Below are 72089 nucleotides of genomic sequence, written 5' to 3'. Positions count from 1 at the left end.
TTAGTGGGAAATGAGCCTAGCGAGATTAGTGGGGTTTCATTGAGATAGATTTACGGATTATAATTCTGGAGGTTTTCCCCTGGGTATTATGAAGGGTAAGTCTGAACCTGCAGGTGGACGAATCAGAATCAGGGTTATTATCAACGGCATGTGACGTGAAATTTGATAATTAGTAGTCGCAGTTTAATGCAAAACATAATATAGAATAAAAAAGGAATAATCAATCAATCAATAAACCTCAGTATACATATATTGAATATATGAGAAATTGTGCAAAAAACTTAAATACTATATATCAGAACAAGTCAGATGATGTCCAGGGGTCCGATGCCAATTTAGGAATCGGATGGCAGAGGGGAAGGAGCAATTAATGAATCACTGAGTGTGTGCCTTCAGGTTTCTGTATCTCCGACCTAATGGTAACAGTGAAAAACGGGCATGCCTTGGGTGCTGAAGGTCCTTAATAATAGATGCTGCCTTTCTGAGACACTGCTCCTTGGATATTTAGTAGGCTTCTACCCAAGATGGAACTGACTAAATGTACAACCCTCTGCAGCTTCGTTCGGTCCTGTACAATAGCCCCCCATACCAGACAGTGAAGCAGCCTGTCAGAATGCTCTCCACGGTACATCAATTGACAGTTTTTGAGTGTACTTGTGGACATAACACATCTCTTCAAACTCTAATGAAATATAGTGGCTATCATGCCTTCTTTATAAAAGTATCGATATAGACATAGACATAGCATTGTACAGCACAGTACAGGCTTTTCGGCCCACAATGTTGTGCCGACCCTCAAACCCTGCGTCACATATAAGCCCCCACCTTAAATTCCTCCATACACCTGTCTAGTAGTCTATTAAACTTCACCGGTATCTGTGCCTCGACCACTGACTCAGGCAGTGCACTTCACGCATCAACTACTCTCCGAGTAAAAAAAATTCCTTCTTCTAAAATCCCCCTTGAATTTCCCACCCCTTACCTTAAAGCCACGTCCTCTTGTATTGGGCAATGGTGCCCTGGGGAAGAGGTGCTGGCTATCCACTCTGTCTGTTCCTCTTATTATCTTGTACACCTCTATCATGTCTCCTGTCATCGTCGTTCTCCCAAAGAGTAAAGCCCTAGCTCCCCTAATCTCTGATCATAATGCATACACTCTAAACCAAGCGTCATCCTGGTAAATCTCTTCTGTACCATTTCCAATGCTTCCATATCCTTCCTATAGTGAGGCGACCAGAACTGGACACAGTACTCCAAGTGTGGCCTAACTAGAGTTTTATAGAGCTGCATCATTACATCACGACTTTTAAACTCTATCCCTCGACTTATGAAAGATAATACCTCATAAACGTTCTTAACTACCCTATCTACCCATGAGACAACTTTCAGTGATCTGTAGACATGTACCCTGAGATCCCTCTGCTCCTCCACACTACCAAGTATCTTGCCATTTACTTTGTACTCTGCCTTGGAGTTTGTCCTTCCAAAGTGTACCACCTCACACTTCTCCGGGTTGAACTCCATCTGCTACTTCTCAGCCCACTTCTGCATCCTATCAATGTCTCTCTGCAATCTTTGAATATCCTCTACACTATCTGCAGCACCTTTGTGTCATCTGCAAACTTGCCAACCCTCCCTTCTAACCCCACATCCAGGTTGTTAATAAAAATCACGAAAAGTAGAGCTCCCAGAACAGATCCGTGTGGGACACCACTATTCACAATCCTCCAATCTGAATGTACTCCCTCCACCACGACCCTCTGCCTTCTGCAGACAAGCCAATTTTGAATCCACCTGGCCATACTTCCCTGGATCCCATCCCTTCTAACTTTCTGAATAAGCCTACCGTGTGGAACCTTGTCAAATGCCTTACTAAAATCCATATAGATCACATCCACTGCACTACCCTGATCTATATGCCTGGTCACCTCCTCAAAGAACACTATCAGGCTTGTTATACACGATCTGCCCTTCACAAAGCTATGCTGACTGTTCCTGATCAGACCATGATTCTCTAAATGCCCAGAGATCCTATCTCTAAGAATCGTTTCCAATAGCTTTCCCACGACACACGTAAGGCTCACTGGTCTATAATTACTCGGACTATCCCTACTATCTTTTTTTGAACGAGATGTCAACATTCGCCTCTCTCCAATCCTCGGGTACCATTCCCGTGGACAACGAGGACATAAGGATCCTCGCCAGAGGCTCAGCAATCTCTTCCCTCGCCTCGTGGAGCAGCCTGGGGAATATTCCGTCAGGCCCCGGGAACTTCTCCGTGCTAATGTATTTTAATAACTCCTACACCCCCTCTCCCTTAATATCAACATATTCCAGAACGTCAACTTCACTCATATTGTCCTCACCATCATCAAGTTCCCTCTTATTGGTGAACACGGAGAAGAACTATTCATTGAGGACCTCGCTCATTTCAGGGAGCGTACTACCAACGGTTTGGAATCAATAATAGGATGATCGTGTTTCTGTATTTTTGGTCTTGTAGCAGCTGCACTGCATTTGCAAATATTCTGTTGAAACAGCCCGCGAACATTCTACCAATTCATTGTCCGTATTTGTATATGAACGATTGACTCAGTTAGGTGCCATGTTCAAACCATCGACTGCCAGTAACGCGTTAGCAAATGTTCGGAATTCCATGATATTTCACGAACCTGTTGTGGATTATTGATAAATGTGTGCAACATAATTGAATATAAAGCAGTTGACAGACAACACAATGAAATACTTGCTGAGCAGATTATCTCAAGCGAGGGTCTAGTGAGTTGGATGAACTGAGGGAAATACATATTAGTAGGAAAGTGGTGTTAAGTAAATTGAAGAGATTAAAGGCAGATAAATCCCTAGGGCCAGATGGTCTGCATCCCAGAGTGCTTAAGGAAGTAGCCCAAGAAATAGTGGATGCATCAATGATAATTTTTCAAAAATCCTTCGATTCTGGATTAGTTCCTGAGGATTGGAGGGGGACTAATGTACCCCGCTTTTTAAAAAAAAAAGAGAGAGAAACCAGGGAATGATAGACCGGCTAGCCTGACATCGGTGGTGGGGAAGATTCTAGAGTCAGTTATCAAAAATGTGATAACAGCACATTTGGAAAGCAGTGAAATGAGCCGACAAAGATAGCATGGATTTGTGAAAGGAAAATCATGCATAACGAATCTCATAGATTTTTTTGAAGATGTAAGTAGTAGAGTGGATAGGGGAGAACCAGTCGATGTGGTAAATTTAGATTTTCAAAAGTCTTTTGACAAGGTCCCACACAGAAGATTAGTGTGCAAACTTAAAGCTCACGGTATTGTGGGTATGGTATTGATGTGGATAGAGAATTGGTTGGCAGAGAGGAAGCAAAGAGTGGGAATAAACGGGACTTTTCAGAATGGCAGGCAGTGACTAGTGGGGTACCACAAGGCTCAGTGCTGGGACCCCAGTTGTTTATAATATATATTAATGATTTAGACGAGGGAATTACATGCAGTATCCCCAAGTTTGCGGACGATTGGGAAAAGGGGAGGTGCAACGAGACCTGGGTGTCATTGTACACCAGTCGTTGGAAGTGGGCATGCAGGTGCAGCAGCCAGTGAAAAAGGCGAGTGGTATGCTGTCATTCATAGTAAGAAGATTCGTGTACAGGAGGAGGAAAGTACTACTACAGTTGTACAAGGCCTTAGTGAGACCACACTTGGAGTATTGTGTGCTGTTTTGATCCCCTAATCTGAGGAAAAACATCCTTGCCATAGAGGGAATACAGAGAAGGTTCACCAGATTGACTCCTGGAATGGCAGGATTTTCATATGAGGAAAGACTGGATCGACTAGGCTTATATTCGCTGGAATTTAGAAGATTGAGGGGGGATCTGATTGAAGCGTATAAAATTCTAAAGGGATTGGACAGGCTACATGCAGAAAGATTGTTCCCGATGTTGGGGAAGTCCAGAACAAGGGGTCACAGTTTAAGGATATAGGGGAAGCCTTTTAGGACCGAGATGAAAAAAAAAACTTCTTCACACAGAGAGTGCGAATCTGTGGAATTCTCTGCCACAGGAAACAGTTGAGGTCAGTTCATTGGCTATATTTAAGATGGAGTTAGATATGGCCCTTTTGGCTACAGGGATCAGGGGGTATGGAGGGAAGGCTGGTACAGGCTTTTGAGCTGGATAATCAGCCATGATCATACTGAATGGCGGTGCAGGCACGAAGGGCTGAATGGCCTACTCCTGCACCTATTTTCTTTGTTTCTATGTTTCTACGTCCTAGACCAGACCCTTTATCCTAGCCTCGTCTAGGGCCTGTGTCATGTCCAGCATCGTTTCTTCCCCACTTCCCTTGCTTGCTTGACACACCAAGTCCTCTTCTAAGAACTTCAGTGTTGATGTCTTGCATTTGGATCCGCTCCCATCGTCCCCGTTAAGACAGAGCTGGAGCTTTTGGAAAGCATATAGTTGGATAAGTCACCGACACCGTACGGGATGTACCCCAGGCTACTCTGAAAAGCGAGGGAGGAGTTTGCTGAGACTCTGATGAATATCCTTGAATCATAAGTCGAGACGGGAATTTTTCAGAGGATAGGATGGTTGCAGATGTCGTTCCCTTATTCAACAAAGGGAGTTGGGATAGCCCAGGAAATTATAGGCCAGCGAGTCTTACGTCAGAGGTTGGTAAGTTGGTGGAGAAGATCCTGAGAGTGTCACAAAGGCGGGGGCTTTGGGAGCAAGGGTGGACTCAAATGCAAGACACATCTTGGGAGGTTACTTAGATTTAGTTTATTGTTTGATACCAGGAGAGCAAGGCAGGAGCAGGAAAGAGCGAACTGGACAAGGACTCAGGACTACGACTAGGCTGGGACCAAGGGTCTGGGCTTGGACTCGGAATCGGCTCCCAGAACTAGAGGAGACATGAAGAGGCTAGGGAATGGACTCCGAGCCAGAGACTGGGCAAGGACCCAGTACCTGGATCCTGCCTCGGACTCGGACCCCAGAACCAGGCAAGGACATGACATGCGCTAGGGAGAGGAAGAACATGGGAGCACAGAGCCTCGGTCTCGGGGAGCAGGTACATGGAACCATGGACACATACACAGAACACAGAGTCGGGACCCCAGCTTGGGTACAGGGCATAGGGCCGGGACTCATGTCCCTCCGCGGGGCAACGGCAAGTCGGCCTGACTTACCCCGCGGAGGCGAGGACAAGACAAGTCAAGACCAACACGAATGAACACCAGACAGCACGTATCTAGCTCCGGCGATGGAACTAGACCGAAGTGCAGGCACGGGCTGCAGACGAGGGCTGGAGGCGAGAGGGGCAGAGTAGGTATTCAGACAAGGCGGTGGGACAGGAATCACAGACCGCCAGGACCAGGACTTGACTCAGAATTGGGAAGCTGCCAGGCACAGGACTTGACTTGCTGCTTGAATGCCGCCAGGGCAAGGATTTGGTGCTTGAATGCAGCCAGGACCAGGAGTTGACTTGGTGCTTGAATGCCGCCAGGGAAAGGACTTGACTTGTGGCTTGAATGCCGCGAGGGAAAGGACTTGACTTGGTGCTTGAATGTCTCCAGGAACAGGACTTGACTTGGTACTAGAATGCCGCCGGAGCCAAGACTTGACTTGGAGCCTCCGGGTAGAGGCGAGCTCTCGACTCGGCCCGGGAATAGTAGGCAGCGGTTCTTGATTCCCTCCGGCGGGTTAACTGACGGACCTACCTCGGTGAGGAAACTTTGCAGGCTCGCTTTGGCGAGGTAACTGGACAGGGTTGCTCCGGTGAGGAAAGGCGAATTACCGGCACTCGCTTCGGGCGGAGACAGGGCTTACTCCGGCCAGATGTCACTGGCACGCTGTAACTTTGCAGACACTCCCGTGACGAATGGCTGAAAGCCGCAGACTATAAACTATCGGTTCAGCCAAGCGTTAATTGCCTCTAATCACCAAAGCCAAGGGACACGGAAAAACAGGGAATCAACGGTCCGGATCGTAACATAAACAAGGTAAATTTAAAGGAACCCCGATCCGGACCATGACAGCGAGGTACGATTTCTGAACATTTGGAGAGGCATAATATGATTAGGAATAGTCAGCATGGCTTTGTCAAAAGCATGTCTTGCCTTACGAGCCTGATTAATTATTTTGAGGATGTAACTGTGAATATTGTTGAAGTCGAGCCGTCGATGTAGTGTATATGGATTTTAACAAGGATTTTGATAAGGTACACCTTGCAAGGCTTATTGAGAGAATAAGGAGGCATGGGATCCATGGGATCCAAAGGATATTTGGTTTGTGGATCCAGAGCTGGCTTGCCCATAGAAGGCAAAGCGTAAATGTACACTGGTCATGTTCTGCATGGAGGACCGTGACCACTAGTGTGCCTTAGGGATCTGTTCTAGAACAACTACTCTTTGCGATTTTTATAAATGACCTGGATGAGGAAGTGGAGGGAGGGGTTAGTAGATTTGCTGATGACACAAATGTTGGGGGTGCAGTGGTTAGTGTGGCGGTCTGTATGGGATTACAACGGGACATTGATAGGATGCAAATCTGGGCTCAGAAATGGCTGATGGGATTCAACAAATTAAGTGTGAGGTGTTTATTTTTGGTAGATCAAATATGATGCCAGAATATAGCATTAATGGGAAGACTCTTGGCTGTGTGGAGGATCAGAGGGATCTTGGGGCCCGAGTCCATAGGTCACGCAAAGCTGTTACGCAGTTTGACTCTGAGGTTAAGAAGGCATACGATGCATTAGTCTTCATCAATCGTGGGAGTGAGTTTAACAGCCAAGAGCAGCTCTTTTGGACCCTGGTCAGACCCCACTTGTAGTACTGTGCTCAATTCTGGTCGCCTGAGTACAGGAAGGACGTGGAAACCATTGACAGGATGCAGAGGAGAATTACAAGGATGTTGCCGCGATTGGGGAGCATGTCTTATAAGAATATTTTTAGTGAACTCGGACTTTTCTCCTTGGAGGGACGGAGGATAACAGGTGACTTCATAGAAGTGTAGTAGATTAGGAGAGGCATTGATCGTATGGATAGTCAGTGTTTTTTTCTTTTTTTTCCCAGGGCTGAAAGATGGAAATCGGGAGGAGCTGAGGGCAATACAGAGGGACCTGAAAGCTAGGTTCAGGGAGGCTAAAGACAGGTACAGGAGGAAGCTTGAGTGGGAACTCCAGCAGTACAACATGACAGAGGTCTGGAGGGGGATGAGGACCATCACTGGGTTCCGGCAAACGAGCAACAGAGGAGCTGAAGGCAGTGTGGACAGGGCCAACGAACTTAACCTGTTCTTTAACAGATTTGACATTGTGGCCCCTGCCCATCCCCCACATGGGTCATCTGTTGTCTGGCACCAACCAACGCATATTCCACTCTCCCCTCCTACCCTTCCTAACAGTCCCCCACTCTGCTCTCATGACTATACACCTTCCCCACATGAAATCACCACTGTGGGCTTCACAGCTGAACAGGTGAGAACTCAACTGAAACGTCCCAACCCATGCAAGGCTGCAGGACCGGATGGTGTCAGTACCAGGCTGCTCAAAGCCTGTGCCCCTCAGCTAAGTGGAGTACTTCACCATGTATTCAACCTGAGCCTGAGGAAGACGTCCTGCCTCGTACCTGTGCCGAAGACGCCGCGCCACAGCGGCCTCAATGACTACAGACCAGTGACATTGACCTCCCACATCATGAAGACCCTGGAGAGACTTGTTCTGGAGTTGCTCCGGCCTATGGTCAGGCCACACTTAGACCCCCTCCAGTTCACCTACCTTCCCCGACTAGGAGCTGAGGATGCCATCGTCTACCTGCTGAACTGTGTCTACGCCCACCTGGACAAGACAGCGAGCACTGTGAGACTCATGTTTTTTGACTTCTCCAGTGCGTTCAACACCATCCGCCCTGCTCTGCTGGGGGAGAAGCTGACAGCGATGCAGGTGGATGCTTTCCTGGTGTCATGGATTCTTGATTACCTGACTGGCAGTCCACAGTACATGTGCTTATAACAGTGTCTGTCCGACAGAGTGATCAGCAGACCTGGGGCTCCACAGAGGACCGTCTTGTCTCTCTTTCTCTTCACCATTTACACCTTGGACTTCAACTACTGCACAGAGTCTTGTCATCTTCAGAAGTTTTCTGATGACTCTGCCATAGTTGGATGCATCAGCAAGGGATATGAGGCTGAGTACAGGGCTACGGTAGGAAACTTTGTCACATGGTGTGAGCAGAATTATCTGCAGTTTAATGTTAAAAAAGACTAAGGAGCTGGTGGTAGACCTGAGGAGAGCTAAGGTACCGGTGGCCCCTGTTTCCAAACAGGGGGTCAGGGTGGACTTGGTGGAGGATTACAAGTAACTGGGGATACGAATTGACAATAAACTGGACTGCTCAAAGAACACTGAGGCCGTCTACAAGAGCGATCGGAGCCGTCTCTACTTCCTGAGGAGACTGAGGTCCTTTAACATCTGCCGGACGATGCTGAGGATGTTCTACGAGTCTGTGGTGGCCAGTGCTATCATGTTTGCTGTTGTGTGCTGGGGCAGCAGGCAGAGGGTAGCAGACACCAACAGAATCAACAAACTCATTCGTAAGGCCAGTGACGTTGTGGGGATGGAACTGGACTCTCTGATGGTGGTGTCTTAAAAGGGGATGCTGTCCAAGTTGCATGCCATCTTGGACAATGTCCCCCATCCACTACATAATGTACTGGTTGGGCACAGGAGTACATTCAGCCAGAGACTCATTCCACCGAGATACAACACAGAACGTCATAGGAAGTCATTCTTGCCTGTGGCCATCAAACTTTACAACTCCTCCCGTGGAGGGTCAGACACCCTGAGCCAATAGGCTGGTCCTGGACTTAGTTCCTGGCATAATTTACATATTACCATTTATGGTTTTATTACTATTTATTATTTATGGAGCAACTGTAACCCAAATCCAATATCCCCCGGGATCAATAAAGTATGACTATGACTATGACTAAATTGCTAGCACAAGAGGACATAGTTTTAATCTGTTTGAAAGTCGGTACAGAGGAGATGTCAGGTGTAAGTTGTTTTTTTTTAAACGCAGAGAATAGTGAGTGCGTGGAATGGGCTGCCTGCAGCGGTGGTGGAGGCTGAAATGACAGGGACTTTTAAGAGACTCCTGGATGGCTACATGGATCTTAGAAAAATAGAGCGCTATGGGTAAGCCAAAGTAGTTCTGTTACGTCATCAGCAACAATTAATGTAGAATTGAGTCAGGCTTTATAAACAAACAATCATATTTATTAAACTCTGCTCAACAATAGCGAAAAGTATACAAACGACTAACCTAACCGTAAGTTAACTGCTACATGGCAACTCTGGAACAGTTCTTAAAATGGTAAATACGAACAGTCTTAAAGTGGTAAATTCAAACACAGTCTTAAAATTGTAAATTCTGAAATCCAATTGACTTACACAGTCAATAAGGAGAGACTTCTCTGGAAACGAATTTCTTCGAGGACGTGATGTTACTGTTGATTCTGTCCAAAGGATTCACGACGAAGGAAATAAAATGGCTTAAAGTAATTGACCTTTTCCTGGCGAATGAACACTACACAAAACTTCCTGATCTTACAGGAGTTATCCCAGATGCAGGTCACTATTTCTGAACGAAGATTCAATAAGGTCGATCCTGTATTAAACCACCGAATGACAGCAACTTTACTCAATCATTGAGGTTTTCGTACTTTAGTAAGGTCTTCACTCTCCAATGCTAGACTTACAATAGAAAGTACAACTCCACCTTAAAATGAAACTGCGCTATGAGACAAATACGTAGCATAACGGAATAACTGACGAATTAAACAACGAATCAAACTGCGGAGCAACAGAGGTCTCCCTTTTATATACCTGTTGGGAACATGTCATCACGTGACCTCGCACTGGCAGGAAAATTACATCACCCCACCATCACCAGACTATTACATTGGCTCACAAGATACTCAGTTACATCACGGTCATAGGACAATCACGAGATACACATGATGTACGTAACAGTTCTAAGGTAAGGATATCTTCAGCATAGCTTTGTGGGCCGAAAGGCCTGTACTGTGTTGTAGGTTTACTATGTTTCTAACATTATCAATGTTTTCGGTGAAATTCTTAACTCTGCACAAACTTACATAGTATAGACTGTAAATGATCGTAAATCCAACAAATTTCGCTCTAAAATAATCTGAGTCAATTTTGAAGAAATTGCAATGACACACTACTCAGTTGCTTTTACTATTTTCCATAACATGCCTACATTCTTGTTCCTCTTTCAGCCCATGGCATTTCCACAACTTTTGGAAATTGAAGCACAGATAATACAAAGTTCTCCTTTATCATCTCTGGGTTAATTCGTCAGAGATGCCAAGTGAGAGGGAAGGCATTGACAGTGTCTGTGAATAGCAGTCCAATTATGGGGGTACAGGTGTCTGTCTTTGAAGTGGCTGTGTTGTACAAGTGTTTAATGTTGAATTACTGTGCTGGGTATGTGCAGGTCAATGCGCTCACTTCACAGTGCTCTGAGTATTATAGGCCTGTGTCCTGGTAATGAAGGTCTAGATATTGTAAAGTTCACTGTCCCTGTATTCAACTACTGCCTTTCTTGAGCAGTCACATATGCAGGACATGCAGGAGTTAGACTCTCCCCTTGTAGTACGGGCCAGATATTGTTAAGTTTTGTCACTATACAGTACGCTGCCAGCAGTTTAAACATCATATTTAACTGCATGTGGTCTGTGTATCCCAAAGGACCAAATAACCCAAATTATTTGCCCATCTAAATGGTCTTAGAGTCCCAACAGTACCTTCTCATTAGTATCAACACGCCAGAGAATATCACCATGCCCCCTTTCTGATCACGCTGTCCTCCATGTCCTCCTCTATAGTGAAAGCTATTGAATGCAAAATATTCATTTTCTACCTCGCATGCTAACTCTTGCCTCCAGGCAGAAACTCAATGTATTCATTTTCTGGTTACTGTTCGCGCTCCTGATTCTCAGTGTGACTTGTTTCGTGCTTCTGGTATAATCCTCTAAGACACTATCTATTTTCATCTTCCACAACCTTACACATGACTGCTCTTGCATTTATAAAATAATACAATATTTCTCATCACATCAAGCTCTTGAACGACCCTGCCCTTCTCTACCTTCCTCACAGGAACCGTGAACACCTGACTTCTGACGGCTAGACGGTAAGTGACGCTCGCATGTCCGACATCCCTTAAAACCAGCTCTATCCAGTAACATCAGCTCCCAGACTACTCTCTATGATTCCTGATCAATTCTTCTGCGATTTGTCTTCCACAAGCTTACATTCATGCACCTGCAGGTCCATTTTTATCCTTATCAATAACCATCTGAAAACTTTCTGCATTATCATCTTTAGTTATTTTCCCAATCATCTTGCTAGGCTAATTTCCCAATAATTTGCCAAATATGTCCCTCACTCTGGCGGACCATCAATGCACTATTTCTGGAAACCTTTCGGAATACACCACACAAATAATGTCCCATCCAGGCCTCTGATGGTAAGGAAGCCCCAGTCATTCTGAGAAGATTATTCACCCACGAGATCTATCCTATTGTTTTTATATTAGTCCATAACCTGCTAACAAATCTTTTCCTCTCAGTTGCTGGCTATTGGGAGGCCTACAGTATAACCCCATCACAGTGTTTGCACCTTTCTTATTCCTGAGTTCCACTCTGATTGTCTTACAGGATATCCCTCTGGGATGACCTCAAACTTGTGACATTCTGCCTGATCAGCATAACAGCCCTCCAACCTCTTTTAGCACCCTGTGACACTGTGTCATTGCTAAACCAGGCTCTAAGTACACCTGCTTTCACTGTTCTACACTCTGCAGTGAAATAAACTCACTTCTGCCCTTCGGTGCCAGCTCTACCTTCCTCTCAATGCTACTTACTGACCTGTAGCTCTGGATCACAACAACCCCTCCACATGCCCCATGATCAAAATCATCAGGGTGGCTCCAGCAAGATTCTCTGAGTGAATATTAGTTTCCCTTCACTGTAACCCATCCTCCTTACACCAGTCCCACTTATTCTGCAAAGGAGCCCAATGTTCCATATTCCTGATGCACCTTCGCCCCCCACCTCCACTCCCGCACCAGATTATGAGCCACTCATTTAGGTGTACCAAATTACGATATCTTACCTCGCAAGCATGTGGCAATGGAAGAAATCCTGAAATCACCACTCCAGCTTTCCTACTTCTTCACTCCCTAAATACTCTTTGTCGGACCTTTTTTCTCCGTTGTTAGCTCTAATAAGGACAATCATTTCTGGCTGATACCCCTGCCCTTTCAGAATACCTTGTCTCTGGCATGATCCAGGTAACGCACTTCCTGCATTCTCACTTATTTCCACAGATACTCCTATTTATTACCACACCCACCACACCCCGGCTAAAGTGAGTGTTGCACACATCAAAGTTGCTGGTGAATGCAGCAGTCCAGGCAGCATCTCTAGGAGGAGGTACAGTCGACGTTTCAGGCCGAGACCCATAGAAAACCATAGAAAAACTACAGCATAGAAACAGGCCTTTTGGCCCTTCTTTGCTGTGCCGAACCATTTTCTGCCTAGTCCCACTGACCTGCACATGGACCATATCCCTCCGTACACCTCCTATCCATGTATCTATCCAATTTATTCTTAAATGTTAAAAGAACCCGCTTTTAGCACCTCGTCTGGCAGCTCATTCCATACTCCCACCACTCTCTGTGTGAAGAAGCCCCCCCGCCCCGACAATGTTCCGTTTAAACTTTTCTCCCCTCACCCTTAACCCGTCTTCTCTGTTTTTTATCTCCCCTTACCTCAGTGGAAAGAGCCTGCTTGCATTCACTCTATCTATACCCATCATAATTTTATATACCTCTATCAAATCTCCCCTCATTCTTCGACGCTCCAGGGAATAAAGTCTTAACCTATTCAACCTTTCTCTGTAACTGAGTTTCTCAAGTCCCGGCAACACCCTTGTAACCTTCTCTGCACTCTTTCAAACTTATTTATATGCTTCCTGTAATTTGGTGACCAAAACTGAACACAATACTCCAGATTCGGCCTCACCAATGCCTTATACAACCTCGTCATAACATTCCAGCTCTTATACTCAATATCTTGATTAATAAAGGCTAATGTACCAAAAGCTCTCTTTACAACCCTATCTACCTGTGATGCCACTTTTAGGGAATTTTGTATCTGTATTCCCAGATCCCTCTGTTCTACTGCACTCCTCAGTGCCTTACCATTAACCCTGTATGTTCTACCTTGGTTTCTCCTTCCAACGTGCAATACCTCACACTTGTGTGTATTAAGCTCCATCTGCCATTTTTCAGCCCATTTTTTCCAGATGGTCCAAGTCCTTCTGCAGGCTCTGAAAACCTTCCTCACTGTCTACTACTCCTCCAATCTTTGTCTCATCAGCAAACTCGCTGATCCAATTTACCACATTATCATCCAGATCATTGATATAGATGACAAATAACAATGGACACAGCAATGATCCCTGTGGCCACCACTAGTCACAGGCCTCCACTCGGAGAAGCAATTCTCTACTACCACTCTTTGGCTTCTTCCATTGAGCCAATGTCTAATCCAATTTCCCACCTCTCCATGTATACATAGCGACGGAATTTTCCTAACTAACCTCCCATGCGGGACCTTGTCAAAAGCCTTCCTGATGTCCATGTAGACAATATACACTGCCTTCCCTTCATCCACTTTCCTGGTAACCTTCTCGAAAAACTCCAATAGATTGGTCAAACATGACCTACCACGCACAAAGCCACATTGACTCTCCCTAATAAGTCCCTGTCTATCCAAATACTTGTAGATTCTGTCTCTTAGTACTCCCTCCAATAACTTACCTGCTACCGACGTTAAGCTTACCGGCCTATAATTTCCCGGATTACTTTTCGATCCTTTTTTAAACAACGGAACAACATGAGCCACTCTCCAATCCTCCGGCACCTCACCTGTAGACAGCAACATTTAAATATTTCTGCCAGGGCCCCTGCAATTTCAACACTAGTCTCCTTCAAGGTCCGAGGGAACACTCTTTCAGGTCCCGGGGATTTATCCACTTTAATTTTCCTCAAGGCGGCCAGCACCTCCTCCTTTTCAATCTGTACAGTTTCCATGATCTCACTACTTGTTTCCCTTAATTCCATAGACTTTATGCCAGTTTCCTTAGTAAATAGAGACGCAAAAAACCTATTTAAGATCTCCCCCCTTTCCTTTGGTTCCGCACATAGCCGACCACTCTGATCGTCAAGAGGACCAATTTTATCCCTTGCAATCCTTTTGCTCTTAACATACCTGTAATAGCTCTTTGGATTATCCTTCACTTTGACTGCCAAGGCAACCTCATGTCTTCTTTTAGCCCTCCTGATTTCTTTCTTAAGTATTTTCTTGCACTTCTTATATTCCTCAAGCACCTTATTTACTCCCTGTTTCCTATGCATATCATACAACTCCCTCTTCTTCTTTATCAGAGTTGCAATATTCTTTGAGAACCAAGGTTCCTTATTTCTATTCACTTTTCCTTTAACCCTGAAAGGAACGTACAAACTCTGCTCTCTCAAAATTTCTCCTTTGAAGGCTTCCCACCTACCGATCACATCTTTGCCAGAGAACAACCTGTCCCAATCCACACTTTTCAGATCCTTTCCCATTTCTTCAAATTTGGCCTTCTTCCAGTTCAGAACCTCAAATCATCAAGTTGAAACAAATGGTGTTACGATCACTGGAACCAAAGTGCTCCCCTACACAGACTTCCGTCACTTGTCCTAACTCGTTTCCTGACAGGAGATCCAATATTGCATCCCCTCTAGTTGGTCCGTCTATATATTGATTTAGAAAACTTTCCTGAACACATTTTACAAACTCTAAACCATCTAGACCCCTAACAGTATGGGAGTCCCAATCAATATATGGAAAATTAAAATCCCCTACCACCACAACTTTATGTTTCCTGCAGTTGCCGGCTATCTCTCTGCAGATTTGCTCTTCCAATTCTCTTTGACTATTGGGTGGTCTGTAATACAATCCCACTAATGTGGCAATACCTTTCCTGTTTCTCAGCTCCACCCATAAGGACTCAGTAGACAAGCTCTCTTATCTGTCCTGCCTGAGCACTGCTGTAATATTTTCCCCAGCAAGCAATGCTACTCCCCTACCTTTCATTCCCCTGCCTCGATCACATCTGAAACATTGGAACCCTGCAATATTAAGCTGCCAGTCCTGCCCCTCCTGTAGCCAGGTTTCACTAATTGCTATAACGACATAATTCCACGTGTCAATCCACGCCCTCAACTCATCCGCCTTCCCCGCAATACTCCTAGCATTGAAGTATATACAACTCAGAAGATTTTTACCACCACTCACAACCTTTCTATTAGCGGATTTGCTTGAACTTTTAACATCATTTATTTTCACCCCAGCCACACTGTCAGCTCTGGCACTCTGGTTCCCATCCCCCTGGAAATCTAGTTTAAAGACTCCCCAAAAGCACTAACAAACCTGCCTGAAAAGATATTGGTCCCCGTGTAGTTCAAGTGTAACCCGTCTCTCTTGTACAGGTCCTACCTGCCCCAGAAGAGGTCCCAATGATCCTGAAATCGGAAACCCTGCCCCCTACACCAGTTCCTCAGCCACTTGTTCATCCTCCAGAGCATCCTATTCCTACCCTCACTGGCACGTAGCATAGGTAGCAATCCTGAGATTACCACCCTCGAGGTCCTGCTTTTCAACTTCCTACCAAGCTCTCTATACTCACTCACCAGGACCTCCTCACTCTTCCTTGCTATGTCATTGGTACCGATGTGCACCACGACATCTGGCTGATCACCTTCCTACTTCAGAATGTCATGCAAGAGATCACAGCCATCCTTGACCCTGGCACCCCGGAAGCAACAAACCATACTGGATTCTCTGTCACTACCACAGAACCTCCTATCTGTACCTCTAACTATCGAGTCGCCTATCACTACCGCTCTCCTCTTTTCCCCCCTCCCTTCTGCACTGCAGAACCAGACTCAGTGCCAGAGATCTGGCTGCTGCAGCTTGTCCCACGTAAGACATCCCCCCAACAGTATCCAATGCGGTATACTTGCTGTTTAGGGGAATAGCCACAGGGGAACCCTGCTCTGCTTGCCCTGCCTCTTCCCTTACCTGAAAGTGTCCCAATTTCCTGTGCTCTGCTCCTTTGGCGTAACTACCTGCCTGTAGCTACTATCTATAATCTTCTCATTCTCCCGAATGATCCGCAGGTCATCCAGCTCCTGCTCCAGTTCCCTAACGCGGTTTGTTAGGAGCTGCAGCTGGATGCTCCTCCTGCAGGTGTCGTTGTCAGGGACACCGGAGGGCTCCCTGACTTCCCACATCCTGCAAGAGGAGCATTCCAACATCCTGCCTGGCATTCTCTCTACTCTAAACAATCTGAACAAACAACTTACCGGAACCTACCCTGGCCTCTGCCTGTTGAGGCAAAACCGTCTCACTCTGACTCAGTCCACTCCGACGATGTCGCTGTATGTGGTGGTCTGCTTTTAAACCTTGGCGCGCTACGTCACGCACCTGCGCAGTGCAGACCCTTCCCCCCGAGCAGTGTTTTTTTTAATGACTTTTCTACACCATTTCTTCACTCCCTTCTTCTCAGCTGCTTGCTTCGACTGGACTAACTGAAGGAAGAGCTATTAAGAGATTTGAAAGTGGGAGCGGGAGGGGGTGATCCAAAATGATAGGAGAAGACAGGAGGGGGAGGGATGGAGCCAAGAGCTGGACAGGTGATTGGCAAAAGGGATATGAGAGGATCATGGGACAGGAGGCCCAGCGAGAAAGAAAAGGGGGAAAGTGGGAACCCAGAGGATGCGCAAGGGGTATAGTCAGAGGGACAGAGGGAGACAAAGGACAGTGAGAGAAAGAATGTGCAAATATAAATAACAGATGGGGTACGAAGGTGAGGTGGGGCATGAACTGAGTTAGAGAAGTCAATGTTCATGCCATCAGGTTGGAGGCTACCCAGACGGAATATAAGGTGTTGTTCCTCCAACCTGAGTGTGGCTTCATCTTTACAGTAGAGGAGGCCGTGGATAGACATGTCAGAATTTGAATGGGATGTGGAATTAAAATGTGTGGCCACTGGGAGATCCTGCTTTCTCTGGTGGACAGGGCGTAGGTGTTCAGTACAAAGATCTCCCAGTCCGCGTCGGGTCTCGCCAATATATAGAAGGCCACATCGGGAGCACCGGACGCAGTACATCACCCCAGCCGACTCACAGGTGAGGTGTCGCCTCACTGGGAAGAGTGAAAGTGAGTGGAAGGTGAAGTGAGTGCTGCATCTCATTTATAGCATTCGAGCTCTGTATATTCACGTGTCCTCAAATAGACTCTTTGCAATGAATATTGTGTACGGGGTCTTTCTTTTGTTACATTTAAAATGGCGATTTTTGTTATGTTAATCTGTGGAATGCGGCTTTGTTGTGTTATAACGCTGCAGAGAGTTTGCGCTAGCAGTTTATTGTGGTTTCGAGGGTGATAAGAGGGTGCTATTAGCCAATGGGTGGTTATGTATCGTTTTGTTTTCGGATGCCATGCTGTATGATATGACTGTGGACTGAGTTTTGGCGGGGAGTCGGGAGGAGAGACGAGAAGGACGGCGGACGTGCGGAGAGGCTCCGGTCGATCACTTCGGGTGGTCCCGAGCCGTGGGTCGACGGAATTCGGGTGGTCGTCTGATGTCGAACTTGAGCTCCAACGGTAGCGCGCGAAGAACTTGGACTTTGAATAAGTGTTGGCGCCTTTTTTTTTCATTACTTTCCTCTCTGTATCAAATGTATATTAATGCCCTAGAATTAGTAATATCTATAAAGTGTATGTGTTAAAATTTACTGGGTGTGCTGGCTGATGATTGATGTTTGTGATTGATTCGGGCGACGATTGACCCTGAGGGGACTGCTGAAGCAGGTGCTGGGCGGGATTTCCCCTAGACATACACGAGCCAAAATAACGGAACGTTACAAGTGGGGGCTACCGTCAGGGATTTGGATTTTTTTTTCGGGAAAGTTGTATTTGTGGTTGCGGTAAGTGGTGTGAAGATGGAGCGAGATAAGATTGTAAATTGGTGTGAAATGGAGGAGATACCGGTGAATCATGCGTGTGTGGTAAGCGGGGTCGATTATCGCATTCCGGCAGAGGTACTGGTGCGAGGGTTGAGTTTGATTAAAGGTATCGGGCAGGTAGAACTTGTAGCTGAGAAGGGGTGGGAAAGAACTGGAAGCTAGCTGGATGTTGGTGCGGGCGAGTGCCGACGTCATGACTTTAGAATTACCAGCGACAGTCCATGTCCAGGGGGAGGCGGGGCCGTGGGGTCTCCATACCCTCCCCGAGGACGCAAGTGAGGAGGTGCCGGAGGAGGAGGAGCTAGATGAGGCCCCCGGCCGGGTTCCCGTAGCAAGAGGTAGAGGTGTGGAGTGGGAAGGTTTGGCCAGGCCTCGCCCCCATGGGCTTGAGGAGACTGCCGAGTTAACGGCTGCCATTACCTCCCTGGCGAGAAGGGTTGAGGTGCACCGCCCGAAGCTGAGAATTTTCTCGGGAGCCAAGCCCACCCCGGAAGGGGAGGATGACTATGAGACCTGGGTTGAAGATACATCCCAATTGTTAGAGGTGTGGCCAGTTTCGGATGAGGAAAAGAGACAGCGATTGGTGGAAAGCTTAAGGGGCGGGGCAGCCCGGGTGGTCCGCCATCTGAGAGCGGCACGCCCCTTGGCTTCCCTATCGGAGTGTTTAGACGCTTTGGAGGAAGTGTTTGGACTGTCAGGGGATCCCTGGCGGCATTTAGCAGAGTTTCAACGGATGGGGCAGAGAAGAGGGGAAAAGCTCTCCGACTATGCTTTCAGGCTGGAAGGAAAGCTTACGGGGTTGCTGCGACGAGGTATAGTGAGGGAGGACGATGTGGCGGAGTTAAGGATGAGCCAGATATGTAGCGGTTCCCGGGAGGATGACAGGGTGGCTTGGAGTGTACGGCAGTCATTTAAGCAGAGCTCCCCTCCATCATTCGGACGGCTGATCCGAGAGGTACGGGCCGAGGAGTGTGCTTTGGGCCGACCAGGGGGCTCGGGACCCTCAGGGACGGTCTTCAGCGGTTCAGGAGGTGGTAGCCGGGATGAGACCAGAGAAATCCAAGGGGTCCTCGGGGGCCCGTATCGGGAGGAGAGAGGCGGCGAGTAGTGGGTGCTATATCTGTGGGAGAGAGGGGCATTTCCGCCGGGAATGTGAGTGGCCGGGGGCGTGCTACCACTGTGGGGAAGCTGGCCACTTACGGAAGGATTGTGAGAGACGAGATGCGCCGAGGGGGGAGGGCCCCCAGGCCACCAAGAAGGGAGAGGTGTCGGGAAACTTAAGAGAGGCTCAGTGAGGGAACGGACTGGAGTCTCGGGAGGAACACGTTCCCAGAAAACCCCTATGGAACCCCGGAACGAACAAGCCCAAATTCCTGATGGGCTGGTGGGACCCCGTTCCAGCGTGTCCCTACGGATAGAGGGAATCTTTGCGAAAGCCATCCTTGACTCCGGGTCGCAGGTTACCTTACTGTACCGGTCGTTCTACAACAAATATCTGAAGCATTTGGCAGTAACTCCGTTTAACGCATTGGAGATTTGGGGCATAAGTGATGGTGATTACCCGTACGATGGATACTTGTCAGTGAGATTGGAATTTTCAGAGGGAGATGTGGGAGTATCGGAAGCCTTTGAGACGCTGGTGTTGGTTTGTCCGGACCCGGTGGAGACCGGTGGTGCTGCCCTGTGGGTGGGGACTAACTCCCCTCTGGTGCGACGGCTCTTGGGAGCCTGTAAGAAGAAGGGGGGGAGAACTTTTTGGAGACCCTCTCGGTACACCCCGTGTTCCGAGGAGTGTACGAAGGAGTGAGTGACCCCCAGGGGCTGGACCCGGAGTGCAAACGAGGGACGGTGTGGTGCACTCAGGCGAGGCCTAAAGTGATACAGCCAGGGGAGGCGGCATTAGTGATGGGAACCCCCAGATTCCCCGGATTGCCGCCGGGAGAGGCCCTGCTAGTAGACGCCCCCGACGACCTGGAAAGGGAGTCCTGGTTCCCGGCTGGGGCGCTGGTGAGACCTGAATTGCAGAGGACCTCAGCTGTACAGGCACGGCGGATGGGGGTGATGATACGGAACATAACGGAGAGGGAGATCACCTTTAAGCGCGGGATGCCCCTCGCGCACTTGTTCCCAGTGACGGTGATGTCCAGCGCCCCCGTGAAGCCCACTGGAAGAGAACTATTGGGAGACGGGGGGCGGCTGACCGAGGAGGCCTTTAATTTTGAAAACTCCCCTGTACCGCCGGCGTATAAGAGTAGGCTGGTGGAGAAGATGCTGAAGTTAGGGGATGTCTTTTCTCAGGGCGAGTTTGATGTAGGGTTTTCCAAGAGCACTCGGCACACCATTCGGGTAACAAATGACACCCCGTTTAGGGAGAGGTCGCGGCGGTTGGCCCCAGCAGATGTGGAGGATGTGCGGCAGCACTTGCGGCAGTTGAAAGATGCAGGGATTATTGCGGAGTCCCGAAGCCCATATGCGTCCCCCATAGTGGTGGCAAGGAAGAAAAATGGGAAGGTACGCATGTGCGTGGACTATAGGACCCTGAACCGCCGCACTGTTCCCGACCAATATACGGTCCCGAGGGTGGAAGATGCATTGGCCTGTCTGAGTGGTGCACAGTGGTTCAGTGTATTGGATTTGCGGAGTGGGTATTACCAGATTCCGATGAGCGAGACTGATAAGGAGAAGACAGCCTTTATCTGTCCCCTGGGGTTTTTCCAGTTCGAACGAATGCCCCAAGGTATCTCGGGGGCCCCAGCCACCTTTCAGCGGCTCATGGAGCGGACAGTGGGGGACATGAACCTGCTGGAGGTATTGGTGTACCTGGACGACCTGATAGTGTTTGGATCTACGTTGGAGGAACATGAGGAGCGGCTGCTGAAGGTGCTGAGTCGGCTGAAAGAGGAAGGGTTAAAACTTTCCCTGGATAAATGCCAGTTCTGTAAGACGTCGGTCAGCTATGTCGGGCACATAATCTCGCGAAATGGAGTGGCTACCGATCCGGGTAAGATAGCCGCAGTCACCACCTGGCCGAGACCTCAGAAGGTGAGCGCCTTACGCTCGTTTTTGGGGTTTTGCGGATATTACCGGCGATTCGTGAAAGGATATGCGAAAATGAGTCATCCATTGAACCAGCTGCTGTGTGGCTATCCACCTGTGGGGAGGCGGAGGAAGGGAGACCGAGGGTCGGAGGTAGGAGGATACTTGAACCCGGGGGAGCCTTTTGGAGTGAGGTGGAATGCTCAATGTGAGGAGGCGTTCCAATCTCTAAAAAGGGCGCTGACACAGGCCCCAGTGTTGGCTTTTGCTGATCCCCGGAAGCCGTATGTTCTACACACTGATGCCAGTCACGACGGTCTGGGGGCTGTTCTGTACCAGGAACAGGGAAACGGATTGAGGCCAGTGGCGTTTGTCAGTCGGAGCTTGTCGCCATCTGAGAGAAACTATCCCACTCACAAGCTGGAGTTCTTGGCATTGAAATGGGCGGTGGTAGACAAGTTGAGTGACTACCTATACGGGGCCCAGTTTGAAGTGAGAACTGATAACAACCCCCTCACTTATATCCTGACTTCGGCGAAGCTGGACGCTACTGGGCACCGGTGGTTAGCAGCCTTGTCTGCCTATGAGTTCAGCCTGAAGTACCGCCCGGGGAGTCGGAACATCGATGCAGATGCCCTGTCTCGTCGGGCGCACGACGAGTCGGGCACAGCCGAGGAGTGGAAGAGTGTCCCTGCCCAGGGAGTAAAGGCCATGTGTCAAGTTGGGAGCGACGGGGAAGTAGGAGCACAGATGGGAACGGATCGAGCAGTAGATCAACTGGGGGCGGACGGTGACGCGCTGCCCACTGGTTACTGTAATGTGACTGCTCTGAGGAACCGGCAGCTGCCGGAGTTGAGTCACCAGGAAGTACAGGCGGCTCAGCGTGATGACCCAAGCCTTGGCACTATCTGGTACGCGGTTAGCCAGGGTGATATGGGGCAGGTGGAGAAGGCGAAACATGCCTCCGTTCCTCTACTACTGAAGGAGTGGCCCCGGTTGAAGCTGAAGAACCACGTCCTGTACCGAGTCACGTCGCCTCCGGACCACCCCCGGCGCTGGCAGCTGGTCATGCCTGAGAAGTATCGAAAGGCTGTGCTTCAGGTTCTACATGATGATTCCGGGCACTTAGGGGTAGAGAAGACCTATGGATTAGTCAAGGACCGGTTTTACTGGCCCCGGATGAGGGGGGAGGTGGAAGAATACTGTAAGACCTGTAGCCGTTGCGTCAGGAGGAAGACCTTGCCTGCGCAGGCGGCTCCGTTATCCCACTTGCAGAGTGCAGGACCCATGGACCTGGTGTGTATGGATTTCCTGTCTATTGAGCCGGACACCAGCAATACCGCGAATGTTTTGGTCCTCACGGATCACTACACTAGATATGCGCAGGCTTTTCCTACTAAGGATCAGAAAGCGACTACAGTGGCGAAGGTGTTATGGGAGAAGTACTTTGTTCATTATGGCCTTCCCCGGCGGATCCACAGTGATCAGGGACGGGACTTCGAGAGCAGGCTTATCCATGAATTGCTGGATATGCTTGGGGTTGAAAAGTCCAGAACCACCCCCTATCACCCGCAGGGTGATCCTCAGCCCGAGAGGTTTAACCGGACCCTGCTGGACATGCCCGGCACCTTGGAGATTGGACGGAAGAGTAAGTGGAGTCAGCACATCGCCCATTTGGTTCATTGTTACAATTGTACTCGCAATGATGCTACGGGGTACTCGCCCTACTATCTGATGTTCGGACGGGAAGCGAGGTTGCCCATTGATCTGTGTTTTGGGACTGAAGCGGGGGAAATACCTTCGAAGCCATGTCTGAAGTACGTGTCCGATATGAGGAGAGAGTTGAAAAGGGCGTACGAGTTGGCTGAGGCGGCAGCCACCAAGCAGAACCAGCGGAATAAAAGGAGGTATGATCAGAAGGTAAAGTTCGTCCAGCTATTGCCGGGAGACCGAGTCCTTATCCGGAATTTAAGACTACAGGGTAAGCACAAGTTGGCGGACCGTTGGGCAGCCACCCCATATGTGGTGGAGAGTCAGATGCCGAATCTCCCGGTTTACCGGGTGAGACCTGAGGGCGGGCAGGGGCCTGTCAAGGTACTCCATCGGAACCACCTGTTGCCTCTGGGTCGAGAGGTGAAGATGGACCCAGAGTCCGAATGGGAGTTTACTCCTAGTACGAGGACTCTGCGAGGGCGCGGGGCGCGGGAAGAGGCCGCTGCGAAGAAAACGGGGCCGGTCCCCACCTCGAGAAGGGATACGTCATCGGAAGATGATGATTCGGACGTGTGGTACCTGCTTCCGTTCGCTGATTCCCCGGTGCCAGGAGAAGAGACTCTTGGCCCTTCCATCACTGAGTCAGGGGGACCGAGGGAGGGTGTTGCAGAGCCGCCTGTATTACAGCCGGCATTGGGGGAGGAGAGGGTGGAGGCAGAACCCGAGCCAGAGGGCTCACCGGGGCAGAGGGATCCCGGTGAAGGGGAAGGTCCGACAGATAGGCTCGAGGGGTCACCTGGGGTGTCTGAACAGGGAGAGACAGCAGAGGAAGTCCTGAGGCCTCAGAGGAGTAGGCATCCCCCGGAAAGACTCACTTATATAGCGCCGGGAGAGCAGGGTGTGATCTCTACTGCCCTGCAAAGTTATGTCACTGCTTCATGCACCTGGGTTGGGTTTTGTGTTTTACAAGGAGTACTAGTGAATTCTGTTAACGTCATGAGGGCATGACTTTTTTAGGTGGGGGGAGAGTGTACGGGGTCTTTCTTTTGTTACATTTAAAATGGCGATTTTTGTTATGTTAATCTGTGGAATGCGGCTTTGTTGTGTTTTAACGCTGCAGAGAGTTTGCGCTAGTAGTTTATTGTGGTTTAGAGGGTGATAAGAGGGTGCTATTAGCCAATGGGTGGTTATGTATCGTTTTGTTTTCGGATGCCATGCTGTATGATATGACTGTGGACTGAGTTTTGGCGGGGAGTCGGGAGGAGAGACGAGAAGGACGGCGGACGTGCGGAGAGGCTCCGGTCGATCACTTCGGGTGGTCCCGAGCCGTGGGTCGACGGAATTCGGGTGGTCGTCTGACGTCGAACTTGAGCTCCAACGGTAGCGCGCGAAGAACTTGGACTTTGAATAAGTGTTGGCGCCTTTTTTTTTCATTACTTTCCTCTCTGTATCAAATGTATATTAATGCCCTAGAATTAGTAACATCTATAAAGTGTATGTGTTAAAATTTACTGGGTGTGCTGGCTGATGATTGATGTTTGTGATTGATTCGGGCGACGATTGACCCTGAGGGGACTGCTGAAGCAGGTGCTGGGCGGGATTTCCCCTAGACATACACGAGCCAAAATAACGGAACGTTACAATTGTTTTAAATTTCATTCACAGTTTGCATTTTTAATTCATTTATGGGTATTGACTTACGCATTCTCAAACAAAGGAGCCTGCACACGTGTTGAAACAAAGTTGCTGGTGAACGCAACAGCCAAGGCAGTATCTCTAGGAAGAGGGAAATCGACTTTGTTGAAACTTGTAGGATTTTAATACAGAAAGAAAAACAAATTTCTACAGTCGTAACAGTACATAATTCAAAAAAAAATCTTCCTCTGAACAAGCCAATCTCAGTGATGGAGGGGAAACACAGATTCGACAATATCATGCAGCCTCTTTTCTCTATCTCTTTGTCGGTCTCTATCTCTATCTCTCTATATCTCCCTGTCTCACTCACAATATCCAAATGGTTCACTCTCTCTCTCTGTTACTCTGTCTTTCACTGTCGCTCCCACACGCCAACTTCCACGCGCCATCCTTCTCGCCATGTCCGAGACGCTGTCTCCTTCGCGCCTTCGAGCCTGGTGCTCACTCCTTCAGGATGTTTTATTCGCTCTTCTCCCCCTCCCCCTCCCCCTCCCCCTCCGTCTCCGTCTCCCCCTCCGTCTCCGTCTCTGTCTCCCCCCCCCTCTCTCCCTCTCTCTCTCTCTCTCTCCCTCTCACACACACCCACACACACACTCTGTCTCCACTCGCGATGTCTTCTGCCGCTCACCCTCGCTCGCTTCCTCTCCCTCTCGCCCTTTCCCTCGTGTGCTCTCCCTCGCGCTCTCTTTCTCGCGATGTCTCATTCTCTCTCTCTTTCGCGCCCGCAGCCATCGCACTCCCCTGCTCGGGCTCACTTTCTCTATCTCTATATCTCTCATGGAGCTACAAGTGAACGTATCGGTACTTTTTCTTCAATTGTAAACAAGTTAAAATTCTTATCACCACTACTTTTGATACTAGTGATCGATCCATTGGCTGAGGCTATTCGGCGAGACCCCAGAATATCTGCTCCAGACATCGGACTAAAGTTACATGAGATTACATTGCATGCTGATGATGTTCTAATTTTCTTATCAAACCCTGCTGTTTCAGTGCACCACCTTATACAGTGCGTCCACTCATTTAGCGCCTTTTCAGGTTATAAAATCAACTGTACTAAACCAGAGCCTATGCCTCCGGGGAATCTGCAGCAGGTACCTGACACGCAGGGCTCTCCTTTTAGATGTTTGCGGACAAGTTTTGTTTTCTTAGGCATATTTATCACACCTACGTTTGATCAATTGTCCAAAGCTAGCTTTGCACAGACATTTGACAATATCCAACAGGATCTTGAGCGATAGAAGACTCTTCCTAAGTCTTGGCTTGGCCGAATATCCTTGCTCAAAATTAACATTCTCCCTCGTCTGCTCTGCCCAATACGAATGATTCCAGATATTTTTACCCAACAAATACTGAAACAAATATATGGCTTTTTTTCTTTATTTCATGTGGAACAAAGAAATACCCTGTATTAAAATGGCTAAGATGCAGCTTCCCAGTTGTCTAGGGGTTCTGGATTTTCCAGAATCAAAATACATCAATTAAGTTCTTTTTTATCTTATGTGGTTTCTTATGTACCACTAGGGTTCATTTATTTTTTCTGTGGACTGTCATTTTAAAACGCAGAGAGAATGAGACTGACGTTTGGATTTCTACTGACTACAAAGTTGCTTGGTTACTATGGTGAGAGAGGTGGCGTTGTTTGATGGACAATGAATGTCTGTACAGGTTCGCGGCTTGTTTTGAATAAGCAAAGTCAGATGATCCTTTTAGACATACACACCGAGACAGATGCTCAGAGTTGAGATGGTTTTGGTCAATGAAAGACAGGAGTGAGTCGGTCGCTGGTTTAAACTTCCAGGAGCCCAAAAGGGGTGAGTTGAGATCGACCCAGAGTATTGATAAACGGCTGTCACATAGTACTGCAACTGGAAGAAGTTTCCAGAGAAAGAGGAAGAGAGAGAACGGTTTGAAACAGAAGAAACTTATTGATTAGAGATCACTTGGACTCTCTCCAAGTAACCCGTAAGGGTGAGCTAGATTCCATTCGAATACGAAAGTGTCATTGTCACATAGTTAATCCACAGGAGTGGGTTCTCTCGTGAGCGGAAACGTTTGTGAATAACACGTGATTTTACCCTTTGACTGGCTGTGGTAGTTCACCGAGAAAGGTACCCTGTGGCAAATCACTGTTGGAGTTATTTCGCACGTCGTGGAACTGGATAAGTGACTATTACGTTGTGTGTTTGGGGTAACCGTGTGGAATCTACCAGTGTGTCTACCCTTGCCTGGGTGGTGATTCCCTTGAAGAGGGTTCCGTTTGTTATAAGCTTCTATTGGTGATAATCAGTACCTGGGTTAGGTTTGAGTATCCTGTGGCCACCACTTTAGGATGTCCCGTTGCTGAATTCGGGTGTGGTTCCACTGGTGTTGAAAGAATATTCGTTGAAGATCACTGTCGGTGATACTTCGTGTGTGGAGTGGAACAACATCGGAGATAAATCCTACTGCTATTCTTATTGTATTGCTGTCGTGGAATCTGTGGAATATCGACGTAATTGCCTTCTCACAACATTCGCCTTTCGATTCCAAATATCTGCCTCATAACAACAATAACAAGTCTGTGCATTTGAAATGAACTGAACTTTCTTATGTACCATCTAAGTCTAACTCTTGCCACCTGAGCCTGAATAAGTTTGGGAACTTTATCTATAGACCTATATATACATAACACTGCTGTCATTTGATCACCTGGTTAAGTTACGATGTTTAGTAGTTACTAATAAAGATGGTGGATTTTAATATCATAAACGGACTCCAGGTGTGTTCTGTTGCTGCTGATACTTTTTTAGTGCTGCGTGCATGTAACCGATACCTTCCCCAGGGTTGCGTACACATAACAGATTGACTCGGTTTGCAGGGACCCCTCTTCAAACATTGAAGATTCACAAGCAAAATGCCCTCTTATCAAATTGTTTTTTCTCAATAAGATGAAATTGGTCAAGGAGTATTGTCGCAATCGAATAAAAATGAATACAGTCTGGGACTGGAGGGCGATGCGACAAGTTGAAGGCAGCACATCGAAAATATCACACTTCACTTCAAAAACCGGCAGTCCAGATTTTCAGCCCTATATAATGGCTTCTGAATTTAAATTTTGGATTTCTAAGGGTATTTTCCATGTAGGAGATCTGTTTGATGAAGGAACGATGATGTCTTTTAGTCAAATAGTACAGAAATTTAACATACACAACAAAGATTTTTTTCCTATTATTTCCTTTGAGAGATTATATACAGAAGTAAACATAATTTTAACTGATTTCGATAGTTCTGACATAGAAAAGCGGGTGTTTTCTTCTCAGCGTGAAATCTCCATTAGTACTTTAAACAGCATCCTGAGGGAATGTTCTTGTGTAGAGGATGAGCAGCTGGGAAGGGTCTTTGAGGAAGAACTGGGAGTAGAAATTACAGCTGAAACATGGGAAGACATCTGTGATAATGCAAATAAAATTTTAGTTTGCAATTGAATTAAACCATTGCAACTCAGAATTCTGCATTGAGTCCATCTGACACAAGATCGTCACTCGAAATTTAAGACAGGGGCTTCTCCAGTGTGTTCTAAATGTAAAGTAAATACTAGAACTTTCTCCCACTGTCTTTGAACTTGTCCCAAACTGCAGGCATACTGCAGTGATATTTTGGGTGAAATAGAAAAGATTCTGAAGGTGCAGCTTGAACTGGACTCAGTGTCTTTTCTCTTAGCAGAAAAAAATTACACTTTTTTAAGATCCTTACTTTTTTGTGCGAGGAACAACTTTTTCCTTTGTTGGATATCCTATAAGGCCCCTGGACTTTTTATTTTTGGTAAATTAATCATTGACTTTTTCCTTTGGACTTTTTGACATGTATGGTACACTCAAAACAAATAGTTATTTTATAAAACATGGCAACATTTTCTGCAGTATGTAGGTGTAAACCTGTCTGCTATACTAGGAAGGGCTTTTGTATCGGATGTTGTGGTGATGTCTATATTTTGATGGACGTGGTCTGATTGATGGTATCTGTGAGGGGAAGAAATGTAAGTGTAAATGTATCTGGAAATTGAAAGTTTTGTCATGCTGAGCAAAAAAAACAGTTAAAATTCTCTGACTGGAAGATTGTTCAAGGTGGCCTTGAGAAAGAGAACCTACAGGTAAAGAAGGAAGGGGAAAAGAGAGTGAACGAAAGGACGGGTTACGACGTGAGCTGATACAGATTAAAGTATACTCCAAGCTCAGACAGAGCCCCCAGGTAGCAGGGGTAACAGGTTAGGCTCAAAGTTCAATTTAACATGGCGGGACGTGGAATGCAAAGGGGATTTCTCTGCGGTAGTGAGGACAGTGATGCCATCGGGATCAGCTGTAAACAGCTGTTTTGTAACTTGAAGGCAACACACACCAAATGAAAAAGAGTGAACTGTTGACAGGACTCTGATGAAGTTTCTCGGCCCAAAACGTCGACAATTTACTATTTTCCATACATACTGCCAGACCTTCTGAATTCCTCCAGTATTTGGTGTGAGGAAAAGAGTAAACAGCCGATATTTTGGGCCGAAACCCTTCATGTGGATCTGATTCTGAGGTGCTGTTTTGTATTTCGAAGATCCATAGATTTTCTCGTGTTTGTTTTGTAACTCGGTTGCCCACATCGTTTCCATTTACCCACCTGGGGGGATATAATAGGGAGTATGAAGGCATTTGTATTGACACACCTTACAGTATTTATTTCTAACGTTTAATGAGTTTGAAAATCCGATTCAGTGGGTATTTCAACGCATTCTTTAGTTCCTCTCGGAATTTGCTCTGAGTCAGGGTGTAAATACACGTGTTGGTGCAGGAACTGACAATCTGCAACGTTGCCGATGTGTGTAGTGTGATGTAACGTGGATCCGTGACAGAATCAACAAAACTCTTTGAAATCCGTTGAGCGATATAAAATGCCACCAGTGTTCCCCACAACAATAGGAAAGTGCCGGTTATGCTGAAGAGCAAAACGATGGATTTGCGTCGGTTCTCCATCTCCAGGTCCTTGTCATTCTCTCCACTCTTTTGTCCCCGGAGCCCCTGCGGGCTCGACTGGCCGCTAGAATCCAACTGACAGTCAGAATATTGAACAGTAAAATTAGAAAAAATGAGATACAAGGGGTTAAATCCGGTGAAACATCTCAAATGCCGACCATGAGGGAGAGGTTTTGTAGCTTGGTGTAAAAACACATTCCCATGGAACACCGTCAATTATGTCTTTAGACCCGTATACAAAGCCCCAGGAGACAGTCTCCAAACAGGCCAGCACACTCACTGTCCCGATAACCACAGCCGCCGTTCTCTCGGTGCAATATTTTGTTTTCAGCTTCTCACAGCAAATAGCCACAGATCGATGGACTGTGAAAGCGACAGTCAGCCAGACTGAGGTCGCAGTGCTCACAAAAAACAACCATAGATCGAATCTGCACACAGGAGTGATTCGCAGGAATGACTGAGGAAAATAAATCACAACAGTCCACTTCATCAGCGGATCGGAGATAACGACTAGGAAGTCGGCCGCTGCCATTCCCACCAGGTAGACAGTGACACATTTGGAGAGACCGTACTTTTCCCGGGACAGGATCACAATCGCCACCAATTTCGCTGGAAGAGAGACAGGGAATAGCAAGTTGAGAAAATACTGAGCAGAAGCCAATGCAGCAGTTTGAGGGGATCCTGTAATATTTCCACTTTTTTGTTACATTTAGCGGTGGGAGGGTTGCGAGAGGGCGCAGAGACAGTCAAAGACCTTACACATTAAAACAAAATCATTATGATCTGAATACGGATTCCTTACTGATGGCCGAAATGTGAAGTGGCAGTGGAAATCTAAAACTGGGTGACAACCTCCTGCGAGTCAGTACTGGATGGAACATTTTCTAGCGGCGCCTTCTGCTAATCGTCTGGATGAAATGAATAAATCCGGACGCTGATGGCGGGATTCTTCCATTAGACAATCATTAACTTCCATGACGATCCCTGTCAGCGACAGAACAGCCAAAAGATGGAACAAAAACAGGAAATGCTGGAAACGCTCATCCAGGCAAACAAGAATATATTGAAAAACAGTTAAAGTATCTCTCCTCAGAGAGACCCCTGACACGTGTGTTAACTGGTTTCTCTTTCCATACAAGCTGCTTGGGGCTTAATGTTTCCAGCATAACCCGAGTATGATTCCTATTCCAGCATTTGCCACCTCACGGACTTTACAGCAGAACATTTCCTGGTTCCAACAGATATAGCGCAATTTGAGACAACCTGTCAAACAGACATGACGCCAACCACTGTATCCATCACAGGGAAGTGCGGGAGAGGAATTCAACGTCGAGCAGCAAACTCGGTGCCGTAGTCAGATGTAGATATAATATAAAACATTTCACAGTATTGATAACGATGAAGCACCACATCTTCTTAATTGGCTCAGCAACCGCTTCTGTCTGCTTTGCATCCAATCATATTGCAGACATCCACTGGGGCTCCACAGGGGACTGTCTTGTCTCCATTTCTCTTCACCATTTACACCTCGCACTTCAACTACTGCACAGAGTCTTGTCATCTTCAGAAGTTTTCTAATGACTCTGCCATAGTTGGATGCATCAGCAAGGGAGATGAAGCTGAGTACAGGGCAACGGTAGGAAACTTTGTTACATGGTGTGAGCAGAATTATCTGCAGCTTAATGTGAAAAAGACTGAGGAGCTGGTGGTAGACTTGAGGAGAGCTAAGGTACCGGTGATCCCTGTTTCCATTCAGGGGGTCAGTATGGACATGGTGGAGGATTACAAATACCTGGGGATATGAATTGACAATAAACTGGACTGGTCAAAGAACACTGAGGCTGTCTCCAAGAAGGGTCAGAGCTGTCTCTATTTCCTGAGGAGACTGAAGTCCTTTAACATCTGCCGGACAATGCTGAGGATATTCTACGAGTGTGTGGTTGCCAGTGCGATCATGTTTGCTGTTGTGTGCTGGGGCAGCAGGCTGAGGGTAGCAGACACCAACAGAATCAACAAACTCATTCGTAAGGCCAGTGTGTTGTGGGGATAGAACTGGACTGTCTGACGGTGGTGTCTGAAAAGAGGATGCTGTCTAAGTTGCATGCCATCATGGACAATGTCTCCCATCCACTACATAATGTACTGGGTGGGCACAGGAGTACATTCAACCAGAGACTCATTCCACCGAGATGCAACACAGAGCGTCATAGGAAGTCATTCCTGCCTGTGCCATCAAACTTTACAACTCCTCCCTTGGAGGGTCAGGCACCCTGAGCCAATAGGCTGGTCCTAGACTTATTTCCTGGCATAATTTGCATATTACTATTTAACTATTTATGGTTTTATTACTATTTAATTATTTATGGTGCAATTGTAACGAAAACCAATTTCTCCCGGGATCAATAAAATATGACTATGTCTATGGCTATTATTAAAAAAAACAGAACAGTTCCGTCTTACAACACGGAACTCGTCACATTAGCTAAAGTGTCACTACCAGTCGATGCTTTATTGTTGTACCTAACTCTGAAAGCTGCTCACATAAAAATGCAGACAATCAATTGATGAATCACCCTTATAAACACAATATTTGCAAATGCAATGTGGCTCCTACAAGACCAAAAGCACAGAGACAGGAACATCCCATTCTTGATCACAAACCGCTGCCTGACCCACTCAGACCCACAGAAACTGGCCGATTCGCTGAATTCCTGCAGATGTTTGTTTTTAGATCCAAATCCCAGCATCTATAGTCCCGGTGTTTCCACTCCATTCTTGAAATGCCGAATACCGGGACTGGAATGTGACAGTTTAAACCAGCGGCAGAATCAATCACAACATTGGAATTCAACTTCAACATCCGCCCACGACAGCTGACATTGCGGCTTACCAGGAATTCCAAAGTCCAAAATAAAAGGAAAGTAAACGTCTTCTATCCGCCTGTTGACCGGATACACCATTTCAGTGCGAATCTGTGATTTTTGTTGTTCCTGTATTAACACCTCCGGCAGACAGCTGATGCATTCGAAGTGGCCTTGATTTATGCAAAGGATCTGTCTCCAGAGATACGAATATACACCTCACTATCTTGGTTAGTTATAGTTGGTTGAATAAACACTTCAATTCAATGCTATTGTCTCTAATGTAAATATTGGAGCGATTGGAAACAAATACATCAGCACTTTTTGGCATTACCTCAGCAGCGTCACTAGTGGAAATCAACCGATAGATTTAATTTCAAAACTGAGCTTCGTGACGGAGCAGCTACATTTGCAGATTTCATCTTTTTGTTGGCTAATTATTCATCTCTGAACGGAGACATGCGACACTGACCGATCCCTACCTCTGTCCCTGCAGTTTCTCATTTTGGACTGTCCTTCAGATTCTTCCTGGTGACACACACTCACTCACACACAGAGTCTCAGTCTGTCTCTGTCTCTCACTCACACACACACACACACACACACGGAACAATTGTACAATCAATTGATATCGATGTAACATAAAGATTTTTACTCCTTATGTATATGAAGGATGTAATTGATAAAGTCAATACAATTCAAAATATACAAACACAAATTCGGACAAATATACAATAGAGAAACCGAGATCAGGATGGAAACGGTCAATAAGCATGTTGCTGATGTACAAACAGGAGAAAATCTGCAGATGCTGGAAATCCAAGGCAACACAATGAACTCTGCTGATTCCTCCAGCATTTTGTGTGATGTAGCAGTCTTTAATGGGCATCTCAAATCTTGTCAAAGGACAAAAGAAATTGAGAAGAAATATTTCATTCTGCAAAGGAAGAGGCAAACCGACTACAGGAATAAATACAGTACTCAAAATAGGCAGTTGAATGGATGCAGGAGATAAAACTGCATAGATTGTATAAACACGGGAAAATCTGCAAATGCTTGAAATCCAATTTCCTCCAGCATTTTGTGTGTGATGTTGGTGATCTAATAATCTTTAATGAGTATCTCAAATGTCAAAAGAAATTGAGAAATATTTCAGTCGGCAAAATAATGAGCAACACACATAATCATTGCTGGTGAACACAGCAGGCCAGGCAGCATCTATAGGAAGAGGTGCAGTGGATGTTTCACATCCCCGCTCTTGCACTCTCGACCTCTTGAAATGAATGCTATAATTCCATTTGTCTTCCTCATCACCAATTCAACCTGCAAGTTAACCCTTAGGGTGTTCTGCACAAGGATTCCCAAGTCCTTTTGCATCTCTGATTTTTGGATTTTCTCCCCATATGGAAAATAGTTTGCACATTTATTTCAACTACCAAATTACATGACCGTGCCTTTTCTAACATTATATTTCATTTGCCACGTTCGTGCCCAGTCTCCTAATCTGTCTAAGTCCTTCTGCATCCTTTTACGTCCTTCTGCATCCCACCTGTTTCCTCAACACTAACTGCCACTCCGCCAATCTTTGTATCATCTGCAAACTTGGCAACAAAGACATCTATTTCATCATCTAAATCATTATATACAGCATAAAAAGAATTGGTCCCAACACCGACACCTGCGGATCATCACTAGTTACTGGCAGTCAACCTGACAAGGATACTATACTCCCACTAGCTGCATGCCTGTTCTTATCAGATGATTTTACAACTCGTTCTTTATTAATGTTTCCCTTATCTTACCCAAAATACACGTTAAATTTACTGGTCCATAGTTACAAGGGTCAGCGCAGTCACCCTTCTTACATACCAGTAAAATGTTAGCCTATTTCAAGACCTTCAGGATTTTACCAATCTTAAGAGAATTTTGAATAATTCTGGTTAGGCCTTCGTATTTTCAATCCTAGACTAGTTTAAGTACCCTTGGATATATGTTGTCTGACACTGAGATTTATTAACTTTCAGGCTTTTCACTTTCTAAGATCTCTGAGTCACTTTAAGGAACTTTATTTTTCCCTAAATTTACAGGTGTATTGCTAAAATCTTTGCAGGTGAACACTTCAGCAAAATAAGAGTTGAGAGTATCTGCTATGTCCTTCTCTGCATAATTTAATACCCCACTGTTATTCCAAATACAATTAGCTTCCCACTTGACGTTTCTTTTACAACTAAAGTATTGACAAAGTCTCTTGGGATCAATCTTATCATTATCAGGAATATCCTTCTCAACCTGTCTTTGGCAATCACAGTTTTCCACTTGACTATAGCTCTCATATTTACATATGCCTTATGATTAAACTTTATGACTATTTTTTCAGTATTCCATATATAGATGTCACCCATGTACACAAGGAACAGTGTCCTACATCCACTGCCTGCACCATCCAGCTCGCCTTTGGACTCTGAAAGGAAGCCGATGTGGTCACCTTCTATTTGCTCCATGTAACACTTGGCCTGTGGGCCTGATCTCCGTGATCTTCAATGTCAAGAGCGTAGCAGTTTTTAAGCGAGGTTCTCAGACAGTCAGCCTGAGTCCACTAACACTTTTTGGAAACTTTTGCCTGTACCAGAGTCTATGAATTCTTGAAGTTAAAAGCGAGACAAAGGAATCCTGGTGGTTCCCCTGTGGCAGGGAAAGTAAAAGTCAGGCAGTGTGGTAGTGACAGGAGACTCAGTACTTAGTGAGGACAGGCAGGAGATACTGTGGCAGCAAAATAAACACAAGGATGGTGTGTTGCCTCCCTGGTGCTGGAGTCCAGGGTGTAGGGGTGCAGCTGTCGGATATTGTCAAGAGGAAGGGTGAAAAGCCAGAGGTCCTGTTGCAAATTGGCGCCAATGTCATTGTCAAAAACTGAGAAGAGATCCTACATACTGAGTGTATAGAATTAGGAAAGAGGCCTCTTTCCTTCTGTCACCCATGTACACAAAGATCAGTATCTTGTGGCCAGAGAACACACCATTTATCTTGCCTTTAGTCTCTGGAAGGAAACCAGTGCGGTCTGCAATAAGGTATAATTGCAGTTCCACTCAGAGCTCCTCCCCACACCCAGGACAGCACGCTATGGCAATACTGCAATTTGTGAGTGTAATCACACTTACAGTAAAATATTCCCAACCGGCCACAATTTGACAACTGCACTGGTCCTGGGATCGCTGAGATTTGCTCCCGGAATCAGGCACTGGCTCTCGCTGCTCTTCATCCTAGACCGAACTTCGCATTCTGACCTTGAACTTGGGCTCTGTCTCTGCAGGAAATAGCTGTTATTGGTTTGGTCCTGACCATATCCACAGTAACTGCATTACCTCATATCGCCACTTTCCTCCTCATCCCAGGTGCACGAAGGACAGTACCTTATGGCCAGTGAACGGACCATCCAACTCGCCTTTAGTCTCTGGAAGAAAAAAACAATGCAGCCACCGACTATTCGCCAGTCAGCATGAGTCCACCAAACATTTTGGTAACGTTTGCCTGTACCTGATTCAATGACATAAAGACAGGCATAAAGATATGGAAGGCACTGGCGTGGAGGGCTGCGAACGACATGAAGGAAATCTGGAAGTCGAACCTGACCAGAGGGCTAAAAAAGAGGATTTTCATTGCAGTTATAGAGTCCACTCTCATGTACGGATGGGAGACGTGGGCACTCACCAAGACGATGCGAAAGTATCTAGATGGTTGCGATACACGAATGCTCCGGATGGCTCTTGACGTGAATTGGCAACAGCACATGATGAACTTCGAGCTCTATAACAACCTACCGATGCTCACCACTAAAATCGAGGCGAGAAGACTGCAACTAGCGGGGTACTGTCTACACCACCCCAAGCTATCTGCCAGCCTAGTCACCATATGGGAGCCCAAGCACGGGAGGATGAACCCTGGGCACCCTCCCAAGACTATGGCCAACACGCTCCGAGAAGACAGCGGCGTGGCTAGAGTAGATGAACTGAACAGACTGATGAGGGAGAGGGAGAAGTGCCCGACGCCGGCCCCCTAGGCCTGAGTTGACGTAGTAGTAGTAGTAGTGATTCAATGATTTTATTTTTAAGTTATAAATGAGATTTTGAAACCCTGGTGGTTCCCTTGTGGCAGGGAAACGTAAACTCATGCAGTGTTTTAGTGATTGGGAACTTGATAGTTAGTGGTACAAACAGGAGATACTGTGCACACAATAGAGACTCCAGGATGCTGTGTTGTCTCCCGGGTGCTCGGGTCCAGATGTATCAGGGTGGCTGCAGGATATTCTCAAGGGGAAGAGTGAACAGCCAAAGCTCGTGGTGCATAATGGCACCAATGTCATTGCCAAAAAAGGGGATGAGGTTCTACAGACTGAGCATATAGAGACAGGAAATAGGGTGAAGAGAAGGTAGTAATTTCTAGATTACTCCTGGTGCCATGGGTGAGTGTAGCTAGGAATGGGCTTATAGCATATTTGAATGAGTGACTGAGGAGATGGTGCAGGGGGTAGGGTTCATGCTCGGATCATTGGAACCCTTCACTGGTCAAGGACTGATCTGTAGAACAGGGACGGGTTGCACCTGAACTGGAGGGGAACTAATATGCTGGCTGGGAGTTTTCAGAGGGTTTAAACTAGTTTTGCAGGGGGCTGGGAAATGGAACACCAGGTCACTAAGTGAAGGATTGGACCCGGAGGTAGATATCAGTGAAAGTATGGCCAGGCAAAATCATATTAACAAGTATTCTGAGACACATAGTTTCAATGGTGTGTATTTGAATGTCAGGAATGTTATGGATAAAGGTCAATAACATAAAACATGGATCAGTACATGGAACTACAATGTTGTGGCCATTACAGAGACTTTGTTGAGAGATGGGCAGGGCTGCATGATTAATCTACCAGGCTTTTGAGGTTTTTGAAAAGATAGAGAAGGAGGTAAAAGAGGAGTGAGTTGGACTACCAGTCGGGGACAATATTACAGCTGCACTCAAGGGAGAACTGGAGGAGGGTTCAAATGTTGAGTCCATTTGGGTAGAACGCAAGAACAGGAAGGGTGCAATCTAACTAATGGGATTGTACTACAACCTAGTGTTGGGTAATGAGTCTATTCAGGTGACTGCCCTCTCACTGGGTGAGCAGTTAGCTGACAGAGACCACAACTCCTTCACTTTCAAGATAGTTATAGATGAGGATGGGATAATTTTAATTGGAGAAGGCAAATTATTAGGGCATTATGCAGGGACTCAGAAGGGTTAATTGGAAATAACTTTTCTTCTGGAAAATCCATATCAGACATGGGGAGAGTGTTTAAAGATCAATTGCACAGAATACATCTCTTTGCAATTGATCTCTGTGGATCCGGATCTGGGCCCTACCCTCCAAATATCCGGACCTGCCTCTCGGTTTTTTTGCACTACCTTACTTTCCCTTTTCTACTTATGATTTATAATTTAAATTTTTAATATTTACTATCGATTTGTACTCCAGGGAGGACGAAGAGCAGAATCAAATATTGCTGTGATGATTGTATGCTCTAGTATCAATTGTTTGGTGATAATAAAGTATAAAAGTAAAGTACAGGAAAGGTATATTCCTCTTGGAGGGAGGGACAGGGATGGAAAGAGAAGGGAAATTTGGATGCCCACAGAAGTGATAAATTTAGTCAAGAAGGAAAAGGAAAAGTATGTCAAGTTTTGGAAGTTAGTTAGATCAAATGGAGTAGATGAAGGTTATACAGATTTCAGAAAAAGAACTAAAAAAGGAAATTTATGAAAGCCAAGAGGGGCCATGAAAAGTCATTGGCAAGTAGAATTAAGGTGAATCTTAAGGTAATTTGTGAGAGGGTAGGACACCTCAAGGATAAAAAGAGAATCATTTGCTTGGATGTGCAGAATATGAGTGAAATACATCATAAATACTTTGCTTCAGTATTTACCAAAGGGGAAAGATTTGGACTCAGAGACAGTGCTGCATGCATAAATATGTTAGGGTGTTTGGAGGGCAAGGAGGAAGATTCCTGTATCAGAGGCCAATGTTAAGCTGTCTTTAAAGAGAGTGAACTCTCGCAAAGTGGATGGTCCCGATGGAGTACCTTCTAGGACTCTGAAAACCTGTGCCAACCAACTGGTGGGAGTATTCAAGGGCATTTTCAACCTCTCACTGCTTCGGGCAAATGTTCCAACTTGTTTCAAGAAGACAACAATTATATGAGTGCCTAAGAAGAATAATGTGAGCTGCCTTAATGACTATGGTCTGGTAGCACTAACATCTACAGTGATGAAATGCTTTGAGAGGTTGGTCATGACATGACAGAACTCCTGGCTCAGCAAGATCCTGGATCCGTTGAAATTTGCCTATAGCCACAATAGTTCAAAGGCAGATGCAATCTTAATGGGTCGTCACATGGCTTTGGACCACCTGGACAACACAAACACCGTTGACAAGACGATTGTTCAGCATTTAATGCCATCATTCCCATAATCCTGATTGAGAAGTTGCAGAACCTGGGCCTCTGTCCCTCCCTCTGCAATTGAATCCACAACTCCCTAACCAGAAAGCCACAATCTGTGTGGATTGGTGATGACCTCTTCTCTTTGCTGACAATCAACACTGGTGCACCTCAGGGATGTGTGCTTAGCCCACTGCCCTACTCTCTCTCTACTCTTGACAGTGTGGCTAGCAATAGCTCAAATAACATCTATAAATTTGCTAATGATATAATCGTTGTTGGTAGAATCTCAGGTGATGATGAGAGGTCCTACAGGCGTGAGATATGCCAGCTAGTGGAGTGGTGCCACAGCAACAACCCGGCACTGAATGCCAATAAGACGAAAGAGCTGATTGTGGACTTCCAGAAGGGTATGATGAGCAAACACATACCAATCCTCATAGAGGGATCAGAAATGGAGAGACTGAGCAGTTTCAAGTTCATGGAAGTCAAGATCTCTAAGAATCTAACCTGGTCGCAACATATTGATGCATTTACAAAGAAGGCCAGACAGCAGCTATACATAATTTTGAATTTAAAAAGATTTGGTATGTCAACAAATACACTCAAAAATGTCTATAGATGTACTGTGGAGAGTATTCTGACAGGCCGCACCACTGTTTGGTAAGGGGTGGGGTGTGGTGTGGTGGGGAAGGTGCTACTGCACAGGACGGAAAGAAGTTGCAGAGGGTGTAAGTTGAGTCAGCTCCGTCTTGGATACTTTCCTACAATGTACCCAGAAGGTCTTCAAGGAGCACTGTTTCAGAAAGGCAGCATCAAATAATAAGGACCTCCAGTGCCCAGGGCATGCCCTCTTCTAATAATTCCACCAGGTAGGAGGTACAGAAGCCTGAAAGCACACATTCAGCGTTTCAGGAACAGCTTCCCCTCTGCCACCCAATTCCTAAATGGACTTTGAACCCTTAGACACTACCTCACTTTTTAAATATATATTATTTCTGTGTTTTTGCATGATGTTAATCTAGTCAGTTTTCCTATACTGTTATTTATTTATTTATTATTTTATTTTGTTTTTTTTCTTCTTCTATCTTATGTATTGAATTCAATGGCTGCTGCTACGTTAACAAACTGATTTTTATTCTGATAATAAGGGTAATGACACAATTGTATTGGAGACTTCAATATGCAAGGGGATTGGGAAAATCAGGTTGGTGTTGAATCACAGGAGAGGGGATTTGTTGAATGCCTATGAGATGGCTTTTAGAGCAGCTTGTGCTTGAGCCTGCTTGGTGAAAACCTATCTTTGGACTGCATGTCAAGTAATAGCCCCGATCTCATAAGGGAGCTTAATGTGAAGGAACCCCTTAGGAGGCAGTTATCATAATATGATTGAATTCATACGGCAATTTGAGAGGGTGAAGCATTACTCACATATATCGGTATCCCAATTGAATAAAGGGATTTACAGAAACATGAGGGAGGACCTTGTCCAGGTGAATTGGAGGTTGATACTGGCAGGGATTACAGCAGAGCAGAGGTGGCTGAGGTTTCTGGGAATATTGCACAAGGTGCAGGATAGCTATGTTGCACAGAAAAGGATGATCTCACATTGACAGGAGTACCTATAAAGTAGGATACACACGTTTTTTGGGTTATATACAGAGTAAAAGGGAGGTGACGATTGATATTAAACCGATGGCAAATGATGCTGGTGAGATAAAAATGGGGGACAAAAAGTAGAAGATGAACTTAATGAGGACTTCACATCTGTCTTCACTGCAGAAGATACTAGCTATGTTCCAGAGATCTGTGCATGTCAGGGAGCAAGAGTAAATGCCATTGTTAATAAAAGAAAACAAAAACTGCTGGGCAAACTCAGAGGTTTTAAAGTGGGTAAGTGACCAGGACCAGAGAGACTGCATCTCAGATTCCTGAGAGAGGTTGCTGATGAGATAACGGTCATGATCTTTCAAGCATCACTTGATTCTGGCATAGTCCCAGAGGACTGGGAGCTTGAAAATGTCACTCCATTCTTTAAGAAGGTAGAAAGGCAAAAAAAAAAAAAAAAAAAAAAGAGAGGCCAGTTAGCCTACCCTAGTGGTTGGAAAATTGTTGGAGTCTTAAGGATGAGGTTTCGAGGTACTTGGAAACTAATAATAAAATATATCACAGTCAGCATAATTTCTATGAAGGGAAATCTTCCTTGATAAATCGGTTAGAATTCTTTAAGGAAGTAACAAGCAGTGTGAAAATTGTGGATGTCACTTACTCGGATTTTCAGAAGGTGTTGATAAGGTGCCACACATTAGGCTGCATAACAAGATAAAATCCTAGAGCATTACAGGAAAGATACTCGCATGGACAGTGGAATGGCTGACAGGCAGGAGGCAGAAAGTGAGAATTAAAGAGGCCTGTTGTGGTTGGCTGCCACTGACTGGTGGTGTTCCTCAGGGGTCTGTATTGGGACTGCTACTTTTCACATTGTTTATCAATGATTTAGATAATCGAATTGAAGGGTTTGTGGCAAAGTTTGCAAATGATATGAAGGTAGGTGGAGGGGTAAGTAATGCTGAGGAAGCAATGTATTTGCAGCAGGACTTAGAGAAGTTGGAAGAATAGGCAAAAAAGTGGCAGATGGAATATAGTGTTGGGAAAGTTATGATAATGAATTTTGGTAAAAAGAGCAATAGTGCAGACTATTATCTAAATGGGGAGAAGGTTCAAACATCAGAGGTGCAGAGGGACATAGATGTCCTCATGAAAGACATCAAAAAAGTTATTTCATAGGAAGAGTCTGTGGTAAAGAAAGTAAATGCAATGTTGGCATTTATTTCAAAGGGAACAGAATACAAAAGCAAAGAGATAATTCTGTGCCTTTATATGCCACTAGCCAGGCCTCACTTGGAGTATTGACAATGGTTTTGGGCCTCATATCTTAGAAAGGATGTGTTGTCCTTGGAGACAGTCCAGCGGAGGTTCACGAGGATGATTATCGGAATGAAGGGGTTCACATATGAGGAACGTTTGGCAACCTTCGGATGTACTCAACGGAATTGAGAAGAATACGGTTCATCTAATTGAAACTTACCGAATGTTGAAAAGAATAGATAGGGTGGATATGGAGAGGATACTTCCTATTGTAATGAGCTGTGAGCATTTGCTGCTAATGTAATGGTTTTTTGTAATGTTCACTGCTGGAGTAACGGTTTCTCTGTAGCAGCAATGTTTGGGTTATGGCTGGAGATAACAGGAGTATGGCTGCATGTTAGCCAATCAGGATTTTGTTAACCTGAGTTGTAATTCTGGAAAGGTGTGGAAAAGTTAGGGCAGACAGGCTTGGAGACAGGATTACTGTGTGAAACAGTGAGTTAGCCATTGCAAAGATATAGCTGAGAGAAGGGCAGGACTGATGCTTGGACATTCCAGGATTCAGATGATTCAAACAGTCCAGAGAGAGGTGAACGATGTTGAGGAGCTGCACTGCTGATCAGGCAGAATGTCACGAAGTTGAGGTCCTCCAAGATACTCATCCAGTAAGACAATGTAGGTAGCAGTCAGAAATACGGAAGGTGCAATCACTGTAATGGGATGATACTGTAGGCCTACCAATAGACAGTGAGAGAGATTAACAGATATGTCAGCAGGTTATGGTCTGATAAAATTTCAATAGAGTTGCTGTACTGGGGTGATTAATCTTCCCAGAATTACTAGGGCTCCCTTACTGCCTGAGGCTTGGATGGGGCTTTATTTGTTAGGTGTGTTCAGAAAGGTTTCCTGAAACAGCATCTGAGGGAGGTGGATACACTTCACTTAGTCTTGGTAATAAGCCTATAGAGATGATTGCAGTTTAATTGGGAAAGATTTAAGGATTATAAATCTGAAGGGTTTCAGATGGTTATTGATAAGGATAGACCTACAGGACGATGAATGTAAGTTTGTGGATGGCAAGTTACGTGAGAATTGGAAAGGAATCTTAGAGGATAGTCTGGAAGTCAATGTTCCCGTTGTCCATCTGGCATGTCAGAGTCACTCATAGTCCAGTCGGTCAGAATTTCGGATTTCCCTGTCCATGTTAGGAAGGTAGAGAAGGACAGGGACTTTCAGGAATTTAGGAAGATGAAAGATATTGTATTTGTTTAAAAAAATAGGAAGAGTCATATGTCAGATTTAGGAAGCTAAAATTGGACAAGACATTGGAAAAACACATAGGAAGCAAGAAACAAGTCAGACTGTGAATCAGAGAAATGGCATCTGACGTGAGGTGTACTCTGCAAAGTCAAATTTCAGAGGTTTTCTTCAGAATCCCTCTCCCTGTTGCATAGCTGCAATGACAGCTGTGGCAGAGACATTTTCTGCCTGAGAATCTGGGAGATCAGGGAGTTGGTTGGTGTCACCGATAACTTCATATGAGGGAATTTGCAGTAGCTGCAGTTCCTGACTGATGATGTGATGGAAATGGAGGTTGTGATTGACAATTCTAAGATAGGTGGAGGGACAGGTGGTATTGCAGAAGCAGTGAATCTGCAGGAGGACAGTCAGATTCGGAGAATGGACGAAGAAGTGCCAGATGCCAGGAACTGTGTGGTCATGCTTATGAGCAGTAATGGTGTAGGCTATCTTCTAAGCAGGTTAAAAATTCAAAAAAGCAGATGTGCAAAGAGACTTGGGAGTCCTCCTGCAGGATTCCTAAAGGTTACCTTGCAGATTGAGTTTGTGGTAAGGAAGACAAATCAAATATTATCAATCATTTCAAGAGGACAAGTATACAAAAGCAAAATTTAATGCTGAGGCATACAAGGCATGCAAGGTATACAAGGCATTGGTCAGACCACACTTGGAGCATTATGAGCAGTTGTGGGCCCGTTATCTCAAAAAAAGATATCCTGGCGTTAGAAAGGGTCTAAAGAAATTCACCGGATTGATTGGTGAAAATAAATGTTAATGCTTGAGGAGTGATTGGTGGCTCTAGGCCTGTACTCACTGGAGTTGATTAGAAATAGGGGGAATTTCATTGAGGACTGTTGAATATTGAAATACCAATATAGAGTGGATGTCGGGAAGATGTTTAATCTCTCCTTCTACAAGTTTTGAGTGCCCTCCTGCTTCAAATTATCCACATTGTCCCTGTACCAGAAAAGATCAAGGTAACATGCCTCGACTGGCGTCCTTTCACACTCACAGCAATAGCAAGCAAATGCTTTGAGAGGCTGGTCAAGGATTACATCTGCAGCTTGCTACCACCCAAACTGGGCCCCCTATAATTCATCGACTGACACAACCAATCAACATACGACGCAATAGCCACTGTTCTACACACCGTCCTTACACATCTGGAGAAGAAGATTGCTTGTACAAGAATGCAGTTCTTGGAGTACAGTTCAGCATTCAACATCATAATTCCACCCAGGCTCGACAAGAAGCTCACAGACCTCGACCTTGACACTGTCTTGTGCAGCTGTATCCTGAACTTCCTGTCAGACCACCAACAGGTGGTAAGATTGGGCTCCCTCACCTCCACCCCTCTGACTCTCAATACAGGAGCCCCTCAGGGCTGTCTTCTGCATCTCCTCCTTTACTCCCTGTCACTCACGGCTCTCATCTGTGAATTGAATTTGCCAACGACTCTTCATTGAGTGGCCTTATCTCAGATGAGGCGGCCAACAGAGAAGAAGTCATCTCTCTGACACAGTGGTGTCAAGAAAAGAACCTCTCCCTCAAGGTCGCAAAAACAAAGGAGCTGGTTGTGGATTACAGGAGGAATGGAGACGGGCTAGGCCCTATTGACATCAGTGGATCTGGAGTTGAGAGGATAACTAGCTTTATGTTCCTCAGCATCCACATCATCATGGACCTCATGTGGTGGGTACACACCAGCTGTGTGGTGAAAAAGGCACAACCAGCACCTGTTTCACCTCGGACAGTTTACAAAGTTTGGCTTGAGCCCCAAAACCCTAAAAACTTTCTACATGGGCACAATTGAGAGCATCCTGACTGGCATGGGAACTGTACCTCCCTTAAATGCAGGACTTTGCAGAGAGTGGTACAGACAGCCCAGCGCATCTGTAGTTGTGAACTTCCCATGATTCAGGACCTTTACAAAGACAGGTGTGTACAAAGGGCCCGTAGGATCATTGGGGACCCAAGTCACACTAACCACAATCTATTCCAGCTGCTGTCATCCGGGAAGTGGTACTGCAACATTAAATCCGGGACCAACAGGTTCCGGGACTGCTTCTTCCACCGGGCCATCAGACTAATTAATTCAGACTGATTTAAGTGTAATCTATATTACATTGACTGTTTGCTTTATTATAAATTATTATCAATTCCTATAATTGCACATTGCACATTTAGATGGAGAAGTCACGTAAAGATTTTTACTCTTCATCTATGCAAAGGATGTAAGAAATAAAGTCAATTCAATTCAATTTATTCCTATAGTGGAGGCATCTATGACCAGAGTGCACAGTCTCAGAGAAGAGCTATATCCATCTAGAACAGAAATGAAGAGGAATTACTTCAGGTTGTGGGTAGTAAAACTGGAATTCATTACCACAGACTGCAGTGGAGGACAAGCCATTCAGTATAAAATAAAGGTTGATAGATTTTTGATTCGTCAGTGCATAAATGCGTTGTGTGGAAAAGGCTAGAGAATGGTGTGAAGAGGGATTAAAAAAAAACCTCGGCCATTCTGGAATGGTGAAGCAGACTGGATTTGGTTGAATGGCCTAATTCTGCCCCTACCCCTTGTGGTCCGATCACAGCCATAACAGAAACGTGGCTGAAGGAAGGGCAGAATGGGCAGCTAAATCTTCCAGGATACAAAGATGCAGGGAAGAGGGGAGGAGGAGTTAACAACTTGAATGCAGAGGACATAATAATCATCTGTAGGGAGAGCATCATTCTCACCTGAGTCGTCTGGTGAGGCCCTATCAATACCACTTAGATATAAGGATTTGGTATTATAGAAACCCTAACAGTCAGCAGGAATTGGAGTCACAGATATGTTGAGAGACTGCAGTTGTAAACATCATAAGGTAGTATTAGAAAGAGATTTTAACTTCCTCATATTGACTGGACCTTTCATAGTGTAAAAGGCATGGAGCTGAATTTGTGAAATGTGTTTAAGAAAGTTTCCTTCATCAAGACAGAGATGAACACTGCTTGAGAGGGCGCAACACTGGGACTGCTTCTGAGAAATGATGGAGGTCAGTGGCAGAATTGTCTGTCGGTGAGCAGTCTGGCTCCAATAACCAGAATTCTCATAGATTTTCAATGGTTGTTGTGAACAATGCAATCCATTAAAAAGTTAAGTTCCCAAACAGGACGAGAACACAGTTAGGAGCTAATAAGCGCGATCTTGCAGTGGTTGACAAGAAAGATGCATCTGGCAAGTAGGAAACCTATAAAAGTGTGATGTCAGGAGTTTGGGGCCTTCTTGTTCCTTTTAGGGTAAAGAACAAGGCTCACTGGTTGATGAGAAATACCGAGGCCATGGTTGAAAAACTGGAAACAGCCTGCTTACATTTACTCTTGAGCCCAAAGAAATTAGCTTCAGTCACCTTCACTTGCCCCATCATTCAACTATTTGCACAAGCAACAAACTTACTTTCAAGGCCACCTCATCGCATATTCTCGATATTTATTGATTATTTAATTATTGTTCCTTCTTTTTGTACTTGCACTGTTTGTTGTCCTCTGTAGACAATAGACAATAGGTGCAGAAGTAGACCATTCGGCCCTTCGAGCTTGCACCGCCATTGTGAGATCATGGCTGATCATCTACTATCAATACCCGGTTCCTGCCTTGTCCCCATAACCCTTGATTCCCCTATCCATAAGATACCTATCTAGCTCCTTCTTGAAAGCATCCAGAGAATTGGCCTCCACTGCCTTCTGAGGCAGCACGTTCCACACCTCCACAACTCTCTGGGAGAAGAAGTTCCTCCTCATCTCTGTCCTAAATGACCTACCCCTTATTCTTAAACCATGCCTTCTGGTACTGGACTCTCCCAACATCTGGAACATATTTCCTGCCTCTATCTTGTCCAATCCCTTAATAATCTGATATGGCTCAATCAGATCCCCCCTCAATCTCCTTAATTCCAGCGTGTACAAGCCCAGTCTCTCTAACCTCTCTGTGTAAGACAGTCCGGACATCCCAGGAATTAACCTAGTGAACCTACGTTGCACCTCCTCCACAGCCAGGATGTCCTTCCTTAACCCTGGAGACCAAGACTGCACACAATATTCCAGGTGTGGTCTCACCAGGGCCCTATACAAATGCAAAGGATTTCCTTGCTCTTGTACTCAATTCCCTTTTTAATAAAGGCCAACATTCCATTAGCCTTCTTCACTGTCTGCTGCACTTGCTCATTCACTATCAGAGACTGATGAACAAGTACTCCTAGATCTCTTTGTATTTCTCCCTTACCTAACTCCACACAGTTCAGGTAATAATCTGCCTTCCTGTTCTTGCTCCCAAAGTGAATAACCTCGCACTTATTCACATTGAACGCCATCTGCCAAGTTTCTGCCCACTCACCCAGCCTATCCAAGTCACCTTGAATTCTCCTAACATCCTCATCACATGTCACACTGCCACCCAGCTTAGTATCATCAGCAAACTTGCTGATGTTATTCACAATGCCTTCCTCTAAATCATTGATGTAAATCGTAAACAGCTGTGGTCCCAATACCGAGCCCTGTGGCACCCCACTAGTCACCACCTGCCATTCCGAGAAACACCCATTCACTGCTACCCTTTGCTTTCTATCTGCCAGCCAGTTTTCTATCCATGTCAATATCCTCCCCACAATGCCATGAGCTCTGATTTTACCCACCAATCTCCTATGTGGTACCTTATCAAATGCCTTCTGAAAGTCAAGGTACACCACATCCATTGGATATCCCGTGTCTATCTTCCTGGTTACATCCTCGAAAAACTCCAATAGATTAGTCAAGCATGATTTGCCCTTGGTAAATCCATGCTGGCTCGGCCCAATCCTATCAATGTTATCAAGATATGCCGCTATTTCATCTTTAATAATGGACTCTAGCATCTTCCCCACTACTGATGTTAGGCTAACAGGGTGATAGTTCTCTATTTTCTCCCTCCCTCCTTTCTTAAAAAGTAGGATAACATTAGCCATTTGCCAATTCTCAGGAACTGGTCCTGAATCTAAGGAACATTTGAAAATGATCACCAATGCATCCGCAATTTCCAGAGCCACCTCTTTTAGTACCCTAGGATGCAGACCATCTGGACCTGGGGATTTGTTAGCCTTCAGTCCCATCAGTCTACTCATCACCGTTTCTTTCCTAATGTCAATCTGTTTCAGTTCCTCTGTTACCCTATGTCCTTGGCCCATCCATACATCTGGAAGATTGCTTGTGTCTTCCCTAGTGAAGACAGATCCAAAGTACTTATCAAATTCGTCTGCCATTTCTCTGCTTCCCATAACAATTTCTCCCAATTCATTCTTCAAGGGCCAAACATTGTTCTTAACTATCTTACTTCTCTTCACATACCTATGTTATGTACCCCGTAACTGGGTTGCCAAACCAGCAGAAATGGATCACTCAGTTGGAGTCTGGATTACTGGAACTAAGAAAGTTTTATTAAAGACATAAGCAACACAGTACTCTAATAGTAAGGATATTAATGCAACAGGTTAGCACTGAATAAACACACATGTACACAGAACTAGGATAATAGGAACAATCAAGCTCTATTGTCGTCTAGAGGTAAATGACCAGTTTCAAAGTGACAGAGTTCAGTTTAGTTCAGTTCACAGTAATCGCCGTCGCCGTGGGAGAGAGAGAGAGAGAGAGAGAGCGAATGAATATTCAAATCGGAGTCCAAACAGACCTTCGATATTCCTCACAGTCAGTTTTCGGGCGAGCCCTTTGTAATGTCTCCTGAGGTCACCAACTGTGACCCCTCCGTTTCAGATACGATCATTCCTCTGCAGTGAACCTGGCACCCAGGCAAGGGCGGACACACACCAGGTTCCCGCCGATCATACCTTTCCACCCTGTGCGTCTATGGCTTGGCCCGCGACAGCCCTCCAAAACTCCCACCGACTTGTGGGAGGCGCACCGCTTCCAGGGTCTCGTTACCTCATGGTGTCATGTGTGCTGCCTTAGCGAACCTGTCCCTTTTTATCCCCCTGCTGGAGTATCGCCTGTCCATCACACTTCAAACAGTTCAGGGTTCAAAAAGGAGCCGATCTTGACAGTTCTCAGACCGGTGTCTCCTTCCGTTAAACTCTCTTGTCTCTTCATTAACATTTCCGAATGCTGCTCCATTGTCTTCCTTATCTCTCTTTTTCCTGAAGACAGGTGGCAGATCAACTGCTGATCCCACTGGTGCCAGCACAGGACAGTTAACATCTTAGTCTGTGTGTACTTTTTGTAACCCTCTTTCGTCACACCCCTCACCTTTAAGGAATTTTACCGGGGTAAAAATTACAAACATGAATACATTATTAGATACACACAAATATACATCTTCATCAGCTATTTGGCTAATACAGAGAATTTTAAGTTGTCAACACCTGTCAGACAGTCAGCAATCACATTTTCTGTTCCTTTTATATGTGTTATTAATAATCCCCTAAACCAAGCTCCAACTTAGCAAACTTCATAGTGGCCGAAAACACTGATGAATCGCGATCAGTGTAACCTCTCATTGGGTTTCGTCCCAGACCACGATAGCAAGGGTCGTCCCATCCCGACTTAGTTTTCTCTCGCAAGGGCTTAGTAGGAGGGGAGGGGTAGTAACCGCAGAGTTATTGCAAAACTTCCTACAGTATCCCACCATCTCCAAGAGCCTTCTGAGGGCCCTCTTGTCTGTCGGGGTTGGGATGTCAGAGATAGCCCGCACCTTAGCTTGCATCGCTGCCAGCTGCCCCTGTGTTACCACAATTCCCAGATAAGTGACCTTCGTGTGGCCAAACTCATTTTTTTCAAGGTTCATTATCAAGCTGGCTTCAGACAGCCATATTACCTCGCCAATATACACTTATGTATTCGTTTGCCCTTTCGTCACTGAATTACTCATTCTATAGGGTGTTGCTCACTAGGCTGACCTAGCGTAACAAACACCACCCAACGTCCTGGTTCTTTGCATCGCCTCGGGACAATCAAACACACCTGTGCGAGCCGTTTAATTACTTCTCCTAAAGAGTCGCTTTGTTCGGGGATTAAGGGAGATACCTTATCAGCAGAGCTGGCCAAAACAATAGCCTTCTCCCATCTGGTCGATACCATACTCATCTTTTCAAAAAATTTTTTTTCCTTATCAGGGGGACCCTAGCTTCATTGGTTTCCGCGGTAACACTGACTAGGTTCGTTAGCATATCAAAAGCTTGTGACCGTCTCAGTTCGCGTCTGCCATAATCAATAACATCCTTCCTCTTGTGCAGCCAGTAACCCTCTTTCATGATTCCGCCAACTGTTTCCTTCAGCACCTCAAAATGTTCACCGAGGCGTACCTTGTGGGCCAGGTTAAAAATCTCATCCCCAGAGATTTTTGGCACCATCCCCCATTCCTCATCTGCGGTACTTGGTCTCCCTTCCTTCCTTAGCATCTCCCCCTTCACACCATAGCCTACTGGCTCTCTTCCTAACTCTGTTTCACAGCGAGCTGTTTCATCGTCTCGCTCCTGTGCCTGTGTAAAGTCCTTCTTTTCTAATGATAAATCTACCTTAATTTCCCAACTTTCTCCTGTTTCATTGCATTCCTTCTTTTCACTTTCTACCCCCTCCTCGTACAAGGCTGGCAGAAACGTCTCAGCTAACTTTATATCAGCCTCTGCAGCCTTCCTCGACATCCGCCGAGTTACTGTGCAAACGGGATAAACCTGCGAGTCCATGGGCGGGGCCTCAATGCTGGCAGGCTGACTTGTCAATCTCACGGCTGGGAACACAACTCCCCCCGCGAGGTCATTACCGAGTAAGACTTCCACGCCTTTCATCGGTAATTCGGACCTCACCCCGATCGTGACTAGTCCAGAGACCAAGTTGCTTTGTAGGTGTATCTGGTGCAAAGGGACTGCCTCTGTTCCTTTCCCAATACCTTTGACCTTGACCTCCCCAGTCTGGGTCTCTGAACTAAACTCTAATACACACTTCAATATCTATGACTGACACGCTCCAGTATCTCTCCAGATCCGCACTGGAACTGGGTTTAACCCCTCCTTCACCGACACCAATCCGGCCGAGATAAACCTCTCGCGCCCTTCCTGAACTTTTGCAGACCTTTCCTCTCCTAGTGGTTCGTTTACCAGCTCGATACAGCCAGTCGAAATCGCCGTTTTCCCTTTCCCCGTCTCCTTCTTTGGGGCAAAGCACCTGGACGCAAAGTGTCCGACTTTCCCACAATTATAACAGACGACCCCAGGAGACTTCCTACCAGACTGCTCCCGGTCTACCTTATCCTTCTCACTAGTCCCCTGCTTATTTTCTGACTTTTCTGGCGGACTCTCCCCACCGTCCTGACTACCCTTCTGGTAGCCTTTACTCGGGGCAAACTTCATTTTATGCGTCAACGTGTACTCATCCGCTAACTTAGCAGTTGGCGGCTAATGTGGCTGCCTCTTTCTCATCTAGGTAGGGTCTCATACCTTCAGGGACACAACCTTTAAACTGCTCAATCAGGATCAGCTGTAGCAGTCTGTCATAATCCCCATCTACCCCCTTCGAGGCGCACCAATGCTCGCAACATGTCTGCATCTCACGGGCAAACTCTAAATACATGCGGTCCCACTGCTTCCTCGCATTCCGGAACCTCTGCCGGTATGCCTCCGGGACCAACTCATAAATCCTGAGGATGGCCTCTTTCATCACCTCATACCTTCCGCGGACAAAGCTGAGTAAGCTTGTTGGGCTTTTCCTTTAAGTACACTCTGAAGCAAAACAGCTCACTTATCCCTCGGCCAGTCCTGACTTATAGCAACATTTTCGAAATGGAGAAAGTACCGATCCACATCGGTATTGTCAAATGGGGGAACCAGGCTAACCTCCTGGGTCGCCCGGAACTCTCCACCTTGGTTCGGCACGGGCCCATGCTCTGCCATCATCTTTAACTTCTCCAGCTCAAATTCCCTTTCCCTCTGCCTCTCTTCTCACTCCAATTATTTATCACTCTCTTCTCGTTCTAACTGTCTGTCCCTCTCTTCTCGTTCCAACTGTCTGTCCCTCTCTTCTCGTTCTAACTGTCTGGCTCTCTCTTGCCGTTCTAACTGTCTCTCTCTCCTGCCTTTCTAACTGTTTCTCTTTCTCCTGCCTTTCTAACTGACTCTCTTCATGTTCTAGCTGCCGTACCCAGAACTCGTGCTCGAGTCTCAGTTTTTCAATCTGCACCTGTACTGCGTCTCCATCAGGTTTTCCAATAGATATCACCTCCAGCTCCCCTTGGGGAAACACACCTTTAGTTACATAGTGCTCTACGATAGCTCTGTGTATCTCCTCTCTCCTCATTGTCGACTTCCCCTTAACAAGATTCAACCGTTTGGCCACAGCTGCCAATTCCGCTTTCCTGGCATCCTCTAATGCCTCCAAGGTTGGCGCCTTTAGAAATTCCTCAATCTCCATTTCTGCTGTTTGCCTTTTCTTTCTTTCGAGAATTTTAACCCAATCAATTTACTCCGTCCCAAATTTAGCATTCAAAATCGCGGACGAGAACCCCACTTACATTACGTACCCCGTAACTGGGTTGCCAAACCAGCAGAAATGGATCACTCAGTTGGAGTCTGGATTACTGGAAGTAAGAAAGTTTTATTAAAGAAATAAGCAACGCAGTAGTCTAATAGTAAGGATATAAATGCAACAGGTTAGCAATGAATAAACACACATGTACACAGATCTAGGATAATAGGATCAGTCAAGCTCTATCATCGTCTAGGGGTAAATGACCAGTTTCAAAGTGACAGAGTTCAGTTCGCAGTTATCGCTGTCGCCGTGGGAGAGAGAGAGAGAGAGAGAGCGAATGAATATTCAAATCGGATTCCAATCAGACCTTCGATATTCCTCACAGTCAACTTTCGGGTGAGCCCTTTGTAATGTCTTCTGAGGTCATTGACTGTGACCCCTCCGTTTTAGATACGATCATTCCTCTGCAGTGAACCTGGAACCCAGGCAAAGGTGGACACACACCAGGTTCCCGCCAATCGTACCTTTTCACCCTGTGTGTCTATGGCTTGGTCCCGCGACAGCCCTCCAAAACTCCCACCGACTTGTGGGAGGCGCACCGCTTCCAGGGTCTCGTTACCTCGTGGTGTCGTGTGTGCTGCCTTAGCGAACCTGTCCCTTTTTATCCCCCTGCTGGGGTATCGCCTGTCCATCACACTTCAAACAGTTCAGGGTTCAAAAAGGAGCCGATCTTGACAGTTCTCAGACCGGTGTCTCCTTCCGTTAAACTCTCTCGTCTCTTCATTAACATTTCCAAATGCTGCTCCATTGTCTTCCTTATCTCTCTTTCTCCTGAAGACAGGTGGCTGATCAACTGCTGATCCCACTGGTGCCAGCACAGGACAGTTAACATCTTAGTCTATGTGTACTTTTTGTAACCCTCTTTTGTCACACCTAAAAAGAAAAACTTTTGCTATCCTCCTTTATATTCCCAGCTAGCTTGCATTCATACCTCATTTTTTCTTCCTGTATTCTCTTTTTGGTTAAGTTCTGTTGCTCCTTAAAAATTTCCCAATCATCCATCTTCCCACTCACCTTAGCTCTGTTATACTTCTTTTTTAATGCTATGCTATCCCTGACTTCCTTTGTCAACCACTGTGGCCACGTTCCCCCCTTTGAATCCTTCCTTCTCCGGGGGATGAACTGATTTTGCACCTTGTGCATTATTCCCAAGAATATCTGCTATTGCTGTTCCACTGTCTTTTCTGCTAGGATATCCGACTAGTCAACCTTGGCCAGCTCCTCCCTCATGGCTCCATAGTCTCCTTTGTTCAACTGCAATACTGACACTGCTGATCTGTACTCTGATTGAATGTCCTAGGTGGATGGAATTTCATTGATTCTGTTATAGTTATTATTTACAGATTTGTTGAATAGACAAGAAAATTAATCGGAGTTATATATAGGGACATATATGTATATTGAACTCTTGTCTAATATCTTCAACTCTTCCTTCCTTTTTAAAAGTTCTTTCACCCTGCCATTCCTTATCTTCCTCACCAGGACAAATTTATCCCTAACATCTTGCAAACTGCAAGGTAACCTTCAGAAATCCTGCAGGAGGACTCCCAAGTCTCTTTGCACCACAGTTTTTGAATTTTTAACCTGCCCCACGTCATTACTGCTTATATACATGACTATACAGTTCCCTGCATGACATTCTATCTGCCACTTCTTTGTCCATTCTCACAATCTGTCTGTCCTTCTGCAGATTCCCTGCTTCCTCAACACTACCTAACCCCCACCTATCTTTGAATTGTCTGCAAACCGAAATGAAAAGCCATTAATTCTGTCCTGCGACATGAAAGGAAGTGACCCAGCAGTCCCGAGCACCCGTCACACCTGAGCGCATCCACCTCACCTGTCAAGATGCTTGCATCGAGTTTAAACTCATTGTCTTTCCTCTCTTTTGTCTGTACTCCTGTCTATCCTGTTTACCGAATTAGCTCTCATTGGCGACAGTATTATCTCCTGCTCAGGGTCACACTGACTGCAACTCACATTTACACTATTCTGCACATCACTCACAAATCTACAGGATACTGGTCCCCCTCCAGTTCAGGAGCAATCCATCTCTTCTGTACATGTCGCTCTACCACAGAAGACATTGCAATGATCCAAGAACTTCAATCTTGCCCCCCTACCTCAGACCCTCAGTGACATATTCACCTGAATCATCATTCTATTTTTATCCTCACCAATATGTGGCACAGCGTGTAATCTCGAGATTACTGCTCTGAAAGTTGAGCTTTTTAAGTTCTCTCCTAATTCCCCCTATTCACTTTGTAGAAGTTCAACCCTCTTTATACCATGTTTTTTTTTTGGCATTTGATAAGGTTGTCCCATGCAAGGCTCCTTTAGACTGTATGGAGGCATGGAATACAAGGAGACTTTGCTTTGTGGATCCAGAATTGGCTTGTCCACAGAAACAAAGGGTGGTTGTAAATGCTTCATATTCTCCATGGTGGTCGGTGACCCATGATTTTTCACAGGAATCGATTCTGGGACCTTCCCTGTTTGCGATTTTTATAAATGACCTGGATGAATAAGTAGAATGGTGGGTTAGTAAGTTTACTGATGATACCAATGTTGGGGCTGCTGTGCATCGTCTGGAGGGCTGTCAGTGATTAAACCGGACATCTATAGGATGCAGAACTAGGCTGAGGAGTGGTAGACGGACTTTAGCCGAGAGAAATGTGGAGTGATTAATTTAGTATGTCCAATTTGAAGACAGAATACCATATAAATGGTAAGGCTCTAGGCAGTGTAGAAGATCTGAGAGATCTTGGAGTCCGTTTCGATAGGACACTCAAAGCTGCAACGCAGACTGACAATGTTTTCAAGAAGGCGTATGTTCTGTTGGCATCATCAACCGTGGGATTGAGTCCAAGAGTTGTGAGGTCATGTTACAGCTATATAAGACCTTGGTCCGACCCCACTTGCAGTACTGTGTTCAGTTCTGATCACCTCACTACAGGAAGGATGTGGATACCGTACAGAGAGTGCAGAGGAGATTTACAATGATGTTGCCTGGATTGGAGTATGTACCTTATAATAATAGGTTCAGTGAACTTGGCCTTTTTTCCTTGGAGTGACAGAGGGTGAGAGGTGACCTGATAGAGGTGTGTAAGATGATGAGGGGCATTGATCATGTGGATAGCCAGAGGCTTTTTTTCCATGACTGAAAAGGTTGACCAGAGGGGGCATAGTTTTATGGTGCTTGGACATAGGTACCGAGGGGATGTCAGAGGTAAGTTTTTCACACAGAGGCTGCTGGGTGTGGGAAATGCACTGCCAACGGTGGTGGTGGAAGTGAATACAATAGGGTCTTTTAAAAGCCTCTTAGATAGGTACACGGAGGTCAGAAAAATAGAGGGCTATTCAATAGCAACATTTTTGGTGGTCTCTTGAGTAATGTACATGGTTAGCACAATATTGTGGACCAAAGCACTTGTGCTGTGCTGTAAATTTCTATGTTCTGTATGTACCAGGAGCACTTGAGAATTTTCTGCAGCTGCTCCGACATGTTCCTGATTCTGGTTCTCTGGAGACAACATAACATCCTTGTATAGCCACTGAATCTTGAGTCTTCTCTTGAATACTGTTCTGCCTGGGTGTGTTGTGGATAGTGTGGAGGGCTGTCAAAGGTTACAATGGGACATTGATAGGATGCAAATCTGGGCTGAGAAGCAGCAGATGGAGTTCAACCCAGATAATTGTGAGGAGGTTCATTTTGGTACATCAAATATGATAACTGAATGGTAAGACTCTTGGCAGTGGAGGAACAGAGGGTTAGGGTTGAGAGGTGGTGTGGTCTGAGTCCATAGAACACTCAAAGCTGCTTCACAGGTTGACTCTGTGCTTAAGAAGGCATACTGTGCATTGGCCTTCATCAATCCTGGGATTGAGTTTAAGAGCTGACAGGTAATGTTGCAACTATATAGGACCCTGGTCAGACCCCTCGTGGAGTACTGTGCTCAGTTCTGGTCACCTCACTATAGGAAGGGTGTGGAAACTTCCTTACAAGGATGTTGTCTGAATTGGGGCGCATGCCATATGAGAATAAGTTGAGTGAATTCGGCCCTTTCTCCTTGGAGCGACGGAGGATGAGAGGTTACTTGATAGAGGTGTACAAGATAATGAGAGGCATTGATTGTATGCGTAGTCAGAGGCTTTTCCCCCGGGCTGAAATGGTTCCCACAAGAGAGTTTTAAAGTGTTTGGAGTAGGTACAAAGGAGATGTCAGGGGTATGTTTTTTTACGCTGAGAGTGGTGAATGAGTGGAATGGGCTACTGGCAGCGGTGGTGGAGATGGAAATGATAGGGTCTTTTAATAGACTCTGGATGGTTACATGGAGGTTAGGAGAATACAGGGCTATGGTTAAAGCCTAGGTAGTTGAAAGGTAGGGACATGTTCGGCACAGCTTCGTGGACTGAAGGGCCTGTATTGTGCTGTATGTTTCCTATGTTTCTACCTACATTATTTTACTGGATAACCTCAACCTTGTGACATTCTGCCTAATGAGCAATGCAGCTCCCCAACCTCATTCACCTCCCTCTGGACTGTTTGAATCATCTGAATCCTGGAATATTTAGCTAACACTCCTGCCTTTCTCTCAGCCAGATCTTTGTTGTGGCTAATTTACAGTGTCACAAGGTAATCTTGGGTACAAGTATGTCTGCCTTAACTGTACTATACCTTGCACTGAAATAAACACACTTCAGCCCCTTGGAGCCACTGTGCTCATCAACAATGCCCCATCTTGACTTCCTGATGGGCTTTCTCGATCTCGTCTCTACCTTCTGCTCAATGCTACTTACTGACCTGTAGCTCTGGTTCCCACCCATCCCCTTCCTCCACACACATGCCAAATGAGAAAACTCTGCAATGCTGCAACAAAACTCCCTGGCAGAATATTAGCTCCCCTCAGTACAGGTGTAACCCATCCTCCTTACACCAGTCCCACCTATCCTGGAAAATAATGCAGTGATCTGTGTACCTGATGCCATCCCTCTCGCACCAGATTGTTAGCCATACATTTCACCTTACACTTTACAATCTCTTAGCTCGCAAGCATGTGGCCCCTGAATTAATCCTGAGATCACCACCCCAGAGTCCTACTTCTTAAATTTCTACCCAACTACCCAGATGGTATTTGCAGGACCTTCCCTCTGTTGTAAGTTCTAATAAGGAACATGAGCTCTGGCTGCTCCCCCTGCCCTGGCATGATGTAGGTAACACTCATTTCAACAGATACTCTCGACTGTGTCCCCCACTCCCACCCACACCCCGCTAAAGTATTTGCTGCATGTGATTCCAATCCTGTATATTCATGTATTTATCTGATTGCCTCTTTGTAATGAAAATTATTTTAACAGTCATTCAGTGTTCTTTTTTATTTCAGCTCAGGGTATTTACATATGCATTTGAAAACAAAGGAATTGCTGCACATATGTTAAAGCAAAACACTTCATGAGAACTCATACAATTTCAATACCAAAAGGCAGACAAATGTCTACAGTAGCAGCAGCACAGTAATCAAAATAAAACTGACCATCCACTAAACAAGCCAATTTCTGCAATGTTGGAGGGGGTCACAGGTCTGAAATGTCACGCAACCTGTTCTCTCTCTCTCTCTCTGTCTCTCTCTCTCTCTTTCTCGTATCTCTCTGTTTATCTCCATCTCTCTCTTTGTTTTTCAGTCTGTCTCTCGCGCTCACTTTTTCTCGCTTTCTTGCTCTTCCTGTCTTGCTTTCTCTTTCTGGCTCTCCCTCTGTCCCTCGCACTCTCTCTCATTCAGTCACTGTCAATCTCTCTCTTTCTTGCTGTCTTTCTCTTTCCCTCTCAACATTCTGTTCCCTGTTTCAGCTCCAGCTGTGGTCTACCCTGAGACAACTCTCTTTCCACCTTGCAGCAAAGAACATGCTCATTTTTATACCCTTCAGAACCGCTGACACTGGTATATTTACATCTTGGTGGGACCAGCTGTACTCACCCGAACTTTGATGACCTTCAGCCCAGACAAACATGTATTTCACCACCTCAACTATTATGTTGTACTTGACTCGCTGAAAATATTGCTGTAGACTAGTTGTCTTGTATTTCCTCAAAACAATCACAATCCAAGATAACACTATTTAGTCTTACAGACCTCCATTTTATTTCAGCATAAGCCAAGGAGGAATCACCGTTAACTCTTTCCTTACAGCACCATTGTGGCAGAGAGATCCAAACACTCAACATTCTCTGTGTGTAAAATAAAACTGACTCTGGCACCCATCCCCCTATAATTTCCTCCAGCTACCTGAAAGGTACGTCCTCTCGTGTTCGCCATTGCCAGCCTTGTGAAAAGACGCAGGGTGTCCATGCTATCGATCTTTTTTTCTCTCTCGTGTATACCTCTGTCAAATCTCCTCTTATCCCCCTATGCTGTAAAGAGAAAAGCCCAAACTTACTCAAATTTTCCACATGTGCTCTGTATAATGAGGTGACCAGACCTGAAAACAACACTCCAAGTATGGTCAAATCAGTTTTACAGAGTTGTGACATTACCCCGCAGCTCCTGAACTCAGACCCCATGACAATGAAAACCAACACATCAGAAGCCTTCTTCCCATAATCCTGGCATTTGTACTCTGTAATCCAGTTTGAATCTTCATTGTCTATCACCTAATACTTTTCCAGATGGAACCCCATCTGCCACTTCTCAGCCCTGTTTAGCAACGTGTTGATGCCCCATTGTAACCTTAACACCATAATACATAGGTGCAGAATCAGGCCATTTTGCCCATCGTGTCTGCTTTGCCATTCCATCATGGCTGAACACGCAACCCACTCAATGTCATGCACCTGCCTTCTTGCCATATCCTTTGATGTCCTGACCGATCATTAAACTATTAACTTCCACCTTAAATATACCAAGGACTTGGCCTCCACTGCAGTCTGTCACAGAGAATTCCACAGACTCTGTACTCTCTGGTTAAAAAATTCCTCCTGACAACTGTTCTAAAAGGTCACCTTCCCTCCCCCATTTGAGAAGCTGTGTCCTCTAGTTCTGGATAGCCCCTCCATAGGAAACATCCTCCCCATATCCATCCTATCTATTCCTTTCAACGTTCAGTTTCAATTAGATCAACCGTATTCTTCTCAATTCTGGTGAGAACAGACCCAAAGCTGCCAAACGTTCCTCATATGTGAAAACCTTCATTCCCAGAATCATCCTCGAGAACGGGTCGGGAACCTGTCTACGGGTGAAGTGCCGGAGGATTGGAGAGTGGCTCATGTTGTTCCGTTGTTTAAAAAAGGATCGAAAAGTAATCCAGGAAATTATAGGCCGGTGAGTTTAACGTCAGTAGTAGGTAAGTTATTGGAGGGAGTACTAACAGACAGAATCTACAAGCATTTGGATAGACAGGGGCTTATTCGGGAGAGTCAACATGGCTTTGTACGTGGTAGATCATGTTTGACCAATCTGTTGGAGTTTTTCGAGGAGGTTACCAGGAAAGTGGATGAAGGGAAGGAAGTGGATATTGTCTACATGGACTTCAGTAAGGCCTTTGACAAGGTCCTGCATGGGAGGTTAGTTAGGAAAATTCAGTTGCTAGGTATACATGGAGAGGTGGTAAATTGGATTAGACATTGGCTCGATAGAAGAAGCCAGAGAGTGGTGGTAGAGAATTGCTTCTCTGAGTGGAGGCCTGTGACTAGTGGTGTGCCACAGGGATCAGTGCTGGGTCCATTGCTATTTGTCATCTAAATCAATGATCTGGATGATAATGTGGTAAATTGGATCAGCAAGTTTGCTGATGATACAAAGATTGGAGGTGTAGTAGACAGTGAGGAAGGTTTTCAGAGCCTGCAGACGGACTTGGACCATCTGGAAAAATGGGATGAAAAATGGCAGATGGAGTTTAATACTGACAAGTGTGAGGTATTGCACGTTGGAAGGACAAACCAACGTAGAACATTCAGGGTTAATGGTAAGGCACTGAGGAGTGCAGTGGAACAGAGGGATCTGGGAATACAGATACAAAATTCCCTAAAAGTGTCATCACAGGTAGATAGGGTCGTAAAGAGAGCTTTTGGTACATTGGCCTTTATTAATCAAAGTATTGAGTATAAGAGCTGGAATGTTATGATGAGGTAGTATAAGGCATTGGTGAGGCCGAATCTGGAGTATTGTGTTCAGTTTTGGTCACCAAATTACAGGAAGGATATAAATAAAGTTGAAAAAGTGCAGAGAAGGTTACAAGGATGTTGCCGTGACTTGAGAAACTCAGTTACAGAGAAAGGTTGAATATGTTAGGACTTTATTCCCTGTAGCGTAGAAGAATGAGGGGAAATTTGATAGAGGTATATAAGATTATGATGGGTATAGAGTGAATGCAAGCAGGCTTTTTCCACTGAGGCAAGGGGAGAAAAAAAAAACAGAGGACATGGGTTAAGGGTGACGGGGGAAAAGTTTAAAGGGAACATTAGGGGGGGCTTCTTTACACAGAGAGTGGCGGGAGTATGGAATGAGCTGCCAGATGAGGTGGTAAATGCGGGTTCTTTTTTTAACATTTAAGAATAAATTGGACAGATACATGGATGGGAGGTGTATGGAGGGATATGGTCCGTGTGCAGGTCAGTGGGACTAGGCAGAAAATGGTTTGGCACAGCCAAGAAGGACCAAAAGGCCTGTTTCTGTGCTGTAGTTTCTATGGTTCTATGGTATAACCTCCTCTGGACTGTCTCCAATGACAGCACATCCTGCCTCTCGGTTTTTTTGCACTACCTTACTTCTCATTTTTCTATTTTCTATTTTTTGATTTATAATTTAAATTTTTAATAATTACTAATTTTAACTATTTTAATATTTGTAATATTTAATATTTCTAATCCAGGGAGTGTGAAGCACAGAATCAAATATCGTTGTGATGATTGTACGTTTTAGTACCAATTGTTTGGCAACAATAAAGTATAAAGTATGAAGTATAAGTATAACTATCCTTTCTGAGATATCGGGCCCAAAACTGTTGAAAATGGTCCAGTGCGTCCGAACTACTGTCATAAAAAGGTACGTAATTATCTCTTTGCTTTTATATTCTATTTCTTGAAATAAATGCCAACATTGCATTTACCTTCTTTTCCACAGACTCAGCTCATAAAATAACCTCCTTGATGTCTTTCATGAGGACTTCTATGTCCCTTTGCATCTCTGATGTTTGAACTTCTCCCCATTTAGATACTAGGCTGCAGTATTGTTTCTTTTACCAGACTGCATTATCATACTTTTCCCAACACTATATTCCATCTGCCACTTTCTTGCCTGTTCTTCAAACTTCTCTGAGTCCTTCTGCAAACACATTGCTTCCTCAGCAATATTTACCCCTCAACCTATCTTCATATCATCCTGAAAATTTGCTACAAACCACTCAATTTAATTATCTAAATCTTTGATAAACAATGTCAAAATTAGCAGTCCCAATACAGACCCCTGAGGAACACCACCAGTCAATGGCAGCCAACCATAAAAGGTCCCTTTAATTGTCACACACTGTCTCCTGCCTGTCAGCCATTCCGCTATCCATGCCAGCATCTTTCCTGTAACACTCTAGGATTTTATCTTGTTAAGCAGCCTGATGTGTGGCACCTTATCAAAGAACTTCTGAAAATCCAAGTAAGTGACATCCACTGTCTCTCATTTGTGCACGCTGCTTATTACTTCCTCAACGAGTTCTAACAGATTTGTCAAGGAAAATTTCCCTTCACAGAATCCATGCTGACTTTGACTTATTTTATTATTAGTCTTCAAGTAGCTCGAAACATCATCCTTAATAAGACTCCAACACTTTCCCAGCCAATGAGGTTAGGCTAACTGGCCTCTTATATCCTTTCTTTAGCCTTTCTCCCTTCTTAAAGAATTGAGTGACATTTGCAATCTTCCAATCCTCTGGGACCATGTCAGAGTTAAGGGATTCTTGAACAATCATGACCAATGCATCCGTTATCTCTTCAACAACCTATCCCAGGAATTTGAGATGTTGTCCTTCTGGTCCTGGTGACTTATCTAGATCAGATCTCTGAGTGTGTCTTGCACTTTTTCCTTTTTATTTGCAATGGCACTTACTCCTGCTCCCTGACACTCACAGACTTCTGGAACATAGCTAATATCTCTACAGTGAAGGCAGATGCAAAGTACTCATTACGTTCATCTGCTATTTTTGTCCGCTGTTACTATGTCAGCAGCATCATTTGCCAGTGGTTCAATATCAACCCTCACGTCCCTTTTATTTTTCATATAACCAAAAAAATACGTTTGGTATACTGCTTTATACAGGTATGCCTTTCATTTTGAGAACATCTTTCTCTGTGCATTTTGAGAACATCTTTTGGTATCCTGCTTTATACAGGTATTCCTGTCATTTTGAGAACATCTTTCTCTGTGCAGCATATCTATCCTGTACCTTGTGAAATAATCCCAGAAACTTCAGCCATCTCTTCACTGCTCTAATCGCTGCCAATATCCTTCTCCAGCGTCCTCTGGGCAAGGTCCTCTCTCTGCCTCTGTAAATCCCTTTATTCCATATTTGTGAGTTATGCTTCACCCTCTCATATTGCCACACAAATTCGATCATATTATGATCACAGCCTCCTAACGGTTCAGTTACATTAAGCTCCCTTACGAAATCAGTGCTGTTAGGTAACATCCCATCTAATGATAGATTTTCAACAAGATTTTCAACCACAACCTACTCTAAAAAAGCCATCTTGTAGGCATTCGACAAATTCCCTTTCTTGTGATTACGCACCAACCTGATTTTCCCAGTCCTCTTCCATATTAAGGTTCCCCATGACAATTGTGTCATTACCCTTATTATTAGAATCAGAATCAGGTTTATTATCGCCCGCATGTGACATGAAATTTGTTAACTTAGCAGCAGCAGTTCAATGCAATACATAACATAGAGGAAGAAAAAAAATACTGAATAATTCAGTAAATCAATTACAGTATACCAATATTGAATAGATTAAAATCATGCAAAAAACAGAAATAATATATATTAAAAAAGTGAGGTGGTGTCCAAGTGTTCAATCTCCATTTAGGAATCAGATTGCAGATGGGAGGAAGCTATTCCTGAATCGCTGAATGTGTGCCTTTCGGCTTCTGTACCTCCTACCTGATGGTAACAGTGAGAAAATGGCACGCACTGCATGCTGAGTTCCTTAATAATGGACGCTGCCTTTCTGAGACGCCGATCCTTGGAATATCCTGGGTAGTTTATGGCTCATACCCAAGATTGATCCGACTAAATTTACAACCCTCTGTGACTGGTTGGGAAGTTGATGGAAAAGATCTTGAGAGGCAAGATTTATGAACATTTGGAGAGGCATAATATGATTAGGAATAGTCAGCATGGCTTTGTCAAAAGCAGGTTGTGCCTTACGAGACTGATTGAATTTGTTGAGGATGTGATGAAACACATCGATGAGGGGAGAGCAGTAGCTGTAGTGTATATGGATTTCAGCAAGGTATTGGACAAGTTACCCCATGTAAGGCTTATTGAGAAGGTAAGTAGGATCCAAGGGGACATTGCTTGTGGAAAGCATAGACAGGGTGCAGAGGATATTTACAAGGATGTTTCCTGGATTTGGGATTACTCCTTATGAAAGCAGGTGAATCAACTTGGCCTTTTCTCCTTGGAGCGATGGAGGATGAGAGGTGACCTGACAGAGGTGAATAAGATGTTGAGAGGCATTGATTGTGCGGATAGTCAGAGGCTTTTTCCTAGGGCCAAAGTGGCTGACCTGAGAGGGAACAGTTTTAATGTGCTTGGAAGTAGGTACAGAAGAGACGTTGGGGTAAGTGTTTTTGCACAGAGAGTGGTGAGAGCGTTGAAAGGGCTGCCTGCAATGGTGGTGGAGGCAGTTACAATGGGGTATTTTAAGAGACTCCTGGATAGGTACATGGAGCTTAGATAATTTCTATAGTAAGGACATGTGAGGCACAGCTTTGTAGGCCGAAGGGTCTGTATTGTGCTGTAGGCTTTTTAACTTCTTTCTATCAGGTGCAGTAGTGCACCCATTCCCCCCGCCCCCACCACTTGCAAGACGGTGATGTAGCCTGTCAGAATGCTCTCCACAGTACATCTATAGAAGTGTTTGAGTGTATTTGTTGACATACCAAATCTCCTCAAATTTCTAGTAAAGTATAGCTGCTGTCTTGCCTGCTTTATAACTGCATCGATATGTTGGGACGAGGTTAGATCCTCAGAGATCTTGACATCCATGAACTTGAAACTGCTCACGCTCTTAACTTCTGATACCTCTGTGAGGATTGGTATGTGGTCCTTCATCTCTTTCTGAAGTAGCGTCCACAATCAGCTCTTTTATCCTACTGACATTGAGTGCCGCGTTGTGCAGTGAAACTACTTCACTAGTTGGCATTCCGTATACCTGTATGCCCTCTCGTTACCACCTGAGATTCTACCAAACATGGTTGTACCATCAACAAATTTATAGATGGTATTTGAGCTATGCCTAGCCACACAGTCGTGGGTATAGAGAGAGTAGAGCAGTGGGTTAAGCACACACCCATGAGGTGCACCAGTGTTGATTGTTGGATATGAGGAGATGTTATCACCAATCCGCACAGATTGTGGTCTTCCGGTTAGGGAAACGAGGATCCAATTGCAGAGAGAGGTACAGGGGCCAATGTTCTGCAACTTCTCAATCAGGATTCTGGGAATGATGGTATTAACTGCTGAGCAATAGTCGATGAACAGCATCCTGACATCGATGTTTGTGTTCTCCAGGTGGTCTAAAGCCGTGTGAGGAACCATTGAGATTGTACCTGCCGTTGAACTATTGTGGTGATAGTCAAACTGCAATGGGTCCAGGTCATTGCTGAGGCAGAACTTCAGTCTAGTCATGACCAATTTCTCGAAGTATTTCATCACTGCATATGTTCGTGCTACCAGGCGATAGTCATTAAGGCAGATCACATTATTCTTCTTAGGCTCTGGCATAATTGTTACCTTTTAGACACAACTGGGAACTTCTGCTCATAGCAATGAGAGGTTGAAAATGTCCTTAAATCCTCCCACCAAGTATTTGGCACAGGTTTGCAGAAGCCTTCCAGGCTCTCCATCGGGACCCTCCACCTTGAGCAGGTTTACCCTCTTTAAAAACAGCTTAACATCGGACTCAGAGACAGAGATCACTGGGTCATCAGGTGCAGCAGGCAACTTCACAGCTGTAGTTATATTCATCTGGTGGTGAAGCTATTAGGTTTCACTTTGTATGAAGTCATGTCTGGCAAACACTGCCAGAGTTGCCATACATCCAATGTCACCTCCAAACTCATTCAAAATTGTTTCTTCGCCCTTGAAATACCTCGCTGCAAACCACACCTGGTTTTCTGATACAGGCCTCGATCTCCATAGTCATAGTCATATTCATACTTCTTTTGAAAACCAGTTTCACCCGGGATCAATAAAGTATGACTATGACTATAGAGATCGCGGCCTGTACCAGAAAACCGGGTATGGTTTGCGGTGGGGTATTTCAAGGGCGAAGAAACAGTTTTGAATGAGTTTGGAGGTGACATTGGATGTATGGCAACTCTGGCAGTGTTTGCTAGACACTACTTCATACAAAGTGAAACCTAATAGCTTCACCACCAGATGAACTCGCCGGCTTTGAAAAGGAGAATATAACTACTCCAGAGTTGTATGCCATAGATCTAGCCTTCAGCAGACGACGTACCTCCTGGTTCATCCACGGCTTTTCGTTTGGGAATATAAGAACATGACTTTACAGTATCAACCCCACATCTTGGCTACTATAAGGAGACCTATTTTGGATGACCAGTTTTTACCCTTGCAATTTCTTAAATCCGCCCACAAAGATTCAACATTCTCTGACCCTATGTCGACTCTATCTAAAGATGTAATTCCATCTTTTACTAGAGGAGCCACATCACCGCCTGAGCCACCCTTCCTATATTTTGATATAAAGTATATCATTTGATGTTACACTCTCAACTATGGCCTTCTTTCAGCCATGACTCAGTGATGCCCACAACACCAAACTGACCAATCTCTAATTGTGCCATGAGTTCATTCACAATATACCAAGTGCTACGCACATTTAAATACATCACCTTCAGTCCTGAATTATTTGTCCTTTTAAATGTTGTACCTGCGGTACAATTTAACTCTTCGCTCTGTTTGGATTTGAACCCAATCATTGGCTTGTTCTTCCATACATTCATGTTATACCCATCATCTACTTGTAAACCTGTTGGGTTGCACTCAGCTCTGTCATACTGGTTTCCAGTATATGGAACAAATCATGGAACAGTACAGCACAGGAACAGACTGTTTGCCCCATAATATCATGCCAAACCATCTGAAAAGTAACTCAGTAAACCCCCCAAAACTAATCCTTCCCACCGACACAAAGTCCATCGCACCCCATCCTCCTCATATTCATGTACCTATCTCAATGTCCCATAAAAACTCTGCCACCATAATTGGCTTCCGGCACTCTCTGAGTTAAAAAAAAGCATATCCCTCACATCTCATTACCTCTCATCTTCAATCTATTAGTCACTGCTACCCTACAATAAAGACACTCAGTGTCTACTCGATCCTTCTCTCCCATAATGCTATAAATCTCTGATCTCCCCTCAGCCTCTGCTACTCCAAAGAAAATTACCAAGTTCGTCAGACCACTTATGTTAGCACATGCCCTGTAAACCAGACAGCATCCTAGTAAACTTCTGCTCCTTCTCCAATGCTCAATTCTCAAAATGGGTGAACTAGAACTATATTCAATAGTTCATATGTGGCCTCAGTGGAGTCCTTTTACAGCTGAAACATCACTTCTTGATTTGAACTCAGTAACTCAGCTAATAAAAGCAAGCATTTGATAAGCATTCTTAACCACAGATTGACCTGTGTCGTCACTTTCCAGGAGCTGTGAACTTGGACGTCAAACCTCTCTGTTCAGCAACACTGCTAAGGTTCTTCTCCTTAACATTTAAATACTTGCTTTTAGTCTACCAAGTTGCAACCCCTCACATTTACTCGTGTTCAGCTTGATCTGCCATTTCTCTGTTCTTATCTGCGAATAATCTATATTACGCTGTATTCTTTGCCAGTCTTCTTCATTATACACAACTGCACCACTATTGGTATAATTCACAAACTAACTAAAGCATCCATCTACATTTTCATTTCCGTCATTTTCATTTCATGGTAAAAATCTTTTTAATTAATTATTATTGAAAATCAATGACAAATACATTAAAGTAATCAAGTGAATATGTCAATATGTACAATAGAAATTAAATTATCAAATAGCTGATTAACAAAGCTAAACAATATATCAAAAATAATAAGAAAAAACAAAATGTTAAAACTTTTTTTGAGAACAAGAAAGCGAAAAAGAACCCCTACTAACTAAAACAAAAAAAACCCTACTGAAAAAACAAACAAACATTGGGAGCACAACCCTGGAGCTATACACCATACAAGGTTCCATAAAAGAAAAACATCAATCTGCCAACCAAATCCATTTAAACAAGAATCTGAAGGGGACCATCTTAATTAACTCAAATCAAATCATAGCAGCGTGCAAATGAACCCCATCTTTTCTCAAAGATAAATCGAGGATCAGAAGTTCGACTTCTGATTTTCTCCAAACTAAGCATAACATCACCTGAGAGAACCATTGTATCAAAGTGGGAGCAGAGGCATCTTTCCATTTCAATAAAATAGCCCTTCTGGCCAATAATCTGACAAATGCCGGTCTGATAAAGAAATACCATGAATATATTAGACCATAAGATAAAGGAGCAGAAGTCGGCCATTCGGCCCATCGAGTCTGCTTCACCATTTTATCATGAGCTGATCCATTCTCCCATTTAGTCCCACTCCCGCGCCTTCTCACTATAACCTTTGATGCCATGGCTACTCAGATACCTATCAATCTCTGTCTTAAATACACCCAATGACTTGGCCCGTGGCAACAAATTCCATAGATTCACCACCCTCTGACTGAAAAAAAATTCTTCGCATTTCTGTTCTGAATGGGCGCCCTTCAATCCTTAATTTATGCCCTCTCGTACCAGACTCCCCCATCATGGGAAACAACTTTGCCACATCCACTCTGTCCATGCCTTTCAACATTCGAAATGTTACTATGAGGTCTCCCCTCATTCTTCTAAGCTCCAAAGAATACAGTCCAAGAGCGGACAAACGCTGTTCATATGTCCCTGCCACGTGCTAGCGAGGGCAAGAATAGTCGGATCAGGCAGTTGAATGCGTGGTTGAGAGACTGGTGTAGGGGGCAGGGCTTCAGATTCTTGGTTAATTGGGATCTCTTCTGGGGGAAGTATGACCTGTTCAAAAAGGACAGGTTACACCTGAACCCGAAGGGGACCAATATCCTGGCGGGAAAGTTTAATAGAGCTGTTAGGGAGGGTTTAAACTAATTTGGCAGGGGATGGAAACCAGAATGATAGAGCGGAGGAAGGGGAAAACAGAAATAAATCTAAGATAGTGAGCAGTAAAGATGTCAGGAAAGACGGGCAGGTGATGGGGCAAATTTGTAGCCATTGAGATGAGTTGCAGTGCAATAAAGTTGCAGTGAAATCAAAGCAAAAAGTATCAAATACTGGTCTTAAGTTATTGTACTTAAATGCACACAGCATAAGGAATAAGGTGGATGATCTTGTTGTACAGTTACAGATTGGTAGGTATGATATTGTGGCCATCACTGAGACCTGGCTAAAGGATGCATGTCTCTGGGAGCTGAACGTCCAAGGATAGATGGTGTATCGGAAGAATAGGAAGGTAGGCAGAAGGGGAGGCATGGTTTTATTGGTAAGAAATGATATTAAATCATTAGAAAGAGGTGATATAGGATCGGAAGGTGCAGAATCTTTATGGGTTGAGCTAAGAAATAGCAGGGGTAAAGGGACCCTGATGGCAGTTATTTATAGGCCTCCAAACAACTGCAGGGATGTGGACTACAAATTACAACTGGAAATAGAAAAGGCTTGTCAGAAGGGCAGTGTTATGATAATTGTGGGGGATTTTAACATGCAAGTAGATTGGGAAAATTAGGTCAGCACTGGATCTCAAGAGAGTGAATTTGTAGAATGTCTGCGAGATGGCTTTTTAGAACAGCTTGTTGTTGAGCCCACTAGGGGATCGGCTGTACTGGATTGGCTATTGTGTAATGAACCGGAGGGGATTAGAGAGATTGAGGTCAAGGAATCCTTAGGAGACACTGATCATAACATGATTGAGTTGACTGTGAAATTAGAAAAAGAGAAGCCGAAATCTGATGTGTCGGTATTTCAGTGGAGTAAAGGAAATTACAGTGGCATGAGAGAGGAACTGGCCAAAGTTGACTGGAAATGGACACTGGCGGGAAAGACAGCAGAGCAGCAGTGGCTGGAGTTTATGCGAGAAATGAGGAATGTGCAAGACAGGTATATTCCAAAAAAGAAGAAATTTTTGAGTAGAAAAAGGATGCAACCGTGGTTGACAAGAGAAGTCAAAGCTAAAGTTAAAGCAAAGGAGAGTGCATACAAGGAAGCAAAAAATAGTGGGAAGACAGAGGATCAGGAAGTTTTTAAACCTTACAAAAGGAAACCAAGAAGGTCATTAAGAGAGAAAAGATTAACTATGAAAGGAAGCTAGCAAATAATATCAAAAAGGATACTAAAAGCTTTTTCAAGTATATAGAGAGTAAAAGACAGGTGAGAGTAGATATAGGACCGATAGAAAATGATGCTGGAGAAATTGTAATGGGAGATAAGGAGATGGCAGAGGAACTGAACGAGTATTTTGCATCAGTCTTCACTGAGGAAGACATCAGCAGTATACAGGACACTCACTGAAAAACCATTGAGGATACAGTTGAAGATGTTTGAGCGCAAGGGACAGATGTGAGGAATTCCTTAAAAGAAGTCCTGTCCCTGGAGTGATTGATGGTAAGAAACAGCATTGTTGTCCATTGTGCGTGAGATGAGTGCCACCACTGGAGTGTCTTTCCTGTGCTTCCTGGTGAATGTACTTTTGCCTGTGGGAGGCCGGTCAGGGAGAGATGTCATCACTGACTGTGAAATGATAAAGAAAAGACATGGAATGAAGGTGAATTGTTAGGAGATGACGACGATACCTCTGCCGGGCTGGATTCAGGAAGTTAACAGGTCGACAGGTGAGTGAACAGGGGATGCAAATTTGTTTCACAAACACAATACTCCAGGTATGCCTAAACTAACCTATTGCATAATTGCTCAGTATCTCCCCATCGATCTGTTCTTAAATTCTATTCCCAGCTCCCTGCCGTCTGTGAACTTGGAGTGTCTAAATGTAGTTAATTTGGCTAGATGACATGTGGATTGTGAGCAGCTGTTTCAAAACTCCGATCCCTTCACTGGCCCAAGAGTAAATGTCTGCCACCTAGAAGAGAAGAAACTCCCTTGGTCTGTTTCCAGTCAGTCAAAAGATTGTTAATCCATGTTAGGAAATTTCACCACAAAATTATGTCCTTTAATTTTAGAATGGAAAGGAATATATGAAATTACTTACTCTGCACATACAATATTTCTATTGTCATGTACCCTGTGAAGGGTTAAAGAACCAGCAGAAATGGAAAACACTTTGGAATCCAGTATTGCAAATAACTAATGGTATATATTAGTTACTAAGTAATTCAGTAATATAAGTGTAGATAAATCAAACAGGTTAGCAGTGATTATATATATATAAGTAAATGTGGAAATATAAAAAAGCAAGCTTCATCAAGTCTAGGGGTAAATAGATAGTCTTACAATGAGAGTAAAGTTCAGTTCAGTTTGTGGTATTGAGTTGAGTAGTGATGGAGCGAGAGAGAGGGAGAAGTCTGAGTCTTCAGGTGAGCTGACGCCGTAAGTCTTCCTGTTGTCCTCAGAAATCCTTTAGAAGTCACCGACTACGACCACAACAGATTCAGACCATTCTTCTGTGGTGGAATTGTCAACCCAGCAAAGGTGGCACACGAATAACTCCCCACCGGTCACACCCTTTTTGCACTGCTAGAGCCACTGATCGATCCGCCTGATCAATCCTCCAAAACCCAACTTTTCTGTGGGCACAACAAAGCTCATTCAGTGTCCAAAACCATGTGTCTGTAGGTCTAACAGCTGACCTTCTATTTATCTCACCACACTGAATACCAACTGTCCATAAAGCAGCTCCTCCCTTCTCTCTCTGTAAGAACATGGATGCTGCTAGTGTCCTTGCAGAAACTATAAACAAACTGTGAGCAGTCCTTGCTTCTCTCTCTTTCTTTCTCTCTCTTTCTAACAAGGTGTCTTTGTTCCGCAACTCACACACACACACACTCTCTCTCTCTTTCTCTATCTCTTCCCACCTCCCCCCCCCCCCCCACACACACAGTTCGCAGGGATACTTCAGCA

Source organism: Mobula birostris, chromosome 28 (assembly GCF_030028105.1).
Source record: "Mobula birostris isolate sMobBir1 chromosome 28, sMobBir1.hap1, whole genome shotgun sequence".
Taxonomy (NCBI): domain Eukaryota; kingdom Metazoa; phylum Chordata; class Chondrichthyes; order Myliobatiformes; family Myliobatidae; genus Mobula; species Mobula birostris.
Note: the sequence above shows the minus strand (reverse complement) of the source record.